The sequence below is a fragment of the Ornithorhynchus anatinus genome, chromosome X1 (assembly GCF_004115215.2).
Source record: "Ornithorhynchus anatinus isolate Pmale09 chromosome X1, mOrnAna1.pri.v4, whole genome shotgun sequence".
Lineage (NCBI taxonomy): Eukaryota > Metazoa > Chordata > Mammalia > Monotremata > Ornithorhynchidae > Ornithorhynchus > Ornithorhynchus anatinus.
Window position 1 is genome coordinate 109942503 of NC_041749.1, and position 70695 is coordinate 110013197.

The 70695-nt window shown below is 50.1% G+C and overlaps 2 protein-coding genes and 1 non-coding gene across 3 annotated transcripts in view; 1 reads left to right on the plus strand and 2 right to left on the minus strand.

Moving 5' to 3' along the window:
• Positions 1 to 3853: 3853 nt before the first annotated feature.
• Positions 3854 to 54727, minus strand: LOC100074389 (complement C3-like). The gene is given in 42 exon segments (XM_039910284.1): positions 3854 to 4214; positions 4570 to 4705; positions 5131 to 5214; positions 5683 to 5769; positions 7142 to 7231; positions 7861 to 7966; positions 8398 to 8487; positions 8603 to 8690; positions 9298 to 9349; positions 9407 to 9533; positions 10058 to 10117; positions 10608 to 10766; positions 11828 to 11998; positions 12000 to 12446; positions 12668 to 12763; positions 13157 to 13316; positions 13963 to 14038; positions 22970 to 23173; positions 24295 to 24381; positions 24646 to 24712; positions 25133 to 25345; positions 26100 to 26239; positions 26796 to 26881; positions 27631 to 27823; positions 31220 to 31459; positions 31898 to 32183; positions 32766 to 32927; positions 33630 to 33827; positions 34616 to 34828; positions 34910 to 35130; positions 35180 to 35187; positions 35265 to 35712; positions 36950 to 37070; positions 37467 to 37569; positions 38681 to 38768; positions 39203 to 39285; positions 39747 to 39841; positions 41111 to 41118; positions 41590 to 41752; positions 41846 to 41938; positions 52422 to 52614; positions 54644 to 54727. Coding segments are annotated over 42 exon segments (5997 nt in total). The 5' UTR covers positions 54718 to 54727; the 3' UTR covers positions 3854 to 4033.
• On the minus strand, positions 15292 to 15429 carry LOC114807060. Its single transcript, XR_003755113.1, has one exon. It is a non-coding gene; the product is annotated as a small nucleolar RNA SNORA7 (small nucleolar RNA).
• A 15118-nt stretch (positions 54728 to 69845) lies between the features above and the next one.
• LOC100074341 (complement C3) overlaps positions 69846 to 70695 on the plus strand; it is a 16370-nt gene continuing 15520 nt past the window's right edge. Inside the window, exon 1 of the mRNA XM_039910285.1 lies at positions 69846 to 69954. Coding sequence (XP_039766219.1) covers positions 69881 to 69954 — 74 coding nt within the window. The 5' untranslated portion in view covers positions 69846 to 69880. The remainder of the gene's footprint in view (positions 69955 to 70695) is intronic.

Here is a 70695-nt window from a genome sequence, read left to right on the forward strand (position 1 = left end):
AGAGGAAGGGGAGAACAGGGAAACGGAGGAGTGGGAGAGAAGGGGAGGTTCGAATCCCAGCTCCGCCCCTCGTCTGCTGTGTGACCTTGGACAAGTCACTTAGGGAAGCGGCCTGGCTTAGCGGAAAGAGCCCGGGCTTGGGAGCCAGAGGTCGTGAGTCCTGATTCGGATCCGCCACTTGTCGGCTCTGTGATTTTGAGCAAGTCACCTCGCTTCTCTGAGCCTCCGTTACCTCATCTGGAAAATGGGATTAAAGACTGTGAGCCCCATGTGGGACAACCTATCACTTTGTATCTACCTCAGCGCTTAGAACGGTACTTGGCACATATAGTAAGTGCTTAACAGACACCATTATTATTATTATTGACTTCTCTGGGCCTCAGTTCCCCGTTCTGCAAAATGGGGATTCAATACCCATTCTCCCTGCTTCGTGGACTGGGAGGTCCATGTGAGACTTGAAGAGCTTTTATCTATCCCAACACTACGTGTTTGTCACGTAGTAAGTCCTTTTTTAAAAAAATGGTGTTCGTTAAGCACTTACTTTGTGCCAGGCACTGTATTAAGTACTAGAGTAGACACAGGCAAATCAGGTTGGACACAGTCCCTGTCCCACATGGGGCTCACGGTCTTAATCCCCATTTTACAGATAAGGGAACTGAAGCACAGAGAAGTTAAGTGACTTGCCTAAGGTCCCACAGCAGACAAATTGGCAGCAGGATTAGAACCCAGGTCCTCGTCAAACAGAAACACCTCACCATTGACTTTAAAGCACTCAATCACCTTTCCCCCTGCTACCTCCCTAGTCTCCTACTACAACCCAGACAAAACACTTCACTCCTCTAATGCTAACCTACTCACTGTACCCCTATTCATTCATTCATTCCATTCAATAGTATTTATTGAGCGCTTACTATGTGCAGAGCACTGTACTAAGCGCTTGGGATGAACAAGTCGGCAACAGATAGAGACAGTCCCTGCCGTTTGACGGGCTTACGGTCTAATTGGGGGAGATGGACAGACAAGAACAATGGCAATAAATAGAGTCAAGGGGAAGAACATCTCGTAAAAACAATGGCAACTAAATAGAATCGAGGCGATGTACAATTCATTAACAAAATAAATAGGGTAATGGAAATATATACAGTTGAGCGGACGAGTACAGTGCTGTGGGGATGGGAAGGGAGAGGTGGAGGAGCAGAGGGAAAAGGGGAAAAAGAGGGTTTAGCTGCGGAGAGGTGAAGGGGGGGTGGCAGAGGGAGTAGAGGGAGAAGAGGAGCTCAGTCTGGGAAGGCCTCTTGGAGGAGGTGAGTTTTAAGTAGGGTTTTGAAGAGGGGAAGAGAATCAGTTTGGCGGAGGTGAGGAGGGAGGGCGTTCCAGGACCGCGGGAGGACGTGGCCCGGGGGTCGACGGCGGGATAGGCGAGACCGAGGGACGGTGAGGAGGTGGGCGGCAGAGGAGCGGAGCGTGCGGGGTGGGTGGTAGAAAGAGAGAAGGGAGGAGAGGTAGGAAGGGGCAAGGTGATGTAGAGCCTCGAAGCCTAGAGTGAGGAGTTTTTGTTTGGAGCGGAGGTTGATAGGCAACCACTGGAGTTGTTTAAGAAGGGGGGTGACATGCCCAGATCGTTTCTGCAGGAAGATGAGCCGGGCAGCGGAGTGAAGAATAGACCGGAGCGGGGCGAGAGAGGAGGAAGGGAGGTCAGAGAGAAGGCTGACACAGTAGTCTAGCCGGGATATAACGAGAGCCTGTAGCAGTAAGGTAGCCGTCTGGGTGGAGAGGAAAGGGCGGATCTTGGCGATATCGTAGAGGTGAAACCGGCAGGTCTTGGTAACGGATAGGATGTGTGGGGTGAACGAGAGAGACGAGTCATCTCGTCTATCCCATTGCTGACCTCTTGCTCATGTCCTGCCCCTGGCTTGGAACGCCCTCCCTCCTCATACCCGACAGACAATTACTCTCCCCCGCCTTCAAAGGCCTATTGGACGCACATCTCCGAGAGGCCTTCCCTGACTAAGCCCTCTTTTCCTTTTCTTCAAGTCCCTTCTGCGTCGCCCTTTATTCATCCCCCCTCCCAGCCCCAGCCCTTATGTATGTGTCTGTAATTATTTATTTATATTAATGTCTGTCTCCCCCTCTGGACTGTAATCTCATTGTGGGCAGGGAATGTGTCTGTTTATTATTATTAATAATAATAATAATAATGGTATTTGTTAAGCACTTACTATGTGCCAAGCACTGTTCTAAGCACTGGGGTAGATACAAGGTAATCAGGTTGACCCATGTGGGACTCACAGTCTTAATCCCCATTTTACAGATGAGGGAACTGAGGCACAGAGAAGTTAAGTGACTTGCCCAAAGTCACACAGCAGATAAGTGGCAGAGCCGGGATTAGAGCCCACGACCCAAGCCCATCCTCTTTCCACTAAGCCACTCTGCTTCTCGTGTTATATCATACTCTCCCAAGCGTTTAGTACAGTGCTCTGCATGCATTAAGAGCTCAATAAATGTAATTGACTGATTGATTTCTGACTCTTAGACCCTTGCTCTATCTGCTAGGCCACACTACTTCCTTAACAAATACCATTATTACTATTATTGTTATTATTAAGGTTGGGAGAAGTGAGGGTGTGGAGAGGAGGTACAGGGATGGAAGAGGTGGGGAAATGGAGGAGATAGGAGAAGGTGACTTAAGGTCGGGGGGGAAGGAGTTGGGGAGGTGGGAGGAGAGGAGGAGGGGAGGGACAAAGGGATGTGGCAAAAGAGTTTGCTCAAAGTCTTGAACCCTAGAGGTGGGGGGAGAGTTTGCCACCATGGAGTAGCCTGGCATGGGCTTGGGCAAGCCTGGGGGACTGGAGGGCCTGGATTGGGCTTTCCTATCAAAAGAATTGGACACACACACACACACGCACACACAGAGCCCTAAGAGGTATGTGCAGTGATTTATATGCTCAATTAATTAGGATTCATAATTATTAATAAATAATTAATATGATTGCAGTGTGGGAACAAGTGAGACCTAATGGAAAGAGCCTGAGCCTAGGAGTTGGAAGACCTGGGTTCTAATCCTAACTCTGCCTCTTGCCTGCTGTGTGATCTTGGGCATGTCACTGAACTTCTCTGGTCCTCAGTTTCCTCATTTGTAAAATGGGGATTCAGAACCTGTTCTCTCTCTTACTTAGACTGTGAGTCCCACGTCGGGCAAGGACTGTGTGTGACCTGATTATCTTGATGATGATTATGGTATTTGTTAAGCGCTTACTATGTGCCAAACACTATTCTAAGAGCTGGGGTAGATACAAGCTAATCAGGTTGTCCCACGGGGGGCTCACAGTCTCAATTCCCATTTTACAGATGTGGTAACTGAGGCACAGAGAAGTTAAGTGGCTTGCTCAAAGTCACCCAGCAGACAAGTTTCAGAGCCAGGATTAGAACCCATGACTTCTGACTTCCAAGCCCGTGCTCTTTCCACTAAGCCACACTACTACCCTCGTGCTTAGGACACAGCTTGACACAAAGTAGGGGTTTAAATGACACCGTAGTTATTACTGTGTCTGATATGATTGCACTGCAAGGGCCTGGGAGTCAGAAGGTCATGGGTTCTAATTCCGGCTCCACCACTTGTCTGCTGGGTGAACTTGGGCAAGTCATTTCACTTCTCTGGGCCTCAGTTACCTCATCTGTAAAATGGGAATTGAGGCTGTGAGCCTCATGTGGGACAAGGACTTTGTCCAACATGGTAAACTTGCATCTACCTCTGTGCTTAGTACAGTGTCTGGCACATAGTAAACACTTAAATATCACAATTACCCCGGTGCTCAGTACAATGTTTAACACAAAGTAAGTGCTTAACAAAGACCACAGTTGTTATAAGCAGGTTTATTCATACAGATTTGGCACCTTCAGACCGTCATCTGCCCCTGGAGAGGGCAAAATTCACCTCCTCCCTCTAGACAATGTCTACGAGCACAGGCTTTTCCATTCCACGTGCCACAGAGTGTGTGGGCAGTAGACAGTGGCTGCCCTCCTTCCAGCCCCATTAGTTGGGGCAGCCCCGAGTCTGCATGTGCAAGGCAAAGGCCTGCAGGTCTGAGCAGCGGGCACTTGGGTTTGGCTCCGGCTTCCCAGTCTGGGCCATGGTGGCCCGGCCCCCTGCTCCACATTCGTCAGGGTGGGGCCACCACTCGATCCAGGTGTTGCTCCCCAGCAGATAAGCCATTCTGCAGGCCCAAAGAAGGTTCAGTGGGGCCACGCTGCCTGATTTCTCCGGATCCCAGTCCCGCCCCCAGCCCAGATTGGTTCCGAGGGGCTCTCCTAGTCCCAAAGCCCTTCCAGGTCAGGAACAAGGTGCCGCGGCTGCTCTGGGCCCAGGCCAGGTTTTCACCATGTGGGCTGTCAGGAGGGTCCTCTAGCAGTCTTAGTTAGACTCTCTGACTGCAATTTTAACCCCGCTTCCCTCTCCCCAGGGCAGAATCTCTTCCTCTCGAGTTCCATTCCCCATACCCCATGGGGAAGGCCAGTGACCCAGTATGGGTGGATGAGTAGGGGTGGGGAGGAGAGGACAGGGGAACTTACTCAGGTTTCAGGTTCCACAAGTCTCGGCCGTGGCCCCAGATCAGGTAGGTTTGATGCATCACCAGTCCCAGGGACTCCTGGCAAGCGATGGGACTGACAAACCGACGACTCTTTCCCTGTAGTCCGGCCTCGCTCCCTGAAAGACAGCCCCATTCCACCCGGGCCCAGGGAGGCTGCAGTAGAGTTGGAGCCTGGGCTGGGCCCCTTCTGTCATGGAGGCAGAGGAGCCAAGCCCAGGTTTAGACAGGGATCATCTCTATCTGTTGCCGAATTGTACATTCCAAGCACTTAGTACAGTGCTCTGCACATAGTAAGCACTCAATAAATACTATTGAATGAATGAATGAATGAAGGGCACAGGGAATTGCAAATACTATGCCAAGTGGGGGTGGTGAGGGTTTTTTTGAAGAGGGGAAAGGGCAAAGGGACCAACCGGACTCCAGTCCTGGTTTGCCCCCTGCCATCTGGAGAGCAGACAGGCAGAGAAGGCTTTGGAGGAGGGACTGGCAGGGGGAGCAGAAGCTTCTGGATCTTCCCTACAAGAGGGGTACGCTCCTGTACCTTCCTTGATCACCTCCAGGACCCTCATGATGTAAAAGTTGTACATGCCATTTCGCTGCACTTCCAGCAACTCTGCTTTGAACACTGTAGACACACACAGGACAGGGAGCTGGTGCCAGCCCCAGGAAACTCTCCAGGAGAGGAGGGGGTGCCTGTTGTCTCTTGGCCAGTTTCCCCATGCAGACACAGGTGGCAAACAGTACGGTGCCCATGCCCTTTAACACCCAGGGGCAAAGCCAGTCAAGGGACCAAAACACCGTTCCACCCAACCTCCCCATAAGACCACCTCTGGGAACTCACTTTTCAGGTTGGGGAGGTTCCCTCCCCCAAACTCTGCTACATGAGTTCTCCAGTCCCACCTCAGTTGCTTTTCCCAAATGACTGGGAGCCAGTATGCTTAGGTTTCATGCCCAGCTCTAGATTTGGGGATTCGGGGACTCAGTCCCTGGATTTTTTGGTCTGGACTTTGCACTTTGGTTACCCCACTCACCTTCCCACCCCACCCCCGACCCAGTGGGTTGGATGGCTCCAAGGAGAGGGTCTGAGTCATACCATAGTCCATGCCACCTTCACAGGCAGCCTCCACCCTCTCAGTCACAGTCACATGTCCCTCGAATTTCTTCATTAGGGTGCAATGCTCTGGAGGAGAGAATCCCGGGGGGGCCTCGATTGGGCTGAATCCTGGGATCTGGGCCCTTTTCCTAATGCCTTATGCACTTGGCTGTGTACCCCTGAAGCACTCGGATTCTCAACCCAGTCCCTCAGCAATTAAGTCCATATCCTTAGGAGTCAGAGGTCATGGGTTCGAATCCCAGCTATGCCACTTGTCAGCGGTGTGACTGTGGGCAAGCCATTTAACTTATCCGTGCCTCAGTTTCCTCATCTGTAAAATGGGGATTAACTGTGAGCCTCACGAGGGAGAACCTGATTACCCTGTGTCTACCCCAGCGCTTAGAACAGTGCTCTGCACATAGTAAGTGCTTAACAAATACCAACATTATTATTTCCCCTATAGAGAAGCAGTGTGACCTAGTGGATAGAGCACAGGCCTGAGAGACAGAAGGACCTGGGGTCTAATTCCGGCTCTACCACCTGACTGCTGTGTGACCTTGGGCAAGCCACTTAACTTCCCTGTGCCTCAGTTACCTCATCTGTAAAATGAGGATTAAGACCGTGAGCCCCATCTGGGTCATAGATCGTGTCCAACCTGATTATCTTGTGTTTAGCCCAATGCTTAGTTCTAATTCTGGCTCTTATTCCGGCTCTACCACTTGACCGCTGTGTGACCTTTGGCAAGTCATTCAACTTCCCTGTGCCTCAGTTACCTCATCTGTAAAATGAGGATTAAGACTGTGAGCCCCGTGTGGGACCTAGACTGTGTTCAACCTGATTATTTTGTGTTTACCCCAGTATTTAATATGGTGCCTGGCCTGGCATATGATAAGCACTTAACAAATACCACTAAAAAAAAATCTGTGATTTCTTTTAATGTCTGTCTCCCTCCAAAGACTATCAGCTCCTTGTGGGCAGGGAACGTGTCTACCAATTCTATTGTATTGTACTTTCCCTAGTGCTTAGTACCATACTCTGCACACAGCAAGTGCTCAGTAATTCATCATTGATTGAATGATTGCTTGCGTGGTTACCCTGGCTTGCAGGGGAGGCTGACCACACCTAGGAGAAGCCCAAGGAGGTAATTTTTCTAGGTGGAACTGGCGTATTGGGAGAGAGAGGAGGGAACAGGGATGGAGGGGACTGGAGACACTGTGGAGAGGGAGGAGAGAAAGGGTCATGGGACTTTTCAGGGGAAGGGGGCGGAGCATGGAGATACTGGGGAGTGAGGAGGGACAATGATGGAGGAGGCAAGAGAAGAAAGAACCAAGGGCACAGGGGAAGCAGAGTGGTTGGCTGCTGGTCTATGATTTGGATTAAGCAAAAACATGCAAATCCTGAGTAAGAGAAAATGCCAACCAGCCTCTATAATGATAAAGAATCAGTGCCTGTTCATTACCCTCCATGCAGCGGCAGGTAGCATCCTGGCAGAAGGTGCTGAGGAGACCCCCAGCCTTGGTTGGGTGGTAGAATCTGGTGCAGCGGTTTTCTGGGGAAGAGCAAGGAAACGGGTCAGTCTTGGTCCCCAAGAGAAAGACTGAGCCTGTGAGAGGGGCAGCCTTCTAGCTCAAGATTCCTCAGCCAGGCTAGCGGTAGCTGGGTTAAGAACCAAGACACCTTTAACTCCCCCTACACTGGGCTCCATTCCTAAGGAAGGGACAAGGTAAAAGGACCCCGTCTGGGTGGTCGCTGGTGACCTCTAGGCATGTTGTGGGCAGGGAATGTATCTTTTGTATTGTCAGATTGTACTCTCCTAAGTGCTTAGTACAGTGCTCTGTACACAGTGTGCACTCAATAAATACAACTGACTGGGCTGGTCAGTGGAGTGTCTTGCTAGATTGCAAGCTCCTTGAGGGCAGGGGTCATGTCTCCTAACTCTATGGTACTCTCCCAAACACTTGGTACAGTGTCCTACACACAATCAGTCAATCAATCCATGGTATTTACTGAGAACTTACCATGTGTGGAGCACTGCACTAAATGAGCACTGTACCAAATTCTTGGGAGAACACAACAGAGTCGGTAGACACGTTTCCTGTCCAGAATGAGTTTAACACTCAATATACCACAGGTCACAAAGGATGATGGAACTTGGGGAGGGAACGGTGGGGCTCCGACCTGGGGCGTAGTACTCATAGATGGTCACGGATGCAGGCTGGATCAGCCCCACCTGGAAATGTTGGTGAGCCTTGAACATGAGACACTCTTCCTCGGTCCTGGACACCTGTGGAAGGGGAGGGACTCAGCAGTGCAGAGACGACCCTGGGGCTCAGCTTCAGAGTGCCTCTGTCCCTCTACAAGGGTCAGCAGGCAGAAGGCAGACAGACATACTCTCCCGACCTCTTCCAGCAATATAATAATAGATTGTGGCATTTGTTAAGCCCTTATTATGCACCAAGTGGTGGGAGTAGATACAAGATAATCAGGTCGGACACAGCCCCTGCCCCCATAGGGCTCGCAGTATAAGTGGAAGGGCAAACGGGTATTGATTGAATCCCTGTCTTACAAATGAGGAAACTGTGGCTCAGAGAAGTGAAGTGACTTGCCCAAGGTCACCCAGCAGACGAGTGGCAGAGCTGAGATTAGAATCAGGCAGATGCTCTTTCCCTTAAGCCACACTGCTTCTCTCCTCCCTCCTCCCCCTTCTCCAGGTACCTTGTCCAGATAGATAATGAGAGAGCCCCGCTCGGACAGAGCGGTGTCCAGCTCAAACTGAGAGATGTAGCGGTCCACCTGGTTGCTCAGCTGTGGGGAGGGAAGGAGTGATCACTGAAAGGCACTGTGGGGCAAAACCTCCCCCTCAACCGCGTGGCTGCACCCTGTTGGTGTGGGACCCCCTTGGCCTGGGTCCAGGGTTCACCTTCTCAAGATCGCCTGTGTCTGGAGAGAAGCCCGTCAGCATGGAGACGTCTAGGATGGTCATGGTGGCGGCGGCAGCCCCTAGATACCTGCAGCCCGGGTGGAAGGAGGGCAGAGGCCATGACCCACAGAGTGAGATAGGATATGGCCCCACATCAGATAGACGGGGAGTTGCTGTTCCACCTGAGTAAGTGAACTGATAGAAGAGCTGTGTCCAAAGGTTGACAGCAAGATTATTATTTTGATTATTATAATTATTCATAATAATAATAATGTATTTGTTAAATGCTTACTTAGTGCTTAGTCAAGCACTGTTCTAAGTGCTGGGGTAGATGCAGGTTAATCAGGTCAGACATAGCCTTTGTCGCACAAGGGGCTCACAGTCTAAGTAGGGGGGAGGACAGGCATTGAATCCTCATTTTAACAGATGAGGAAACTGAGGCACAGAGAAATGAAGTGACTTGCCCAAGGTCACAGCATATATGTGGCAGAGCCAAGATTAGAACCCAGGCCCTCTGACTCCCAGGCCAGTGCTCTTTCCACTTGTCCAGGCTGCTCTGTATCCCCTCAGCAGAGCCTGAGCCTTCACAGAAATGAAAATGGTAATGGTCCCCCTTCTCTCCCCGCCTCCCTGCCCACACACCAACCTGGGAGCCCTCTGCCCACCCCCACCACCAGCCACTCTCTCAGCCTCACCTCATGCAGATCTCAATGTCCACAGAGCCCAGGGAGCCCTCCGGCCTCTTAACTGGAGGAACAGAGAAGGCGTTACCTCCATCCCTTCTTTCCTCACCCTCCAAAATGCCCCTGCCCTCCCCTGCTTTCATCCTCGCCCTCTCACTCTCAGGCGCATTCCTCACAGAGACCCTTAAGTCAAAGTTCTTGCACTGGGCCGTGGCATCTGACAGTGGCTGGTAATACACAGTCATCACCTGCAAAGGAGCAGGGCCAGGGCTCAAAGGAGGAAACTTGCAAGGCTGAGATGGCCCTTAGGGCCCCAGGCCCAACCCTGCCTTTGGGATGACATGGGTGGAGGTCCCCCAAGCTTGGGAGCTCCAAGCTTCCAGAGATTTCCCCCAAGGAATAACCGTAATAATTTCAGTTTTTCTTAAGCATTTACTATGTGCCAAGCACTGTTCTAAATACTGAGGAAGATGCAGGATGATCTGGTCAAACACAGTCCCTGTTCCTCATAGGGTTCACAGTCTAAGTAGGAGGGAGAACAGGTACTGAATCTCTATTTTACAGATGAGGCAACCGAGACCCATAAAAGGGATCCTGGAGGCTTCCTGATCCCAAGCTATCCATAGGAAGAATCCCCCAAACCAGAGCCTCGCTGAAGAGAGAGACCAAATTCTCCAGTTCATTGGAAAAGAGGGAAAGCAAGGGAGGGGCAAGGAGGCCCAGGGGATAAGGGAAAAGGAGAGTAGGGGATAGCCTCAGCCCTCAGACTCACCGACAGGGTAGCCCTGCCCGTCCCCGTGGCCGTCACGGTGAAGCCGTTATTGAGTCTGGTCTGCCAGAGAGAAGAGTCAGTGAGGAGACAGCGGAGAGAGAAGGCAGGAGGCCCAGCTCTCCTGGATCCCCTTGAGAGAGCTCAGAACTGGAGCTGAGGCAGAGAGTTCCAGGAACCTTCCGAAGTCATCAGGGTCAGGAACGCAAGCCAGGAGTCTCCAATCCCAGCTGTCCCCACTGCCTGTCTGAGGGTTCAGCGTGTTTCCCACAAGACCCACGAATCTGGGCTGCCACATCTGCCCCTTCTTTCATCCACTCAGGCCCCAGCCCTCTGGGTGTCCTCTCCTCAGGAAGCTGGGAGGTCCAGACAGAGTGAGCCTCTCTTAGCCCCTCCACTTCTGCTCCCCTTCTCTGCAGTCACATACCTGGGGCCCTCAGTCCCCACCAACTCAGCAGCCCAGCAGGGGGGCCCCCAGGCTTTGAAGTAACACCCTCAGCAGTGATGTTCCTCACCACCATCCTCCCACACCCAACACCTTAGAGGATCCCACCTGCTCTGTCCGCGCCAACATGGAGTCATCAGAGTGAATCCTCCAATGAGTGGTATGGCTACGGCCCAGAAGGTTCAGGGTGATATCCAGGGTTGTGTCCTGTGCCGGGGGTGTGGTCAGCTGGTACTGGGCCAGGGCTTGGAACACCGTGATGGTAGCCTGGGGTGGGAAGAGTAGAAGTGAGTGAGGGGAAGCAAGGACATCAGGGGTCCCATCCTGCCCCAGCTGCCAGGGAAACAGATGGCACCACCTAGGGCAGATTGAGTGGCCAGAGAGCTTTGGACATGCCTGATTGTCTGTGTTTCCTTCTTTGAATTTCTCTCTCTCACTTATTAACACAGACTCTGCTTCTCTTGTCCCCTTCCAAGTGCTCCTCTCTTCCAACTCTGTCTCCCTGTCTCCCTACTTCTTAGCTCCCAAACCAATTATCTGACTCATTCAAGGCCTTGTTACCCCTTTATGTGAGTGGCAAGAATCCAGCCCTTCTAAAGTCAACCCATCTAACCCCCACATCAGACTGCTCTTGCCCAGACAGCATTGGTAGGGAGAGAAGGAAGACACCCAGGAATCTCTCTTCTTTAAGCTCTCCAGGGTAGGAGATTCCACTGCTTCCTTTGCTCATTCATTCTAGTGTCTCTCTTCAGAGAAGTGGGGAGAGTCACTGAACCCCTACCCTCCAGGTAGCAGCTCATCACAGCCAAGACAGCTCTTTGGGGCTCAGAGCAGCGGTGTGGCCTAGTGGAAAGAGCATGGGTATGGGAGTCTGATGGCCTGGGTTCTAATTCTGGCTCCGCCACTTGCCTGCTGTGTGACCTAGAGCAAGTCTCTTAACATCTCTGTTCCTCAGTTTCCTCATCTGTAAAATGGGGATTCAATCCTTGTTCTCCCTCCTACTTAGTTGGTGAGCCCCACGTGGGACAGGGATTGTGTCCAACATGATTACCTTGTATCTACCCCAGGGCTTAGAACAGTGCTTGACACATAGTAAGCACTTAAGAAATGTCACAATTATTCTCCCCCTTATCTCACTCTCTTTCTCTCTCTCTCCCTCCTTCTTTCCCTTCCTCCTTCCCTCTCTCTATTTTGGGTGGTCCCTGACAGTGTGGGTGTGAGACACCGGGGTTGGGAGCAAGGAATATTGTGGGGAGAGACAGGCAATTGCCAGGCCCGGCTCAGACCAGCTTGGAGTGAAGGGGGTAGACGAGATGACCGGCCCTCACCTGGGTCGAACCATAGCCCCCTCCATAGTACTGCTGCTCCACCAGCCACTGGGCAATGGGGGTGGCCAGCTCCCAGCGCCCCATCTTAAGCAGGGCCAGAAGGGCGTAGGCTGTGGCCTCCAGGGTGTACAGGTGGGACTGTGGGTCAGGCCAGTGAGTGCCACCTGCAAACAAAAGCCTGCTCAGCCCATCCCTGGGCACCCACCATTGATCTGCCAGCTGGGCCTGGGGCAGGGTATCCTAGGAGTTCCAGGCTGCAGGCAAGCAGGTTGAGGGTTGTTGGTGATGAGAGAGTAAGGGTTGAGGGGGAATTTCTGTGTTCTGAATTGAAGTAACCCTCACCTGACATGAGCTGGGCAAAGTAAATGCCAATGGTATGCCTGAACATGCAAATCACCATCTGTGTTTTGGGGGACCTTTCAGGCACATGGTGACCCCGAGGGTGGGGGTGGACAGCACTTGACATACCCTGGGAGTGGGCCAGTAGTAGTGGGGCCTGGTTGGTGGGATCCTGGAGGGCCAGAGCATAGGACGTGATGGCCATGGAGTAAGCCTTGCTCAGTTTACCCAGGTGGCTTGTCAGAAAACTCCCCGACTTCTCGATGCTCCTGTCCAGGCTCTGCAAGGACCAATGAACCTTGGAGAGAGGCCCAAATGCCCCCTTTCCCACCCCAGCCTCTCCCGGCCCTACTTTCCCTCCCCGACTGTAAAGAGCCCAAGGAGGGAGGAGAACCCAAGCATCTCATGCCATTGCCTCTCCACTCTCCACCTGCCCCCTAGCCCCATGAGACTCCCTCCCAGAGGTGAGGCTTTAAAAAGTTCCCTGCCCTAGGGACTCACCCTCACAAGTTGGCCACAGATGTCCTTGGCCTCAACGAGGGCGATGAGGACAAAGGCTGTGAGGGAGGCCTCGGGGTCCGAGCCACGGGTCCCTCCCTGCCAAAAGGAGGCACCCAAGGGCACGGGTAGGTGAGAGTCCTTTTCTTCCCTACCCCCATCCCCCCAAAGACCCTCCTCCCTCATGCCCTGGTGAGGGGGGTTTCCTAGGCCTGATCAGGGAATGGAAAACAGATCCCCGCTGGCTGGGGTGGATTCTTGGGCTCAGAAAGAGCCAGGTTTAGGGTTGGGGTGATGGTCAGATCCTGGGGCTGCCATTGGGTTGGGGAAGAGTCTCTGTACTAAGTATTTAGTCCAGTGCTCTGCACACGGCATGCACTCGGTAAATGTCATTGATTGATGGATAGATTGTCTCTGGGGCAGGGAGGGGGGCGGGTCCCAGGCTCCAGGCCCACCCCCACCTGGGGGGGAGGGTTCCCTTAGTGACTGTACCACCATCTCTCCATGGATGACGGGCGCATCCTCTTGGAACTTCCCGTCTGGCTTCTGCTTCTCCAGGATCAGCCATTTGACAGCCCCACAGAGGACCTCTGGGTTGACGGGAACCAGAGAACTGGCCGAAGCAAAGACCTTCACCACATAGGCGGTCAGCCTGGATGGGTGGGAGGGGCAATCACACCCACCCTGGGGCCAGGAGCCCTGCTCTTCAACATGAAGATGGGCAGAGTTGGCCCCAACTTCTTCAGGACAGAAGGGAAAACAGGCCCAGACTGGGGTTTGAGTTAGATTTGCAGAAAAGGACCCAAGATCCTCCTCACCCAAAGCCTGAAACTAGATGCCAAGTCACCAGGTATTTAGATACCCCCTCATCTCAGCCCTACCTAACATCCCCCACCTTTGATCACCCCAGGAAAGACCTAGAACCGCCTCTGCTCCTACTCAGCCGGGAAGGATAACAATAATAATAATAATAATGTTGGTATTTGTTAAGCGCTTACTATGTGCCGAGCACTGTTCTAAGCGCTGGGGTAGACATAGGGGAATCAGGTTGTCCCACATGGGGCTCACAGTCTTAATCCCCATTTTACAGATGAGGGAACTGAGGCACAGAGAAGTTAAGTGACTTGCCCACAGTCACACAGCCGACAAGTGGCAGAGCTGGGATTCGAACTCATGAGCCCTGACTCCAAAGCCCAGCTCTGGTGAAGCCTGGTGACCAGGCACAGCCTGAGATCCTAGGGCCCAGCAGAGCCAGAGCCAGGGAACCCAGGGGCAGGAGGGGCTCAGGGAAGGATTACCAGGTGCTGGCAGGCCTGTTTGTGAAGGCAGCATAGGAATCATCTGCTTTGCGATAAACCATCTGCTGGGTGTATCCTGGAAAGGCCAAAAATGGCAGTCAGCAGCCACCCTCCTGTACTTTCCTCCCTCTTCCCTCCAATTTCTGGGGATCTTTAAGAAAGGGCAGAGAGGAGAGCCCAGAGTACAAGTAGAACAGAGCGGGAGTCAGGTTCAATTGGAAAGAGTTTAAAGCTCTACACAGATGGTATTTGTGGCTTCATAGAACCCACCCTGACTTGCTGGCTTCTCTGTGAAGACACCCAACATGGTAAAAGGTGTGAAAGGAATCCAATGGGAGTGAAGAAATAATAATTATGGTATTGATTGAGCATTACTATGTGCTAAGCACTAAGACCCCTCTGGGCACATTGCCCAGCTAAAAGCTCCCGGCAATGTAAAATCAATGGAGAGCGCTATAAAGTGCTGGAAACTCTTCATTCAGGCAGTGTGACCTAATGGAAAGAGCACATGCCTGGGAGTCAGAGGACCTGGGTTCTAATCCCGGTTCAGTCACTTGCCTTTCTGTGTGACCTTGGGCAAGTTGTTTCACTTCCTCTGTGCCTCAGTACCTTCATCTGCAAAATGAGGATTCAGTGTCTGTGCTCCCTCCTACTTGAGAATGTGAGCTCTATATGGGACTTCGTTATCTTGTATCCACCCCAGTGCTTAGTACAGTGCTTGGCACATAATAAGCCCTTAATAAATACCACAGTTATTATTATTCAGGAGTTGGATTTGTTCCAGAGAGCAAGTAGACAAAATCTAAGTAGACAGTCAGTTCTCCCATAACCATGATTTTTCTATTAGCCTTGGGGAGAATGCGAAGGCAGATTTAGGGAACTTTCTTCCAGATGGCGTGTGTCTATCTGGAGGGAACATGACATGGTGTTGTGTCCACTAGATTGTAGGCTCCTGCAATCCATGGTATTTACTGAGTGCTTATTTTGTGTCAATGTACTAGGCGCTTGAGAGAGAACAATTCAGTAGAGTTGGTAGACACGTACCCTGCCCACAAGGAGCTCACAGTCTAGAGGGGGAGACAGACATTAAAATAAATTCTTGTCTTATGCTGTCACTCCACTACTCAGTCTCCAACCCATAGCAATACCATGGACACATCTCTCCCAGAACGCCCTACCTCCACCTGCAATCGTTCTGGTGGTGTATCCATAGATTTTCTTAGTGAAAATCTGGAAGTGGTTTACCATTGCCACCTTTCGTGCAGTAAACTTGAGTCTCTGCCCTGGATTCTCTCCCATGCTGCTATTGCCCAGCACAGGAGGGTTTTGACTTGTAGCAGATTGCCTTCCACTTGCTAGCCACTGCCCAAGCTAACAATGGAATGGATATGCCTCTGCTTGACTCTCCCTCCCATGGTCGAGACTGGTAGAGTACTGGAAAGTCTCCAGGTGAGACCCTGAGAGGGGTTAAAATAAATTACTGATCAATAAATACCAATGATTTTTTAATGGTATTTGTTAAGCACTTACTATGTGCCAGGAACTGTACTAAGCGCTGGGGTAGATACAAACTAATCAGATTGAACACAGTCCATGTCCCACATGAGGTTCACAGTCTTAATCTCCATTTTACAGATGAGGTAACTGAGGCACAGGGAAGTGACGTGACTTGCCCAAGGTCACACAGAAGACAAGTGGCAGAGCTGGGATTGATTGTTTGATTGGTGTAGGAAGAAATGACATATGTGTGGTGTTGGCCATGGGGCGAGCGCTAAAGCATGAGTTTCCCTTAACGTGTGATTCTGCACGAATACAACCTCTGCAACGAAGGAGAACTGATCCTATTTCTAAATTTAGCTGGAGGAGAAGCTGTCTCATCCTTCAGTGGCTTTCATCATTCAGAGCAAAAAAAGTCCAGATATGTTTACCAAAGGCATAAGAGACAATGGAAAGATTCAAATTTCACGTAAGAAATCAACCAGTCAATCAGTGGTAATGCTTGAATGCTTACTCTGTACAGGGAGAGTACCACAGAATAAGCAGACACAGGCAGAAGGTGAAACTTTTGTTACCATTCTAACAGCATTTATGGACATATCTATAAGTTAAATATTATAAATTGTATTTAGTCTCCTCCTCTAGACTGTAAACTCTCTATGGGCAGGGATCATGTCTCCCAACTCTGTTGCATTATCCCAAGCACTTAGTATAGAGCTCAGCACACAGGGAACGCTTAATAAATACTATTAAAAAAATGCTGGAGAATTTAAGTTGAAGTTGCAATTTTGGAATGGCAGCACTAGATGTGAAATAGTGATTAGAATAGAAAATGGGGACCTGCAGAATTTAACCTGCAGTGGGTAGCAATGTGGCCTAATGGAAAGAGAATGGGCCTGGAAGTCAGAGGACCTGGGTTCTAATCCCGGCTCTACCACTTGTCTGCTGTGTGACCTTGGGCAAGTCACTTAACTTCCCTGTGCCTCATCTGTAAAATGGGGATTAAGACGGAGAACACCACGTGGGACATGGACTGTGTCCAACCTGATTAGCTTGCATCTACCTCAGTGCTTAGTACAGTTGCATGGCATATAGTAAGAGTTTAAGGAATACTGTTAAAAAAAAAGAAACCCTTTTACCAGGACCAGATGAAGTGGTTTTTAACTAAAATCATTAGGAGCGGTCAAGAAGCCTGCTGTGGAATCAGTGGAAGGGATACTGCACAGGGAATCAGAAGACCTGGAGCTGGCAAGTCACTTAACTTCTCGGTGCCTCAGTTACCTCATCTGTAAAATGGGGATGAAGACTGTGAGCCCCACGTGGGACAACCTGATTCCCCTGTGTCTACCCCAGTGCTTAGAACAGTGCTCGGCACATAGTAAGCGCTTAACAAATACCAACATTATTACTAGCGTGGACGAAGACCACATAAGCACTTCCCAACCTGCCGCCCCCCGGCCGGCCTCCTCACTCGTCGCACCCTGTATCCCAGTGGGAACATGGCCGGGCGGGCCGAGAGAGCAGGAGCGGTGTTGCACAAGCCACTGTCACTAGCATCAATTCCTCCATGAGGACCTGAAGTTTCGGGACCACCAGGTTCATCCGTCATTCTTGACGGGAGACTCCATCGCCATCAATGCCATCATCCCGATTAGACTGTAAACCTGTCAAATGGCAGGGACCGTCTCTATCTGTTGCCGACTTGTTCATTCCAAGCGCTTAGTACAGTGCTCTGCACATAGTAAGCGCTCAATAAATACTATTGAATGAATGAATCAAAATTTGTCAAGCTGCTCAAATGAATTCATTATGGATGCAGGGGAAACAACAACAAACAAAGTTGTGTGGCGGAGAAAAATGAGTATTGGATTAGAGGGAAATGGAAGGAGAAAACATCAGTAGGGGGAGAATGGAAAAGAAATTAAATTGCAACAAATGTAATAGGAGTCAGTAACCTCGAAGATGACCTACACTTGGAAAAATCTGTTATTGCTGTTATTACTAACTCCTAGCTCTATAAATTGGGGGTGGGGGTGGGGGTTTCACATTCAGGTATGCCAATTTTTCATTTTAAACATGGTGGGAGTGGGGGGGCGGACACTTGAAGGGGGCGGGGTTTGAGGGGAGCAAACGTCCTCTTCAGAGGCCATAGTGACCATTCCCTGATTCCCGTACAGTAGTCTAGCCAGAGCACATAGTGAAAGCCGTGCTGTGTCAGAACCCTGTGAAATCAAACAGCACACTACAAAATGGCAAGAAAGAATTCAACTACGGATTTGTCAAAATAGACCTGACAATAGGGAACATAAAATTGAACGGATGCAGACCAGACCGAAGCCCAAAGTTAATTCAAATAGAACTGAAGTCTAGTAAATATTATGATGTAACAAACTTATCATGAGTTAAAAATTAAACCCAAAGTTTACCACTGCTCAGAAACAATGCTCAGATCATGCACTAGGAATAACATTCTAACAATGGGCTTTTGTAATACACCAGTACAATCTAAAGATAAAGAGGAAATTGCACAATTCACTGTTGTTAAGAAGAATAATGTGGCAATTTGGGGATTTACAAACTTGGTTAACTCTTGGGTTCATTAGGCAGAGGACCCGTATTTGAAGACAGGTGGGGCGGAGTTTCACACCAGCTATAAAAATGAGTTTAGGAAAAATGACACTGTAAGGGAATGCATACGCAAAGGAATACATCCATTTCAGGCGGATAAAGTATATATCGGTTGCTAGGCACTGGGCTAACATTTATTCTGGAATGAAGCTGCTGCCTCCAAAAAAATTAAAAGAAGCATTTAGCATATTAGAAATGTAAGGAATGATAAAGTGGACAGACCTACAGAATGGATACCAGACGGATCACTTAAGCTGTATTTGGATCTCAGAGAACTGATTAAGTGCATTAAAAGAGAACACAACCCTAATTCCTAAGAGAGATAAGATTTGGGGGGTAATTGCAGGGGTCAAATATTTACTCTCTCTAAATGCATCATCAGGATTCTGGCAGATCCCACTGGAAGAATCTGGTAAGCCGTTGTATAAATGCCAACACTCTTTGAGAAGTACTGAATTATAAAGCTACAATTTCGGGGTGGGGTCTTTTCTTGAAGGTTTCCAATAAAAGATCACAATCAATACTGGATGAGGCAGAAGGTACAAATGTGTCCATTAATGACATACTGTTTGGGGAGCTTCACTGGAGGAACAGGATTGGAAACTTGAACAGGCATTCCTTAAAATAAGCCTTGTGGAAATGAATCTGAATAAAAGTAAATGTACATTTAGAGTGATGGGAATGTCATATTTAAGGGGAAAATTGCTTGCATAGCAATAGATGAAAACGGAATACAGACGATTATGAACTGGACTCTTCCAAAGGATAGAGAAGGGTTACAGAAGCCATTCCAACTTTGTTGTAAAGTAATATTCTAAATCTGGCATACAAAAGGGTCATGTCAGGGAGTAATAGTTGTAGAAATAGTAGTAGTATTTACTGAGCGCCCAAGTGAGGCGGTGGACTGTACGAGACAGAAGTGGCTCAGTGGAAAGAGCATGGGCTTGGGAGTCAGAGGTCATGAGTTCGAATCCCAGCTCTGCCACTTGTCAGCTGTATGACTGTGGGCAAGTCACTTAACTTCTCTGTGCCTCAGTTACCTCATCTGTAAAATGGGGATTAACTGTGAGCCTCACGTGGGACAACCTGGTTACCCTGTATCTACCCCAGCGCTTAGAACAGTGCTCGGCACATAGTAAGCGGTTAACAAATACCAACATTATTATTATTAAGTAGCATAGTCTAGTGGAAAGAGCTCGGGCTCGGGAATCAGAGGACTTGGGTTCTAATCCTAGGTCCACCTCTTGTCTGCTCTGTTAATAATAACAATAATAATAATGCTATTCGTTAAGTGCTTACTATGTGCCAAGCACTGTTCTAAGTGCTGGGGAGATATAACGTAGTCAGATTAATCTCCATTTTACAGATGAGGTAACTGAGACATAGAGAAGTTTAGTAACTTGCCCAAAGCCACACAGCTGACAAGTGGCGATGCCAGGACTAGAACCCACGTCCTCTGACACCCAAGCCCTTGCTCTTTCCACTAAGCCACGCTGATTCACACTGTTACCTAGGACAGGTAACTTAACTTCTCTGTGCTTCAGTTTCTATATCTGCAAAATGGAGATTCAATACCCCTTCTTCCTCCTACTTAGACTGTAAGCCCCATGTGGGATTTGATTATCTTGCACCTACCCCAGTGCTTAGGACAGTGCTTGGCACATAGTAAGCATTTAATAAAAGCTACAATTATTATTATTATTATACGGTTGGGAAGTAAAGAATGAAGAAGTGGCACATTTCCCATCCTCAAGGAGCTTACTTTCCTAACAGGAGAGGCAAATATTAAAATATTTACACATAGAGTGGTCAAAATGAATATTGCATAAACATGTGTATAAATGAGTGCTGAACTTGAGTATGTAGAAGATTTATTACTGGAAAAAGTTTAATAGGGCTGGGGGGGATAGTGTCACAAAGAGTTTGGCAAGTTGAAAATATTGATCCAAGGAGCAAAGGGATTTTGATAGTAAGAGAACCTCCCAGGCGCTTAGTTCAGTGCTCTGCACACAGTTAAGCACACAATGAATACCACTGATGATGAGAAACTAAATTCTCAGCTTATGCTTTGAACAATACTCATTCACTACTGGTCACTGAGGGCCTACTGGGCTATATGATATTTTGCTAAAGGAACCACTTGTCTTGGCATATAAAAAAATTCATCTCTTTCCATATGGAAAACCAGTCATGGAAGAAACAGATCCAAAAATCGTTAGTACAAAAAAATTGTGTGATGAACCTCCATGACTACCAAGATATTTTCAACAACAATGATATAATAATGAAGTTGTGTTAGACTCCAGGGAGATAATTAGTTATTGCCGATATGCTGTCAAGAGTTTCCATGAAGAATAACACCAACTTGAAGTCTGAATTGAATAACATAACAAACATGTAAATGCATTGGGGTAAAAACAAACAAAGAGCAATGAATTGCAAGCAAAATGTAGAAGGCTTTGCAAAGGCTATTTGTTGAGCTACCAGACTAAAAAGGGATAAATGAAATTCAGTTGGAATATGGCCAAGGAAAATTCTGGTAACTTACCACGCCCTTAGATTTGTTATTGGGAATACAGGAGAGCTCTTGGGTATGGAGAAATGAAGAGATGTGATAGGCTAGCCACAAATTAATTCTGAGAGAAAAAACTGCACAATCATATCAAATCTGTCCAAATGTTAACATCAGTCAACAAGCAATGTTGGTGGCTGAGAAGATACCAGGATTTGGTTGAATGTGGGAAATGACTTCTTTTTTATTTGATGGGAACACTTATGTTGTGGCTACTGACTACTTTGCAGAAGTACTCTTCCAACTTTGCAGAAACTGCTATACTATCTACATCAAATGTGATCAGTCAAATGAAGTCTGTTTTTCCAAAACACTATACCATCTAAAGTTCTGACAGATAACAGGCCACAGTGTAGTAGTACTGAATGAAGGAAATTTACAGTATAATATACCTTCCTAATAATAATAATGATGATGGTATTTGTTAAGCACTTACTATTAGTCAGGCACTGTACTAAGCGCTGGGGTGGGTACAAGCAAATCGAGTTGGACACAGTCCCTGTCCCATGTGAGGCTCACAGTCTCAATCCCCATTTTACAGATGAGGTAACTGAGGGACAGAGAAGTGAAGTGACTCACCTAAGGTCACACAGAGGACAAGTGGCCAAGCGGGGCTTAGAACCCAAGTCCTGTTTATTCCCAAGCCCGGGCTCTAGTCACTAGGCCATGCTGCTTCCCTTTTGAGGCCAGTATAATAAAAATAATGAGAAGCAGCATGGCCTAGTGGAAAGAGCATAGACCTGGAAGTCAGAGGACCTGGTTTCTAACCTGGCTCTGCCACTTGTCTACTGTGTGACCTTGGACAAGACATTTAACTTCTCTGTGCCTCAGTTACCTCATCTGTAAAATGGGGATTAAGAATGTGAGCCCCATGGGAGACTAGGACTCTGCCCAGCCTGATTATTTTGTACCTATCACAGTGCCTGACACATAGTAAGCGCTTCACAGCATAACCTAGTGGATAGAGTGTGAGCCACATGTGGGACAGGGACTGTTTCCAACCTGATTACCTTGTATCTACCCCAGTGCTTAGAACAGTGTAATATTGTAAGCACTTAACAAATACCATTATCATTATTGTTATTATTATAAACAAATGCCATTAAAATGAAAGTAATAATAATAGGAGTATTTGTTATGTGCTGACTGTATGACAATACTATGATATCATCAAGGGACAAGAAAATAGGGAGGAATAACATACTTTAAGAAAGTCAACTAAAATTAAAAGCCTGAAAGATGAATTGCAACTACGAAAACCCTTTAAAGTAAATGTTCATGGAGGGATATAAAATAAACCACAAAGGAAGGTGTTGGGACACTGTACCTTTAAGAACAGGAATAGTCTAAGGGACCACAGGAAGGTACTGGAGCAGAGAGCCAAGAGAAAAGCAGAGTATAAGTAGCAGAACCGACCATGAGCTGGGTTCAGTTGTAAATAATTTAATCCTATGAATATGTGGTATTTCATAAAACATGCACTGACTTGTTGGCTTCTCGGTGAAGATATCTAACACCCAGGACCTGGAGCGGCTCTGAGCGGCTGACAGTATTCAGTTCCTCCCCTGCGGCTCACCCCTGGGGGGCAGGGGGATTCCCCCTTTCAGACAAATGGGGAAGCGGAGACCCAGGGTTGGGGAATGGGGAAGGAACAGTCCAATGAGACAAAGCTAGGACTCAAATCCTGAGCTTATTTGATCAGGCAGCTGTGTGCACACACGCATGCGCACACCCACACACATGCACACACACACACAAACTCTCTCTTACACGCACACAATACCCACCCAGTCTGCATGAGGTTGCACATATTCACACTCACTCAACCAGTGACGCATGCACAAACATGCACACATGCACAATCATACATATGCTCATATGTAGACCCCTTTGCCCAGGCCTCTAGGAGCATCAGTGCATGTGTCCACCCCCAGAAGAATGTATCCCCACCCTCACTCACCTGACTCCATCACCTTACACACATGTCCTCTGGGACCTTGGTTGAACCTGCCTTGGGGACGGCAGCTCTTGCCCAGCAGCAAAGTAAGCCTGGGGAGGGGGGTGGAGTGGCAAAATGGCATGGGGCAGCCCCTGCAGTGGGCCCAGGGTGCCGGGCAAACCAGGAAGCCTGGATTCCCACCCCTCGCTCTGGACTGAGATCTGGAGAGCATTTGGGACTTGAGTCCCCTCCCATCATCCACAAGCCAGTCAGTTGGGGTGGCAGGAATCTTGGTGGTCTCACAGGTCTACTGTGCCTTCCACCCCACCTTCAACACTTATACACTCCCTTCCTGGGCTGAGCGTACCCACCCTGTTTGATGAGCCGGATGGCCTCTGACCGCCGCTCCACACCGATCCTATCCCACTGCCCTGTGGCATCCAAGTAGTGGGTGGCGATGACAGAGGGCGTCATGCCGATCATGTTCTGCTCCCCACAGCCCGAGGGTACTCGGATCAGGTGCTGTAGGTTGGCGCCATCGATGGAGTTCTCCACTGTGTCTGCTAGGGGGTCTCCTGTCACCCGACAGGAGAGCCAAGTGGGGGAAGTGGGGGAGGGGGGGAGAGAGAGAGAGAGAGAGAGAGAGAGAGAGAGAGAGAGAGAGAGAGGTGTCCTGGCATCTCCTCCTAGCCATCCTCCTCCCTCCCTCCATCCCAGGGCTCAGGTTGACCATCCCCACATGGGACTCAGTCTTAATCCCCACTTTACAGATGAGGTTACTGAGGCACAGAGAAGATAAGTGACTTGCCCAAGGTCACATAGCAGACAAGTGGCAGAGCTGGAATTAGAATCCAGGTCCTTCTGTCTCCCAGGCCCGTACTCTATCAGGCTGCTTAGCACAAGGCTTGAAGAACAATCAGAATTTTCTCATTTACCCATTGCTAATCTCACTCTAGTCCCTGATATGGGGTTAAGGGTTGTTCTCCCTCATTTATATTTTGTGTGCGAGTGTGGAGGAGGGGTGAGGGCATGTCAGGGGAGGAGCTAAGGCCAGGCCCCAGGGCTCTTGACTAGCAGCCCAGGAGACTCCTGACCTCACTCCACCCTCTCAAACCCTAAACCCCAAAGTGAAAATTGCCTCTTGGTCCCACTCGGTCCCTTTGTTCTCCCCTAGTCTTCTGGAAACTCTGACCCCAGCCTCAATCCCCCTCATTCTCTCCTAGGGCCCTGCACCATCCAGGTTCAGATTCAATCCCTTGGTCCCAGGTCCCATGAGACTGAGTTGGGCTAGCACAAAGCCAAATCCAATCAGGCTCAGATCAGGTCTAAATATTCCCCGGGCTGTGACCACAGTCTCCCCTCACAGGGCCTATCCCGGCTGGGGCATGTGGTGTAAACTGGGCCAGGCATAAGCATAAACATGCAGCTGTTCCCACATGTGTAACCATTCCAGTGGACTGTGGGAACTCTAAATACCAGCAGTTGCCTGGGATGGCTCCACGGGTGCAGAAAATCTGCACATCCATAGCAGCACATGTGGAAGTGGGACCAGGCCCCAATTCTGGTCCCTCTTGGGCTCACTTCTGGGTCGGGCCAGGATCCCAGTGCTAGACTCGGGTGAGCAGGGCATAACAGGGAAACACTGTCTGCCATCCCCTCCTCGGCTGCCTAGCCCCCCAGGATCCCTGTCTCTCACCTTTGATGCTGATGAAGGTCACCGGCTCCGTGTTGGGGACAACATCACTGAGATCTAGAGGCTCAACTCTCTCCAGTTGTTGTCCCGCTGCAGTCCCCATTTGGGGGGTTGGGTTGGAGGGAGAGGAAGAGGGAGATGGAGGAGGGGAGATGAGAGAGAGAGAGGGAGAGAGAGCATGCACTCTTCCCCCTGGAGAGGAATGGTTTAGGGAAGAGGGAGCCATACTGCAGAGGGAAACTGGGTTGGGCTGGGGAGAGGTCGGGGGCAGGACCCAGAGGATGGGAATGTATCCAGCCCATCCAGTGTCAACTCCAGCCACTCAGCAACTCCCACCCTGAGACTCACATGTGCTCCCAGACTTGTTTCTGGGGTCAAGGATGAGATTCTTGATGGTTTTGCAGATTCTCACCCCTTCTGGCTGTGAGATGAGGTGGAGAGGACAGTGAGGACCCTGAACTTTCTCAGAACCAGCAAGTCCCCTTGGCTGGGGTGGGAGGCTGCCTGGGCCCCCCAGCCCAATACCTCCCCAGTGAATAATAACAATAATGATAGTATTTGTTAAGCACTTACTACGTAGCAGCCAGTGTACTAAGTGCTAAAATACAGCCATTTCTCACTTACCCATGAAGCTACAGAGGAGGGGGAAGAAGGGAGAACAAATCAGGATTGGCATGGCTGTAGGTGCCTGAAGCGAACAACCCCCAGACTTTAACTAGGACCCCTAGGATCCTACTCTCCCTATCCTGGAACCAGGCTCCATGTCCCTCTAGCCTCCCATCCCCAGCTTGTCCTTCTCACCATCCTTCCCAGCCTCTGATTTCCCTTTCCCCTCACTCACCACCACTCTCAGCAGCTTTCTGACCCCATCATCCATAGGGAAGCCCCGCAGAGCTGCCTTCACTTCCACCTCTGCCTCCCCCAGCTCTATCGGTATCAGCACATAGTTGATGGCGTGGGATTTGCCGGCTGGAACCATGACCTCCTGCTGGAAGGGTCTGGTGGGGCTGCTGGCGCTGCAGAGCTTAGGGTTGTGCATCAGCTCCACCCGGACCTGGGAGCCCCCACATCATCCACCCCCAGCCCCAGGATGAAAGATGTCATTTTGAGGAAGAAAGGAATCAGCATCCGCCCAAAGCCCCAACCCATGCACCTGATCTGTCGCTACTGCTTCCCCCAAGCCACCTCCCCTTCAGCCTGGGACAAAAGGTTGGACTCTCCCAGAGAGCAGATAGGTATCTGCCCAATCTTTTCCTCTGAGGGAGGAGAAGAGTGGGAGATCTTCCACCCCTGAAGTCCTATAACTGGAAGTTGACATCATGGGGATTTTCTTAATCTACTGTAAGAGGTAAGGTGACCCTGCTGGGATTCTTTCTCCTTTCCTCCTCTCTCTCTCAGCTCACTCTTTAGGGGTGGGCTCTCTGTTCTCTGGGCTCTGGCCAGGGAGACCAGAGTCTTGGAGCGGGACTTTTCCAAAGGCGGCATTGCTGATGACTCTTTTTTTTTTTTTACTGCAGCAGGGAAAGTTTCCACCACTCATCACTCTGAGGAGAAAAGGAAGGAATGACACTATGGGAGATGAGAAAGGTGGGTGGAAAAAGGAGGAAATAAAGTCAATCCTTGATTGCCCACTTGATCCACTTTTGGTCCTGCAGTGACTTGGAGACTTTGAGAGTTGCTTGGGCATTCATCTCCTTTCCTTCTCTTAAATTTCCTCCTTCCTAATACCTTCTCCGGTGCTAATCCCCCACTCCCCTCCTCCCTTTTTCTGCTGGTGTTGAGTTGGAGGGGAAGGGGGAATACTTCACCCGAATGTCCTGGGAAGCATGGTTGTATAGCACAGCCCGGACAGCCACCTGCTCATTCCTCACTACCGAATAAGGCAGCCGTAGGTCGATGAAAACGTCCTTCATCACCGTTATGTCGTAGGGAGCAGCCACACAGAGCCCTGGCCAGATTGGGGGCAGGGGGGTGGGGGAATGGAGGAGCTGGGTCAGATGTTTTGTCTGATTCCAGCTCTGAAGGAATAGTGGAGAGCTTACTTAGAAAGTGGTAGTGGGAAGTGGTAATAATAATAATAATGGTATTTGTTAAATGCTTACTATGTGCCAGGCACTGTACTAAGTGCTGGGATGGATACAAGCAAATCGGGTTGGATACAGTCCCTTGTCCCATGTGGGGCTCAGAGTCTCAATCCCCATTTTACAAATGAAGTAACTGAAGCCCAGAGAAGTGAAGTGACTTACCCAAAGTTGCAAAGAAAACAAGTGCTAGAGCCAGGATTAGAATCCGTTTTAGACTGTGAGCCCGTTATTGCGCAGGGATTGTCTCTGTTGCCAAATTGTACATCCCAAGCACTTAGTACAGTGCTCTGCACATAGTAAGCACTCAGTAAATACTATTGAGTGAATGAATGAAAGAACCCATGACCTTTTGGCTCCCAGGCCCGGGCTGTATCCACCACTCCATACTGCTCCTCAGTGGACTGCCTACTACCCCCTCACCTCTCTCCTGGGCCAGGCTCACAGCCAGCACCTCCCACGTCGTGATGGAGTCCTTCAGGTACAAGTCCACCATTTTGGAGGCCAATCTGGAGAGAGCAGAGGAGTTGCTGAACCCCCCACCCACACTGTCCCTCCAGTGGGGTATCTTGGGGCAGTTCTCCACTGAGCTCTCCCCTTTTCCCTTTCCACCACCTGCCCTGACCCCCCAAACACCACTTTACCACCTTCTGCAGGCCATCAGGAGTCTCAGAGAGTGAACAAGGGAGTGAGGATGTGGTTCCCTGAGCCACCGCACTGTCTCAGTTCTTCCCACCCCTGACTTAACTCCCTTCCCCCATCACCAGCCTCAGCACTATCCCCTCACGCATAAACTTCTCGAGGGCAAGGATCATGTCTATTGACTCTATTGTATCATCCTCTCCCAAACACTTAGTATGGTGCTCTGCACAGTCACTGCTCAATAAATACCATTGATTGATTGATTGACTGACTGCTGACCCATCCCCTCTGAACTTCTCCTGACTTCTACTGGTCTTGATCTTATCCACTTCAGCTGGGGGTCTACTCCGACACCAGGAACCCCCTCTCACCCCCTCTGTCAGGCGGAGGGGGCCACTTCATTTGGAGCACGTGGAAAGAAAAGGGGGAAGGGATTTTGGCAGGGATGAGGACTGGAAGGAGACCCGCTTCAGAGCTCTAATAGGTCAGAAAGCCGCCACTTGGCGTCTTTTTTAGTCCTGATTGGAGAATCTCAGTTCTTTTCAGAGACCTGGGATGAGTAAGTCTGAGAATCTACTTCAGCAAGCTCTGGAGGCCATCGTCCCCAACTCCTCACCCTTCCCGATCCACCTCCAGGGGCAGCGTCTCCATTTGCCACAGCCAGCTCTCAGGAAACTGACTCCTGGAAATGATATTATCGTACTGCAAAAATTCCTCTTCTTCCTCATCCTCTTCTTCCTCTTCCACTTCTTCCCTCGAGACCAGAGGTGTAAAGGTTTTTAAGAGCATCTCTGTATTGCTTAAGAAAACTGCAGGGAAGAAAGAGAAACAGCGTTTGGGTTAGCTTTGGAACCTCATCTCTTGGCTGCCTGATTCCTGTCGGTGAAGCAGCAGTAAATCAGCCAGCAGAGCACAGACCTTGAGACAGGGAGCACAGGCCAGGAAGTCGAAAGGTTCTAATCCCAGCTCCGCCACTTGTCTGCTGTGTGACCTTGGGCAAATCACTTCACTTTTTTGGGCCTCAGTTTCCTCATCGGCAAAATGGGCATTAATACTGCAAGCCCCACATGGGATGGGGATTGTGTCCAATCTGATTCGCTTGTAACTACCCTAGTGCTTAGTATATTGCCTGACACATAGCATGCATTCAACAAATACCATTAAAAAAACAAACAAAAAAAGGAGTTCTCATAGTCCTAGGTCATGGGACTCCGGGGTCTGCTGGGAGTGGACTCCTGCACTGGCACAGGCTTTCAGGGACACGTTCAGGTACTGAAGGCATTGGAGTCCAGGCGCATCTTCAATCAGGTCAGACACTATCCCAGAGTTTAGCACACTGCTTGACACATAGTAAGCACTTAAAAAAATTCCACAAATGTTATTCGATTATTATTTAAATGCTTATTATATGTCAAGTACTGTAGTAGACACAAGGAAATCAGGTTGGACACAGTCCCTTTCCCACATGGTACTACAGTCTAAGAGGAAAGGAGAACAGGTATTTCACCCCCATTTTACAGATGAGGAATTTGAGGCACAGAGAAGTTAAGCGACTTTGCCCAAGGTCACACAGCAGGCAAGGGGCAGAGCCAGGATTAAAACCCATGTAAAAGGCTTTCCTGAGGGTGGATAGATCTTGCTTGGGCAGCAGGTCTGCTCTCTTTACCTATTACTCCCCAACTCGCCCTCTCCGCTCCACCCAAACTCACCTTCGAATGGTACCCCATTCTTGACTCTCTCACACTCTTCCCCCAGCCTGGCCCTCCTTCCCCACATTCACCAGGCCACAGCCCTTCTCATCTACAGCTTTTCTAAAAGAAAAGTCCCCACCTCCTCCAGGAAACCTTCCCTGATTAATTCCCATCACCCTAAGTCACACAACCCCATAAATAAATGTTTTTAGGTCTGTCTCCCCTGTTAGAATGTAAGCTCTTTGTAGATAGGAAGCATGTCACTTCTTTCTTTTGCACTTTCTAAGAACTTAGCACAGTGCATAGCACTTAGTGGGTACTCCATAACTACTATTACCACTAGTGCTTCTACTACTTATTGAATCCTTGCTCTTCCTCCTGCTCCCACTATCTGTAAATAATTTTTGTCTATCTCTCATCCCCCTTGGTTCGTAAGCCTCTTGAGGGCAGGGGGCATGCGTCTTGCTTATTACAGTACTCCTCTAAGTACTCAGTAGGTGCTCAATAAATACTGTTGATTTAGGGCACAATCAATCGATGTAACATATTAATAATAGTGGAACCTGTTAAGTGCTTACTATATGCCAAACACTGTACTAAATACTGGGGTAGATACAAGAAAATCAGGTCCCACCATAGGGCTTACAGTCTATGTAGGAGGGAGGACAGGTTTGAATTCCCATTTTGCAGATAAGAGAACTGAGGCACAGAGAAGTTAAGTGACTTGCCCAAGGCCATACAGCAGACAAGTGGCAGAGCTGGGATTGGAACCCAAGTTCTCTGACTCCCAGGTCCGGTCTCTTTCCAGCAGGCCACACTGCTCCAGTCAAATGTTTAGTACAGGAGTCTCTGCATACAGTACGTTCTCAGTAAACACCATTGACTGATTGATTGATCCAGTCTCTCCCCACTCCAATCCTTTCTTCACTCTGCTGCCTGGATCACTTTTCTTAAAAAAGTTCAGTCCACAGCTCCCCACTCCTCAAAACCCTCCAGTCATTGTTCATCCATCTCTGCGTCAAACAGAAACTCTCCACCATTGGCTTTAAAGCACTCAATCAGCTCTGCCCTTCTTATTTTACCTTAGTGATTTCCTACTACAACTTTGCTCCTCTAACGCCAACCTACTCACTGTATCTCGATCTTGTCCGTCTTGCCGCCGACCCCTGGCTCATGTCCCCTCCGACCTGGAACTCCCTCCTGCTTCATATCCAACAGACCACCACTCACCCCACCTTCAAAGTCCTATTTAAATCACATGTCCTCCAAGAGGCCTTCCCTGACTAACCTGTCATTTCTCCACCTATTCACCCCCATTTCTGCATCGCCTACTCACTCGGGTCTATACCCCTGGAGTGCTTTGATTCTCTCTCCACTCCAACCCCACATCATCCTTAAAAACTTTGATACTTTGATACTCTCCTCACCCCAGCCCCACACCGCTTATCTACATTATTCTTATACTTTCCTATTTCCTCTATCTGTAATTTATTTTTAGGTCTGTCTCTCTCACTGTACTGTTAGCTCCTTGAGGGCAGGAATTAAGTCGACCAGATATGTCACATTGTACTCTCCTAAGCGCTTAGTCCAGTGCTCTGCACATAATAAACACTTGATTGGCATGGATTGTGACTCATACCTCTCACTGGCCGGGGCAAAGGTGAAGTCAGTCAATCAGTCAATTGTTTTTATTGAGCGCTTACCATGTGCAGAGCACTGTACTAAGCGCTTGGGAGAGTACAATATAACAATAAGCAGATGCATTCCCTGCCCACAGAGAGCTTTCAGTCTAGAGGAGGGAGGAGACAGACAAGAATATAAATAAGTAAATAAATTACAAATTTGTCCGTAAGTGCTGTGGGGCTGGTAGGGGGGGATGAATAAAGGGAGCACGTTCTGAACTTCTGGGAGGCTCAGCTTGGTTCAAAACTTTCCCATGTGCTCACTGAGCATGCTCCACAGGAGCCCGTGCTGCTTTCCCAATCACCTGCGACTATGGCAGAGAGAGAGCAGACTGGCCGTGCTCTTCGGCACCAGGCACTGGGTGGCTCCCTCCCCTGGGTTGGCTGCTGGCTCCAGCTTCCCTCACCTTCCAACCCTCCTGTCCCAGTCCTGGTGGGTCTCTCTCCTCTCCAGGGAAGAGAAAGCCTTAGTGAGGATAGATGAGAAGCAGCATGGCTTAGTGGCAAGGGCACAGACTTGGGAGTCAGAAGATGTGGGTTCTAATCCTGGCTCCACCTCTTGTCTGCTCTGTGACCTTGGGCAAATCACTTTACTTTTCTGTGCCTCGGTTATCTCATCTGTAAAATGGGGACTAAGACTGCTAGCCCAATGTGGGACAGGGACTGTGTCCAACCTGATTACCTTGTATCTACCCCAGTGCTTAGAACAGTGCTTGGCACATAGTAAACACCTAACAAATACAATAATAATTATTTATTATGGGACAGACAGACTGACAGGTAGACGGACAGCCTCAGTCAGCTTGGCACATAGCGTCCTGAGATGGCTCACCTTCTTTGGGGTTTCTGAACTTGATGATCTTGGAGAGGCTGGAGGTACTGGAGGAGAGCAGAGTTTTTTTGGGCAGCAGGACTCCCCCAAAGATGTGGTGGCAGCAAGCCAGAAAAGCAGTCACACAGGCCTGGCCCTCCAGGATATAGTGGGACCGTCGAGCACAGGAGTAGCCCATGGAGTTCTCCTGCATCCCATCCTCACAGCACCGTCTCAGCTGCTGGTCTTGGTACTCCTGGGCTGAGAGTGGGGAGAGCAGAGAAGGGAACTGGCAGGTACAGGAGGCTGCAGGAGGCTGGGCGGGGGGCAGAGAGGTGGAGGGGCTGGCCTAGTAGAGAGAGCATGGACCTGGAAGTCAGAAGGATCTAGGTTCTAACCCTGGCTCTGCCAAATGCTCACTACGTGACCTTGGGCAAGTCACTAACCTTAACTCTAACTTTAACCTTATTTAGCGGGGGTGGTCGCGGGGGGGGGCGGGGCGGTGGAGGGAAAAGAGGTGGAGAGGCTGGGTGTGTGTGTTGGGGGAGCTGCCTAGGTGAGAGAAGAGCAGTAAGGGGGGGCAGAGAACCACAGGGTCGGGGGGCACCTACCAGGGAACAGGGGACCCCCCCCCCAAAGGTAGAAGAAAGGGAGGGATGCTGGGGTGGGAAGGGAGGTGTAGGAGGTGAGGCCTCTCACCCTTGGCTGCCTTTTCCTGGGAGAGGAGGGGAGAGCGGCGGCGACGCCGGTGGCCAGTTGGGGAGCAGTGTGTCTCCGGCAATGAGATTGGCAAGTGATCCCGACGAAGCTCAGTCTGTTGAATTCGACGCCAAGTTATCCTCCACCGTGGCCCAAATGTTCTGTGGTGGTTCCAGGCCCCAGAGTGGGTTTGCAGGCCCAGGCCAGCTTCAGCAAACACGCTTCTGCTGTTGGCACCTCCACCCCAGCCACAGCCCAGATCACTCTTCTCCACAGCGTCCCAGATCTGGAGAGAGACTGAGTCAGTCAGTGGTGGGAAGCGTCAGGGCCCTGAAGAAGTTCCTGAGGGGTGGGCAGGAGATGCTCAGATCATAGCTGAATCTACCAACTATATTGTATTGTCCTCCCCTAAGCGCTTAGCCTAGTCTGTACATAGTAGGTGCTCAATAAACACCATTGATTAATTAATTGATCATAAGTAGAGTTGGCATTTCCTGCCTGGACCAGTAGCCTGGAAGCCCCTCGAGGGCAGGGAGCATGTCTACCAACTATATTGCACTCCCAAGCGCTTAGTCCAGTGGTCTGCCTACAATAAGTGCTCAATAAATACTAGCGATCCATTGATCATAGTAGGTAGAGTTGGCATTTCATCCTGTCCTGCTCCTCTTCATGTCGAGTTCCCATTCTCTTCTAAGGGACTTCCTCAGTGCCTCCTGGAGTTCCCCTACCCCACTCCCTCCCACATGGTTCCTACTTCCCCAGGCTCCCAGGCTATGCCAAACCTCCCCTCGCTCCTCTGCCCCACCCACCAACTTCCCATTTCTAAGTCTGCCCTCTCTGCCCACTTCCCCCATACTGAGCTGCTTACCTTGGCCTGGGACAGTGGTTTCTTCTTGCTGAGGATGTACAAAGCCTTGTCCACAACCACCAGACCCACAGAGGCTCCAGGGTCTCCCTGAACTTTGATTTTGCTGTGCTCACCAGGGAGGTGCACCCTGCCAGCCCCAGGGGTGGCCTCCGTGACCCGTAGCTGAGAGAGCAGGGCAAAAAAGAAGAAGTGGCTCAGAGCCCAGCTGGGGGTGTCAGAAAGAAGAGAAGGGGGCTGGATCCCAGTGTGAGCAGGGATTGTATCTACCAATTCTTGTTTTGTACTCTCCCCTGCACTTAGTACAGTGCTCGGCACTTCAGTTAATGCTCACTAAATGCCACTGATAGATAGAACGATCCTCATAGGGTGGAAGGTCAAGACTGTCTCCTTTTGGGAGAGCCCAACAGGATGTTTTTCTGGGTGGATTCTAAGGGAAGAACTGGGGAGAGAGAAGTAAGGGCTGAAGCGGGTGTCCTGGGAGGAGAGAAGCAGAGGCCGGAAGGAAACTTGCCTATTTTGCTATACTGTGATCTTTTCTCACTCCCAGAAGGCAGAAGACCAGGATAACTCAAACCTCTTAAGGCTCAAACCCCTTAAGCCTCCATAGGTTTGAGTGGGCTGGGACCATTCTGTGGTTGCATCCTAACTCTCCCACAGGAAAGCCAAAGCAGCAGAATGACTCTGGGCCCCACTTTTCCCCCAGTGGCCACTGGGGAGACAGGCAGGGTCCCCCCTGCCATTGGCCACTCTGACAGGATATAGGCCCATCCCAGGCCCAGTCTCACATATTGATTGGCTGATTGATGGGATGTGAAACCGGCCCTGAACCATGTGCCAAACTCTAGGGTTCCCTGCCTCACTTACCGTGCCCATGCAGGTATCCGCCAAGTCCACCCAGAGAGAGTCTGCCACGATCTCACCAGTCCCAGGCACCCGGTAATAGGCCACCAGGCGGAAGGAGGGGATAAGGGTTGGTGTGATAGGCAGTACCAAGCTCACTAATCCCTGGCCAACCAAACGAGGCTGTCGCCCAGCTTTCACAATCCTCCCCTTATTCACAACCTGTTGGGGAAAGAGGGAAATCTGCTATTCGGGAACCAAAGTCCTTCACTCCTTGAACCCAGAGCTCAAGACTTAATGGAAATGAGGCAGTGGTCAACCAAGAAAGTTCATGCCCTCTGCAGTGTGGCCTAGTGGAAAGATCCCAGGCTTGGGAGTCAGAGGACCTGGGTTCTAATCCCAGCTCTACCAACTGTTTTGCCATTTGCTTGCTGTGTGACCTTGGGCCATTCACTTTAACTTCTCTGTGCCTCAGTTTCCTCAGCTGTAAATTGGAGATTCAGTAGCTGTTCTGCCTTCTACTTCAGACTGTGAGCCTCATGTAGGTCAGGGACTGTGTCAGATCAAAATGACTTGTATCTACCCCAGTGCTCAGTACAGTGTTTGATGTATAGTAAGTGCTGAACAAGTACCATAAAACAAACAAACAAATTCTGTTGTTCCTTTCTCTCTTGGCTCTGGGCCCTCCAATAATCCCACACAGATGCCCTCTCCCAGTGTCCACTGTTCAGGGCCAAGGGTCAACTCCTGGGAGTTCAGGAAAAAGCCCAGAGGCTCCAGGACCTCTCCATCCTGGGAACCCTGGACAGAAGAAAGGGGAAAGGGGAAAGGAAAAGTGGGAAGAGAGGGGAAGCGGGAAGGAGAAAAGATATTCAGGGAACAAAGAGAAACAGACAGGTTGAGTTGGCTGCCCCAGTCCACAGTGAATCAAGTGGGTCCTCCCCACCCGCCTTCTGATCCAGACCCCCAGGTTCCCTCCTCGGCCCTCCCTCCATCCAACTGGGCCCTACCAAGTAGATGAAGTAGTCGACCGATCTCTGGACATCTGCACTGTTGCTTTGTAGGTGGAAGTTGACGTTCAGGGGCTTTCCAGGCTGGGCTTGCCCCCTGGGCACCGACAGATGGAGGTAGTTTTTGGAGGAGTCCTGGGGCTGGTAGGCAAGGACCTTCCAGAAGGCTAAAACCTGGCGGTGGGCTGGGATGTGCGGTGTGGTGGTCCTGACCTGGGGAGGGGGATGGGCCCGTGGTAATATGGAGCCGTGATACCCCTCGGACCGGGCACTGGGCTCCCCTGCCGCACTTACCCTCAGCTCCAAGGAACTGTCGTGGACAGGGGTGTTGATGACTAACTCCAGTGTCCCATCAGCCTGTGTCACCCCAGAGAGTGCCCAGGGAGCATCAGTGGACACGGGAACACCAGCTGCCGGAGAACCATCAGGATCCGACACAGAAAGCTGCGTCGGGAGAAGACAAGAGAAGTGTGACTTTGTGGCTTCCTGATGGAGATGATGGGATGACGGGAGGCCTCAGACAGGCAGGGCTGAAATATCCCTGACAAGTTTGGGGTATGAAACTTCCGAGACTCCTCAGGGGCGGGACTTCTGAAGATTGATGGCATCCTATGCTTTGCTGCTACCAGGCAGGGAAAAATGCAGTCACGATACCCTCCCTCCCGGGAGAAGCCTGACCTGGCCCGGGGCACAAATGGGCCAATGTCCCTGTGGACTCTGGGGTGGTCCAGCTCTGGATTTGAGGAGGAACCAATCGACCAGCTGAGTGGATCCCTGAGGATCCCCCAGCCCCATCTCACTTTGGATGGGCCAGGACCTCCCACTCAGCAAGCATCTTGGGTCCCATTTTGGGCTTCTGGGCCCCCACAGCTTCAGGAGGTCAGAAAAACCCTGGAGATGGGTCAAAAGAGAGGCCTGGGGTGAAGGAAAGGGCTGGAAAATAGGAACCAAGGAAATGGGGGAACCCCAAGATCGTCTGACCCTCAGGTTGTAGGGCAGGCCTGGCTTGAAGTACTTTGATGCCTTTGAGAAGAAGATTTTGTAGCGGGAGTTGACAATGGGGATTCCAGTCTTCTCCACCTCCACCATGTCATTCCCTGAGTGGAGAAAGGAGGGGAAATGATGGAAGCAGGGCAAGAGACTAAGGTGGGATAACAGGAAGTCCTTCCCGGATGAGCAGTGAGAGAGGCACTAGAAGTAGCGTGGCTCAGTGGAAAGAGCCCGGGCTTTGGAGTCAGAGTTCATGTGTTCGAATCCCGGCTCAGCCACTTGTCAGCTGTGTGACTTTGGGCAAGTCACTTAACTTCTCGGTGCCTCAGTTACCTCATCTGTAAAATGGGGATTAAGACTGTGAGCCCCACGTGGGACAACCTGATTCCCCTGTGTCTACCCCAGAGCTTAGAACAGTGCTCGGCACATAGTAAGCACTTAACAAATACCAACATTATTATTATTATTATCTCACAGGAGGTCGGGGTAAAGACCTCTTAGAAGGAGAGAGCAATCCCAGATGCTTGAGATGACTGAGGGGAGGGGGAGGGGCAAGATGGGCTTTGGAGGCTCATCCATCATTCATTCATTCATCCATTCATTATAATAATTGTGGAATTTGTTAAGTGCTTACTATGTGTTAAGCACTGTAATAAGCTCAGCGGTAGCTATAAAACTAATTACAAGGTAATTAGATTATTAGATAATTACAAGATAAGCCCTACATGGGGCTCACAGTCTAAGTAGGAGGGAGAATAGGTATTGGATCCCCATTTTACAGATGAGCTAACTGAGGCCCAGAGAAGTTAAGTGACTTGCCCAAAGTCCCACAGCAGACAAGTGTGAAGTGAGAAGCAGCGTGGCGCAGTGGAAAGAGCACGGGCTTTGGAGTCAGGGCTCATGAGTTCAAATCCCAGCTCTGCCACTTGTCAGCTGTGTGACTGTGGGCAAGTCACTTAACTTCTCTGTGCCTCAGTTCCCTCATCTGTAAAATGGGGATTAAGACTGTGAGCCCCACGTGGGACAACCTGATTCCCCTGTGTTTACCCCAGCACTTAGAACAGTGCTCGGCACATAGTAAGCGCTTAACAAATACCAACATTATTATTATTATTATTATTAAGTGGCGGAGAAGAGATTAGAACTCAGGTCCTCTGACTTCCAGGTCTGTGCTCTTTCTACTAGGCCAAGTTGCTTCCTTATTGTATGCAGAGCCCTGTACTAAGCATCTGGGAGCACCCAACAAAAGTGGAGGACCAGGCCCTGGGGCTGTCCTTCTGGCCTGAGGTCTCGCCTCCTCCTTCATTCAAATCCTGCTTCAAGGAAAGGATATGGGCTTCTTACCAGTGTCTGTCAGAACAGTCACAGCCACATAGATGGAATACTCTAGGGTCTTCTGGGGTTCAGGAAACCGGCTCTGGACCATGGCTTGGGTCAGGGTGGTCTTTCCTTTGCCGCCCAGTACCTAGAACCCAGAGCAGGATTTCCTGAGCTCCTACCCAGTGTCCCCGCATTGCCACCACCCTCTGCCTGCAGCAGCCCCTGCTCATTTTCCCCAGCCCACTCACCCTCATGCCTGCCCTGCTGCCTTGGGATCAGGCAGCTTCCAAACTGGGGCCCTGGTGGAGCAGTAATTGCCTGGCTGCAGGCAAGTCTGGGGGCTCTGAGGCACTACCCAACTGGGAGTTTGAAGGGGGCCTGGGAGAGGTGGCCTTACCTGACTCCGTAGGGAGGGAACTGGGGGTGGGAGTATGGGAGGGGAGGGTGGAAGGGGAGCAGGGGCTGAGGACCCCAGGAAGAGAGAGAAGGGGTCGGGGGCTCAGGGGAGAGGAGTGGCATGGTGAGAGTAGAAGAATCTCACTGGCGTTTTCTGCAGGGAGCTGGGGAGGCTCTTCTTTTCCTCCTTTTTCATCAGCCCAAAAAGGACAAAAGCCTGGCCCTCCACTGGCTTCCCATACAGGAACCTGAGTACAGGGCAGAGAAGGGCATGGGGGAGAGTAACTTAGCCCAGGGAAGAGAAGGCTGGGGTCCACCGTGACCTGGGCTGGTGACTACTGCATCTACAGTCGCTCAACAAGTCCCATTGTCATTCTACCACTGCAGAATTCTTCCCAGTGGTAGAAGTGGCCCAGTTGAGGGGGAAAATGGCACCCAGGGCATGTTTTCCCTAGGTCATCATGAAAACTGAAGGCTGAACCAGGGGCTCCTGCACCCCAGGGACCTGTCAAGGAGCTGGGTTAATTTCAGCAGCTGCTGGCCAAGAAGAAGAAAATACACTCTGCCTGTGTCACCAGGGTGGAAGTCTGGATCCAAGCAGACACCCCGTGACTGCTTGTACCCCATCATGTGAGAAGGATTGTGACGCTGAATGAGTCATGGGTCAACCTTCTCCACCTCAATGGACCACTCTGGCCATTTGACCAGAAAGGGGGCAGTGCAACCTGAAGCCAGCTCAACAGGGCTAGAGGCAGGCTATGTAGGCAATGTAGGCAATGGCTTTTGGAGGCAGGAATGTAGGCAATGGCTTTTGGTGATTCATGAGGTTGGCAGCCATACGATGAATGGCAATTTAACCCATGCTTTCCAAGCCTCTAAATTCCTTGTTGCAGGCTAGCATGACCTGTTCTCCATCCTCACCGAGGCCAGAATAAGAATTAGTAGGCTTCTGTTGCAGAAGGCTTTTAGGTAGGAAACGAAAAAAAAATAATAATATTGGTGATATTAGTTAAGCACTGGGCTAAGTACTGCGAGGAGGCTAGATAATCAAGTCAGATATAGTCCCTGGCCCACATGGGTCAGACTGTGAGCCCCATGCGAAACAGGGACTGTGTCCAACCTGATTGACTTGTATCTACCCCAACACTTTGAACTGTGCTTGACAAATGGTAAGTGCTTAACAAATACTATAATAACGGGCCTCTGCTCCTCTCAAAGCTGGTTGTCAACTCCAGCATGCCCTCTGGAGGTCTTTATAAACAGGCAGATTCCCCTAGGGCTGGGATGGTTTAGGTGAGACCCTACTCAGGGACAGAGGACCCTTTCAGGCCCCACCTGGCCAGAGAATCTGGTCCCTACCTGGCTGAGATGTCCACGGTTAACTCTTCATCATCCACGTAGAAGAAATTCTGTTCAGGTTCCACCCGCACTTCAAAGCTGGGCATCACTGCCGGGAGAGGGTAAAGAGTTCAAAGACAGATGCCCTAGGGGTGGCAAGGCCCAGGGATTGGCAAGGAGCTGAGGGAGAAGTCAGCTCTCCAGGACCCCCACCTGTCCCTTGACAACACCCCCAACATCCTGGCTAAGGCAATGCCAGCTGGCACACAGGCCATACGGTGGGCAGGGAGAAAAGGAGCTGGAGCCAGCCTTTCCAACTACTCACCTGAAATAAACTAATCCTTATCCATGACAAGTAACTAGCGGCAAGGTGGACCCCAGCATCCCTTACCTCAGTCCAACCTAATCAAGTGCTGCCCCAAGCTGGGTCCAGCCCTTAGGCTGGGCCCAGAAGGGGCATCTCTGTCCTCCCTGCCCCAGGCCACCTCAAGGGGAAGAGCAAGAGGCTGCAAGTTCTGCCTGGCACTGGGGAGGAGCTGGTACCATATTCCTTGACTTCAAACTCGGCCGTGAAGGACTTCTGTGGTGTATGCTGGAAAGCAGAAACGATCTTCCAGGTTCCCAGGCTGCAGAGGAGACATGAGTGTATTTTGTGTGTGGTGGAGGGGCGGAAGGAGGGGGAATGCTGGTGACATAGGGACATGTGGACAAGTGAGACTTCATTTATTCAATCATATTTATTGAGTGCTTACTTTGTGCAGAGCAGTATACTAAGCACTTGGGACTTCTAATAGCTGGGCCAAATACTTCCTGACCTTCATCTCTGAGGAGCTCAAAAGTGCTCAACCTAGTCCTCTGCTTTGACCACCCACCGACCCACCCCAAAAAGCAGAGAAGAAGCCATTTTCCTGGAGGAAACTGAGGCACAGATGGTGAGAGCCACTGATCCTCAGGTCTCTGAGGGAGCCAGCACTAAAAATACCAAGGAGAGTCCCCTCTCCATTCCCCCTGGAGAGGGGACTCAGTTTCCCCCTCCTCTCTCCCTCCTCCCGAAATCCCGCCTCATTCCCAAGAATAGGCTGCTCACTTGGTGATATCAGGAAGCTTGTAATTCCCTGGGATAATCCCACTGTGGTTCATCGAGATCATGTGAAACTTCTCCATGACAATCCCATCTGGGTTCTGAAGGAAGGCAGCCCCAAGCAAGATGGGCCATGATGAATGCCCGGTCAGGTTAGAGTTGAGAGGATGAGGGAAAGGAAGCAAGTGGAATAACCCACCATCCTTTCTGTCCCCCAAGCCTGAAACTTTGGGTGGAATCTTTGCTGCCCCTCTGGCTCTTACCCCTACATACAACCAATGGCCAGGTCCAGTGGCCACATCCCTCTGTCCTCCCTGTCCTCACCAGTAAATCCTCAGTCCAGGCCCTGGTCTCTTCTCCTCAGGATTACTGGAACTACCGTCTCCTGTCTGCCCTCCTCCCATCCTCCCCACTCCCCAAGTGTTCCACATAATGCAAGCCAGGTCACCCATAATGTTCGCTGCTTCTACTGACAGCCTCACTCATCATCAACCTCTAATAGATCAAACACATGATACTGTCTATGGCCTTCAAAGCTCTCGGTCAGCAGGGTCCAGTCTATCTGCTTTTATCTCCTTCTACCCATTTCTCCCTCCCTCTCTCCCTCTGGACCCCATCCTCCATTTCAGCCCCGTCCCCCCCAAGGCCCCACCCCCTCCCTGCTAGTATTTGTGTTTGCACTGTTTACCCCATTAGAGTGGAAGATCCTTGAAGGCAGACACTACATCTATTCTCTTTTTCAGTGCAGCATACCTCAGAGACCCTCAGTCATGTCAGCTGACAATCCAACAATCAGTGATATTTACTGAGCACTTAGTATGTGCAGAGCACTGTACTAAATGCTTGGGAGAGTACAATACAGTAGAGTTGGTAGACATGATCCCTGCCCACAAAGAGTTTACAATGTACAGCTTATAGCTGTGGCTGCGGCTGCTGAAGATAATGAAAATAAAGCTGATATAAGAGCAGGAAGTGAGGTTTGGGGAGACAAAGTGATACGGGGACAGGAAATGGAAGGGACAGGAAGTGGAGACTTAGAAAGTTGCCTGAAGACCAGAAATGACAGAGATAGGAACTGGCATAGGAGGCTGGGGGTAGTATAGGATCAGGAAATGGAGGGATAGGAAGTGGTTTATGCAGTCGGAAGGACTTAAATGGTGACAACATTTTAACCATGGCCAAAAACCTGGCCATGGTGATTTCTTCTTGCCATTCAGGCAAAAGGGGATCAGCCCCCAGCCTTTTCAGGGTCTATCTCATCACACCTTTAACTGAGACCAAATTCCTACTCCCCGGCCCCTATCCCAGATCCCTGGGGCGGGCCCTGAGAGAAACAACGTTGGCTTCATCACTCCCCTGGCCAGACTCACCATGATCTCTGTAGAAACCGGCGTGGGGCTCGGGTCCAAGGAGTTGGCCAACGAGAAGAGTCAAAACTGAACTGGGCAGGTCAGAGAGAGGGTGAGAGGGTTGGGGGTGGGGCGGGGCAGAGAGGGGCCGACAGCAGGGCAGCAGGCGGGCATGCGATGCAGAGATGGAAAGAGCTAAAGAAAAAGTCTGTGGACCGGACCCTGAACAGGAATTTTCCCAGCCTGATGGACCAGGACCACAGGGGGTTGGGGAGTTTGACCTGCAGCAGCTTGGAGTCAAGCAAGATCTAGGGCATTATTATGGGCATCTCCTTCATCCTGGGGCTGAATCAGGGAGGAGAAGGAGGGCCAGGCTTGTGTCCCAACTCCAAGTTCGAGTCCTGCTGTCCCTCCTTCGGAAGACTTATTTCCCTTCCCATCCTTCTCCCACCCCAAGCAAGGGCTGGCACCTGAGGGTGGCCTCCCAGGGGGCCCTGTACCTGTGTTCCCAGGAGCATAGAGGGTCTTGTCCGTTTGAGTGAAGATGTAGCCAGAGTTGAAGGACAGAAGCAGCACCTGCTCCAGGGGAGCATCCGGAAACTCAGCTTGGACATAGACATGCTGTTTGCCCTTGAAGTCCTTGGGCAGGCTCTCAGCTGGGACCTGGGGGGAGAGGAAACACCCCTCAGGGCTGGGAGCCCTTGCACCCCTTTTCCAAAGGCATAAATCCACCGGAAGAGGACTAACTGGCTTTACGTGTGCAATGAGGGTTCTCATGAAAAAGGCAATGACTAGTTGCTTTCCTTTCCCAGAGAACAGCAAACAGATGGAAATGGGCTTATATTGCTGCTAGAGGGAGGGCAGTTAGACCTAAAGGAGAACTTCTTGATGGCCAGGGAGAGTCAACTGGCTACTGGGGAAGCCTGCTGTGGAGTCTCCATCTCTGGAGATCTTCCAAAGAAGAGGAGACCGTCATCTGTCTTAGAAGGTTTGGGCCAGAAGTTGGCAAATGGAGACTCCTTGAAGCCTACTTAAAGACCCTGAAGGGGGTATGGCCAGTAGGGCAGACAACGGGGCTCGTGTGGACCCAGAAAGAATCAGTAGCAGCAGCCACACAAAAATCAAAGGATGAAAGACTTGCTCCCCCTGGCTCTGAAGCATACAGGAGGTTTTCTTTTGCTATCTGCTGTGTGTAAAGGGGTGCATTGGGGGGGGCAGGGGGAGGGGGGATGTATGTTAGGGGAGGAGCCTGGGTAAGTGGGGAGGTAAATGACTGAGGAGGCAGCTCAGATGAAACTTGGAGGCAGCAGGAGATGAATTTTGAAAAATTTCAACCCCTCCTGACTTTATCATTCCCCCACCTGGAGACAAAGGTTGGCCGGATGAATCAGTTGGTGGTATTTATTGAGTACTAACTGTGTGAAGAGCACTAGACTAAGATCTTGGGAGAGTACAACAGAGTTGGTAGACATAGATCCTGCCCACAAGGAGATAACAATCTAGAGCAGGAGCTTACATCTACAGAAGCAGTGTGTCCTAGTGGAAAGGGCCAGAGCGGAGTCAGGGGGCCTGTGTTCCAATTCTGACTCAATCACTTGTCTGTTGGGTGACCTTTATTTATTATTTTAATGGTTTTTGTTAAGCACTAAATATGTGTCAGGCATTGTACTAAGCACTGGGGTAGATACAAGCTAATCAGATTGGATATAGTCCATGTCCCACATGGGGCTTACACTATTAATCCTCATTTTACAGATAAGGTAATTGTGGCACAGAGAAGTTAAGTTATATGACTTGCCCAAGGCCATATAGTGGACAAATGGCAGAGCCAGGATTAGGATCCAGGTCCATGCCCTATCCACTAGGTCATGCTTCTTTTCAAGCCACTTCACTTCTCTGGGCTTCAGTTTCCTCATCTGTAAAATAGGGATTCCCACCCACTTTCACTGTGAGCCCCATGTGGAACAGGACTGATTCTCATATAATAATAATGGTATTTGTTAAGCACTTACTGTGTGCCAAGCACTGGGGTAGATACAAGGTGATCAGGTTGTCCTGTGTGGGGCTCACAGTCTTAATCCCCATTTGACAGATGAGGTAACTGAGGCACAAAGAATAATAATAATAATGTTGGTATTTGTTAAGTACTTACTTTGTGCAGAGCACTGTTCTAAGCACTGGGGTAAATAGAAGGTAATCAGATTGTCCCATGTGGGGCTCACAGTAAATCCCCATTTAACAGATGAGGTAACTGAGGCCCAGAGAAGTTAAGTGACTTGCCCACAGTCACACAGCTGACAAGTGGCAGAGCCAGGATTCGAACCCATGACCTCTGACTCCCAAGCCTGGGCTCTTTCCACTGAGCCATGCTGCTCCTCCTTCCACTGCTTTCCAGGAAGGGAACACCCTCTGCCCCAGGACTGACAGGTGTTCTTGCCCAGTCCTACTCTGGTCCCTGCAAGTAGGGGTGGGAAGGATTTGAAGTGAAATGATTTGCCCAAAGTCACACAGCTGACAAGTGGTGAAGGTGGGATTAGAACCCATGACCTATGATTCCCAAGCGCAGGCTCTTGCCACTAAGTCACGCTGCTTCTCGTGCTGCTTATATCTGCTCCCCAAGTTTAGTACAGTGCTTGGCACATAGTAAGCACCTAACAAATACCATCCTTATTACGACTTCTTGAGGTACCCTCTAATTTTGAGGATTCAATGCTTTTCCAATCCCCCCTCCCTGTTCTATCCTTGTTTGCCCTGTTTGTACCACTAATTGTAAATGGCCTTTGCCTGTCTGCTCTTATTAAGAAGCTCCTGGCAGGCTGGAATCATGTATTTTGCTTCAACTGGACTCTTCCTAGTATTTCATCTTCCTTAAGCACTCAATAAATAATTAATCATATTTATTGAGTACTCACTGTTTGCAAAGCATTGTACAAAGCACTTGGCAGGCACATTTCCTGCCCATAACTAGCTTACAATCTACTTTTGTTGTTGATGATGGTGCGGGGGACAATCAGTACCAGTGTTGGGGAATTTGATGGGAGTCAGGACTCTTGGGTTTGTTGCAATTCTGCCTTACAGGAACACTTGGAACACTTTAATATTGGTATTTGTTAAGTGCTTACTTTGTGCAGAGCACTGTTCTAAGCGCTGGGGTAGATACAGGGAAATCAGGTTATCCCACGTGGTGCTCACAATCTTCATCCCCATTTTACAGATGAGGTAACTGAGGCCCAGAGAAGAGATGTTCTTCCCCTTGACTCTATTTATTGCCATTGTTCTTGTATGTCTGTCTCCCCCAATTAGACTGTAAACCCGTCAAACGGCTGGGACTGTCTCTATCTATTGCCGACTTGTTCATTCCAAGCGCTTAGTACAGCGCTCTGCACATTCAATACTAATAATACTAATTATTAATACTATTTATTAATACTAATAAATAAATACTATTGAATGAAGTGATTTGCCCAAAGTCACATAGCTGACAAGTGGCAGAACTGGGATATGAACCCATGACCTCTGACTCCCAAGCCCATGCTCTTTCTACGGAGCCACACTGCTATACTGCCTCTTTCCTCCTTCTTAGAGCTAGATTTTGTGGCAGGCACACTTGACTACCATTTCCAACCCATCCCTCCCTGCAAGCAGCAGAAGAAATCTGAGTGACTGATTTGAAGTATCATCTGCGCTTCCTCCCCCTCCACCGGGGAGCTGAGCCTCGGACCGTCCGGACCGGCGCCCGCCTCAGCCTTTCGCAACCTGGACCTCCGCACCCCCGCTCGGGAACTCCGACACTACGGATCTTCGCCCCCACAGACCCCCAGCCACCAGCTTCCAGTCCACCTGCCCCCCCCCCCGCTCGGGCCCGGGGACATTGCTCTCCCCTTCTCGATCCTGGGGACATTGTGCTCCCCTTCTCGGCCCCAAGGACATTGTGTCCTCGGGGGACATTGTGTCCCCCTGCTCAGGCCTGGGGACATTGTGCTCCCCAACCGCTCCCCCACTCCGCCCGAGGCGGCCATTTTGGGAAGCCCCCACTCTGCCTGAGGCGGCCATTTTGGGAAGGCCTCACTCCCTCTTCCCTCTTGAGGTGATTCATCTCTCCCGCCCCCGCCCCGGGCGACGACGTCCTTATTCTCACCATGTTACCTTACCTTAGCCGCCGCCTACGGCCGCCACCCACCCCGGACAACCTCAGGGCCCCCCCGCCGCCACAGGGTTATTTGGTCATGAGCTCTGGGACTCTCTCGGCCGCTGGCCGCTTGACTTTGAGTCTGATCGGGTAGGGTCGGCTCGTCCCCCGACCCTGGTCATCGCCTGCTTATTAACACTATTGTAGTGTGCCTTACTGTAGCATGTTGCTATATTTGCGATCTCGCTTTTTATCGTCAGACTTTGAATTTGATCAGGTCGCCCCTTAATCGAGTCTACCCCCGACCCTGATCATCACCCCTTTTATTAACACGACTATATTGTATCATACTGTATCATGTTGCTATATTAGCACTACTGTATTGTATCATATTGTATCATGTTGCTATATTACCGATTTCGTTTATTACTGTTTATTGTTGTCAGTGCTGCCACCCACCTCTCTGGCCTCGCCATGTCCCTCCTCCCCACCTCCCCCCTCCCGCCCCTTCCTATCCTCCCCTTCCCCTTCCCCTCTCTCGCTCAGCTCTTTCCCGCTCTCTCCTCTGTCTCCTCCCCCCCTCCTCTCTCCCGCCCTAGAACCCCACTTTACCAGCGCTACCCCTCTTCCCCTCCCCTACTCTTCCCCCACCAAACCCCCTCTTCACCCCCTCCCCCCTTCTCTCTTCTCCACCCATGCCCCATCCCAGTCCTCTTGTCCCACCGCCACCCCTCATCCCCCTCTCCTCGTCCAGGGCCCCGCCACCTCCTTCCCATCCAAACCCTCCCCTCCCCTCGCCCTTCCCCCCCTCCTCCCCTTGCACCCACAGCTACTTTCAAGTGTGGCCTCTGGAACCCCCGCTCTATTACAGGCAAGCTACCTTTCATCCATGACGTTTTCCTCTCCCGCTCTTTCCTCCTCCTCGCCCTTTCGGAAACGTGGCTCTCTCCCGAAGACACGGTCTCCGCCGCCGCTCTCTCCAGCGGAGGCCTCTCCTTCTCCCACTCCCCCAGACTCACCGGTAAGGGAGGAGGCGTCGGCTTCCTCCTCTCACCCCGTTGCCGCTTCCGCACTATCCCTCCTCCCCCCTCCCTCTCCTTCCCCTCCTTCGAAGCCCATATCATTCGCCTCTACCACCCACTCCAGTTACTTGTCGCCGTCATCTACCGCCCTCCCGGTCCCACCTCCGACTTCTTCAACCACCTTGACCCCTTTCTCACCTTCCTCCTCTCCTTCTCTCTGCCCACTCTGATCCTTGGAGACTTCAACATCCATACGGATGTACCCGACGACTCCTCTGCCGCCCGCCTGCTATCCCTCCTCGACTCTGCCAACCTCCTCCTCCACCATACTGCGCCCACTCACCGACTCGGTCACACCCTCGATCTCGTCATCTCCTACCGCTGCACTATCTCCTCCCTCACCAACTCTGAAATCCCTCTCTCTGACCATAACCTTCTCACCTGCCTCATCTCTCACACTCCCTCCCCCTGCAAATCTTCGCTACTGCCCCACAGAGACCTCCGCTCTCTCGATCCCATCCGTCTTTCCAATAGCATCTCTCCTCACCTTGCCGCCCTGTCCTCTCTTCCCACTCTCGACGAGCGGGTCTCCGCTCTCAACTCCACCCTCTCTACTCATCTCAACTCTCTCGCCCCCCTTTCCCTCCGCCGCTCTCGCTCCACTAACCCACAGCCCTGGATCACCTCCTCCGTCCGCCTCCTACGCTCCTATGCTCGAGCTGCCGAGCGCTGCTGGCGAAAGTCCAAGCACCAAGCCGACCTCACACACTTCAAATTTATCCTTTCCTGCCTTAACTCTGCCCTCTCCTCCGCCAGGCAAAGCTTCTTCTCCTCCCTCATCGACACCCATGCCCGTCACCCCCGCCGATTGTTCCGGACCTTTAACTCTCTCCTTAGGCCCCCTGTTCCTCCCCCTCCCCCATCTCTCACCCCCAATGATCTGGCCACCTATTTCCTCACGAAAATCAACACAATCAGGTCTGAGCTCCCCAAAGTCACCCCTCCGCCTCTCCCCTCCCCCCACCAACCCCCTCCCCTACTTTCCCATCCTTCCCTGCAGTATCCTCAGAGGAGATCTCCTCCCTCCTCGCAAGTGCCACCCCCTCCACCTGCGCCTCGGACCCCATTCCCTCTCACCTTCTTAAAACCATCGCCCCTGCCCTCCTCCCTTCCTTAACTTCTATTTTTAACCACTCAATCTCCAAGGGTTCCTTCCCCTCTGCCTTCAAACATGCCCACGTCTCCCCCATCCTAAAAAAACCCGCTCTTGACCCCACTTCCCCCTCCAGTTATCGTCCTATCTCCCTACTACCCTTCCTTTCCAAAATCCTAGAACGAGTCGTCTACAATCGATGCCTAGAATTCCTTAACTCCCATTCTCTCCTAGACCCCCTCCAATCTGGCTTCCGTCCCCTCCACTCTACCGAGACTGCTCTCTCTAAGGTCACCCGTGACCTCCTTCTTGCCAAATCCAATGGCTCCTACTCCATTCTGATCCTCCTTGACCTCTCTGCTGCCTTTGACACTGTCGACCATCCCCTCCTCCTCCATACCTTATCTCACCTTGGCTTCACGGACTCTGTCCTCTCCTGGTTCTCCTCTTACCTCTCTGGACGATCATTCTCGGTCTCCTACGCTGGAGCCTCCTCCCCCTCCCATCCTTTAACTGTTGGAGTTCCTCAAGGGTCAGTTCTTGGCCCTCTTCTGTTCTCCATTTACACTCACTCCCTCGGTGAACTCATCCGCTCTCACGGCTTTGACTACCATCTCTACGCAGATGACACGCAGATCTACATCTCTGCCCCTGTCCTCTCCCCCTCCCTTCAGGCTCGCATCTCCTCCTGCCTCCGGGACGTCTCCACCTGGATGTCGGCCCGCCACCTAAAACTCAACATGAGCAAGACTGAGCTCCTCATCTTCCCTCCCAAACCCGGTCCGCTCCCAGACTTCTCTATCACCGTGGATGGCACGATCATCCTTCCCGTCCCGCAGGCCCGCAATCTCGGTGTCATCCTTGACTCGTCCCTCTCGTTCACCCCACACATCCTATCCGTTACCAAGACCTGCCGGTTTCACCTCTACAATATCGCCAAGATCCGCCCTTTCCTCTCCACCCAAACGGCTACCTTACTATTACGGGCTCTCGTTATATCCCGGCTAGACTACTGTGTCAGCCTTCTCTCTGACCTCCCTTCCTCCTCTCTCTCCCCGCTCCGGTCTATTCTTCACTCCGCTGCCCAGCTCATCTTCCTGCAGAAACGATCTGGGCATGTCACTCCCCTTCTTAAACAACTCCAGTGGTTGCCTATCGACCTCCGCTCCAAACAAAAACTCCTCACTCTAGGCTTCAAGGCTCTCCATCACCTTGCCCCTTCCTACCTCTCCTCCCTTCTCTCTTTCTACCGCCCACCCCGCACGCTCCGCTCCTCTGCCGCCCACCTCCTCACCGTCCCTCGGTCTCGCCTATCCCGCCGTCGACCCCTGGGTCACGTCCTCCCGCGGTCCTGGAACGCCCTCTCTCCTCACCTCTGCCAAACTGATTCTCTTTCCCTCTTCAAAACCTTACTTAAAAATCACCTCCTCCAAGAGGCGTTCCCAGACTGAGCTCCTCTTCCCCCTCTACTCCCTCTCCCATCCCCCCTTTACCTCTCCGCAGCTAAAGCCTCATTTTCCCCTTTTCCCTCTGCTCCTCCACCTCTCCCTTCCCATCCCCACAGCACTGTACTTGTCCGCTCAACTGTATATATTTCGTTACCCCTATTTATTTGTTAATGAATTGTACATCGCCTTGATTCTATTTAGTTGCCATTGTTTTTACGAGATGTTCTTCCCCTTGACGCTGTTTAGTGCCATTGTTCTTGTCTGTCCGTCTCCCCCGATTAGACCGTAAGCCCGTCAAATGGCAGGGACTGTCTCTATCTGTTGCCGACTTGTTCATCCCAAGCGCTTAGTACAGTGCTCTGCACATAGTAAGCGCTCAATAAATACTATTGAATGAATGAATAATGAATACTCCTGGCCTAGCCTCCCTACTAAGTGATAGGTAGATGGTGGGCCTGGAGAGAGAGCTGTGTTTATAGAGTGGGAACTACCCTCAGTGCAAGGAGGGCAGCTGGGTGGAGTTTAATTGTCTTCCGTTTACACCTGTTTAAGGGGTGGGGGAGGGCGTTTCCCAAGGGCATTGCTAAATTGAGCTTTTTGTTGGCCGGAGTTGATAAAGGGCGTTCAGGGACATGCCTGTGGAGGTTAGAGTTTCAGCAGAGTGGTTGCTCACTGACACTAATTCTCTGCTAGTTGCTGTGCAGTTGGATTAGTTTGGTGCCAGAGTCACCTCTACCTCCCAGAGTTACCCATTATCATGGTGGTATTTGTTTAGCACTTACTATATGGCAAGCACTGTTCTAAGCGCTGGGGGAGATACAAGATCATCAGGTTGTCCCACATGGGGCTCACAGTCTTCATCCCCATTTTACAGATGAGGGAACTGAGGCCCAGAGAAGTGAAGTGACTTGCCCACGGTCACACAGCTGACAAGTGGCGGAGCCAGGATTAGAACCCACAACCACTGACTCCCAAGCCCGAGCTCTTACCCTTAAGTACAGTGAGTATGGCATTTTTAAAAAATGGTACTTGCTAAACACTTATTATGTGCCAGGTGCTGTACTAAACACTGGGATAGTTACAAACTAAATAGATTGGACACAGTCCTTGTCCCACATGGGGTTTACAGTCTTAATCTCCATTTTACAGATGAGGTAATTTAGGCACAGAGAACTAAGTGACTCACCTCAGGTGTCACAGCAAAGTGGTGGAGTTGGGATTAGAACTCAAGTCCTTTGATTCCCAGGCCTGTGTTCTTTCCATTAGGGAACACTGTTCTGGGACTCCTAGAAGTAATCCACGTGGTCTCTTTCCTGTTAAGTACATTGGCCTACCCCACACCCCATCTCCTTGGTCTTTCAGCCCCCACTCACTTTGCCTTGATTTCTAGTTTTTAAGTTGACACTTGGAACAATTCTAATGCTGCTGGGTTCTATTACCCACATCACTTTGGCTGTTGCCCCAACCACTTCTGGGGCCGATGGTCCCTACCTCCTAGGTGGTCAGTGTTGGGTGGGTGGCTGGGGTGGGATGGGAGAGAACAGATATTGTGTGGGGCGTGGGGGAAGGGAGGGGAGATGCCTCTTGGCAGTCCCCTCCTTCCCCTTTGCCTTGGGCTCCTCTCCTGCACACCACCTTTCTCCTCTTCTTTCTCTTCCTCCACTGATGCCTGCTCCCTACCCTACCCTACACCCAAAACATGAAGTCCCCTGGTGGAACCCAGAAGTACTAGAGCTGTTTAGAAACCAAATCAGTTAAAAGAATAGAAGAGTGGGGAGGCAGGGGAACAAGTTTGGGGTATAGGAAAGGGGGCCAGAAAAGACAAGGTTAGGAACCGGACTGGGCTAGGGGGTGAGGGCTACTTCACTGGCCAAGTGGCAAAAGGGGAAACCCAAGCAGCAGCTATCACTTGAAGAGGAAGTGATTTTCCCCCTGTTGAGAGGAGCAGCGAAGCTTCTGTTACCCTCCCTGAAGTGTGTAGTATTCCAGGGCTCAAGAAATACATCACTGTTGATTGACTGGAAAGAAGGGGATAAGCAGGAGGGAGCTGTTGGGATAGGAGAGATTCAGGAATGTCTAAGAAGCCCACGGGATATTCTGCCTGCCACTGCGTGTCTTATTAAATGGCTTGTTTGTTGATAAAGTTTAACTGTATTCATGTGAATGGATATTATGCTCTGGTCTGCTGTGTGTGTGTGTCTCTTGCACGTTCCCTCTAAAAGGGAAAGGATCCCAACTATTCTACTTCCTAGATCCCTGGGGTCTCAGTCAATCAGTAGCATTTATTGAGCACTTACTGTGTGCCAAGCACTGTACTAAGCACTTGGGAGAGTACAGTACACCAGAGTTGGATGTCATGTTCCCTGCTCACAAGGAGCTTACAGTCTAGAGGGGGAAACAGAAATCAAAATAAATTGTGGATATGTCCAAAAACTTTGTGGGGCTGAGGGTGGGATGAATATCAAGTGTTTAAAGGGTATGCAGAAGGGGGAGGGAATAAGGGAAATGAAGGCTTAGTCGGGGAAGGCCTCTTGGAGGAGATGTGATTTAATAAGTCTTTGAAGGTGGGGAGGGTGATGGACTATAGGGTATGAAGAGGGTGGGAGTTCCGGGCCCGAGGAAGGACGTGGACAAGGTACAGTGAGGTGTTAGGGGAGTGAAGTGTGAAGACTGGGTAATAGTAGGAAATCATTGAGGTAAGGTAGAAGGGGGCAAGGTGATTGGGTGCTCTAAAGCTGATGGTAAGGAGTTTCTGTTGTATACAGAAGTGGATGGGCAACCATGGTTTCTTAGAAAATGATCTGGGTGCAGAGTGAAGTATGGACCAGAGTGGGGAAAGACAGGAAGCAGTGAGGAGGCTGCTACAGTAGTCAAGGTGGAACATAAGTAGAGATGGCAGTTGAAGTCATGAAAGTGGGTGAGTTCTCCAAAAGAATAGGTATAGGTGGAGAATAAGAGACCAGAACTGAGTTTTGAGGGACTACCGCCACATAGAGGATGGGAGGCAGAGGAGGAATCAGCGAAAAAACTGAGAGCAGCCAGAGAGCTGGAAGGAGAACCAGGAGAGGACAGTGTCAGTGAAATTAGTGTTGGATAATGTTTTCAGGAGAAGGGGGTGGTCCACAGAGTTGAAAGGAGCTGAGAGGTAGAGGAGAATTAGGACGGAGTAGTGGTTGTTGGATTTGGCAAGAAGAAGATCATTGGTGACCTTAGAGAGGGCAGTTTCTGGGAATAAGGGACAGGGGGTGGAAACCAGATTGGAGTGGGTCAAGGAGGGAATTGGAGGAGAGGAGGTGGAGACAGAAGGTGCAGACAATTCTCTCCAGGAGTTTAGAAAGGAGTGGTAGGAGGGAGATGTGGTGTTAACGGGAGGGAGCCATGGGATCAAGGGAGTGTTTTTTAAGTATGTTTGAAAGCAATGTGGAGGAAGCCATTGGAAAGTGAACGGTTGAAGATGGTGGTCAGGGAGGGAAGAAGGGAGAGGGTGAGTGTTTTGACAAGGTCTCGAGGTTGTTTCTTTGAATCTGATGACCCTTTGAAGCCCAGCTCCTACCCCAGCAGCCCATCCCCAGATCTGTACCTTGACTGTGACCAAGGCTAGACCCTGATTCTTGGGACCCAGCCGGGCGGTAGCCTCATCCAGGAGCGCTGTCTTCTGGGGGAAATCCCACAGGCGAACTTTGACCTCCAGCGGTGCAGTGGCCCCAGGAGCTTCCACCACAATGGTCTCCTTGCTGCCCACACGCAGCACATTGGGTGTGACAAGGGTGAAGCTAGAAGGCAGAAGGTGTGACATGAGACTCCAACCCTGAGTCCCCTCCAAGCCTCCAGGACTAAATTTCTTATGAAGGTTCTACTTCCTCTTTCATTTGATTTTCGATCCCCAGCCATATATGTTCTTCAAAGCCCATCACCCTCTTTCCCCCTCGTTCCACCACTCCCTTCTCCAGTTATCTAGGTAGGGGCAATTGTCATCTGTCATCCCCTTGACACAGTCCTCTTGGGGCATTTTAAGGGAAAAAAAATCAACTGCATCTAACAGGCCCCTCTCCTCCCTGACCAAGTTTGTAGACCCTTTTAGAAGGGAGGGAATAGGCTTGTATTGCAGTATGCAGGACTCGGGTTAGATAGAAGGAGGGCCTACACAACTCAGGGGAGGGGAGAAAGCAGCATGGCATAGTGGGTAGTAGAGCACGGGCCTGGGAGTCAGAAAGTCATGGGTTCTAATCCCAGTTCTGCCAATTGTTTGCTGTGTGACCTTGGGCATGTCACTTCACTTCTCTGTGCCTCAGTTGCCTCATCTGAAAAATAGGGATTGAGATGGTGAGCCCTACATGGGGCAGGGACTGTGTCCAACCCCATTTGCTTGTATCCACCCCAACACTTAGAACAGTGCCTGACACATAGTAAATGTTTAACAAAATACCATAATTGTTTTTATTAGAAAGGGGGACCCAAAGGGCTGGGGCTCTCCTTTCCTAGAAATTTTTAAATAAAGGCAGGTCTCATCTGCTTGGAGATGTGGAGTTTTTTGTTTTAAGTGGTATTTTTAGTTGCTTATTATGTGCCAGGCCCTGTATTAAGCACTGGGGTAGACACATGCTAATAATAACAATAATGACATTTGTTAAGTGCTTACTGTGTGGCAGTCACTGTTATAAGTGCTGGGGTAGGTACAAGGTAATGAGGTTGGACACAGTCCACATCCCACATGGGGCTCACATTCTTAATTCCCATTTTGCAGATGAGGTAAGTGAGGCACAGAGAAGTGAAGTGACTTGCTGAAAGTCACACAGCCGACAAATGGTCACGAACCCACATCTTCTGACTCCCAAGCCTGTTCTCTTGCCAATAGGCCAAGCCCAGAGGCAAGAGGGTAGACAAGATGGCCTCTCAGAGGTTTGATTCTTTGACATTTGTTGGAGGGGGCAGGGTCTAACTGAAAATAACCTGGGAGCCTCCTGAGTTGGATGGGATCTAGGTTTGAGCCAGTTAATAATAATAATAATAATAATGTTGGTATTTGTTAAGCGCTTACTATGTGCCGATCACTGTTCTAAGCGCTGGGGTAGACATAGGGGAATCAGGTTGTCCCACGTGGGGCTCACAGTCTTAATCCCCATTTTACAGATGAGGGAACTGAGGCACAGAGAAGTTAAGTGACTTGCCCACAGTCACACAGCCGACAAGTGGCAGAGCTGGGATTCAAACTCATGAACCCTGACTCCAAAGCCCATGCTCTTTCCACTGAGCCACGCTGCTTCTCGGGCTCAGAGTTATTGCCCTTTTCTGGGGAGGGAAAGCCTTCTGGGGTAGCAGTGCCAAGCAAGCAGGTAGTGGGCCTAGGTGAGGGAGGGGAGATGGGGGGAAGGTGGAGAAAGCATTTTTTCCATTCCCCATCATTCCCCAATGGAGTGGAGTGGCCTTTTGGGCTGCAGGGATCTCAGGGAGAGTCCTCTCACAGAATAGGCTAAGGAAGACAGTGGGAAGGGGCCCAGATAGTGGAGTAGGGGTTTGTAAAGGGCCTGAATGACAGGGTTTGTGGGCAGAAAGACAGATTCCACAGAGCACCAGGTCTTCTAAGGACCAAACAGATGCAAGCCACAGGGCCTTCAAACCTGAGTGGGGAGACTAGAAGCTCTAGAGAGACCCACATTCCCCCATCTTTTCTCCCTTGTCATCAACTTCCCAAGAGCTGGGATACACTTCTGTCCCCCTTCCCCTCCCTGCCCACTTAGAATCCCTGGAGCCTGGAAGGGTTCAAGGGCCCAGCCCCAGGCCGGGTGCTGGACCTGTACTCACAGTGACTGAGCGGAAGCCCGGCCTGCCACGATTAAGGCCAACACAGTAGCCAGGTAGAAGCCAAGGGAACCCATGGCATTTAGCAGTCTCAGCTCCCTGGGACTGCCCTGCAGCTTTATAGCTGAGACATCTCTCCAGCTTAGGGGAAGGTGGAGTTAATGAATAATTGAAGTAATTGGAACCCGGCCCAACAAGGGGCCCCTTCTGTTGTCCAGTTGATGGCAGCGAAGAAGGAGGGAAGAGTTGAAGGAGCCCACAGAGAGTGCTCAGACAATGCTGCTCCACTGTCGGGCAGGGAGGGCTGGTTACCAGTTTCCTTTGGGTCTCTGCTGTAGGATGATCCCTTAGGCAAGGCTAGGCCTTGATCGGTGCCTCAGTTTGCCCCTGAGAGCCACCTCCCTTCCCCACCACCCTGAGAGGGCTGACTTTTTCTCCAGGGGAAGTGAAGCATCAGCCAGGCAAGACTTGGTGATCCTTGAAGAAACATGCTCTCACAATGGGTATGCGAAGGGCACCCTCCAGCTATTCAGCTGACAACAACCTGGTCACTCCCTTGTCTTTCTGGGGTGATGCCTGTCTACTTGTTTTGTTGTCTGTCTCCCCCTACTAGACTGTGAGCCCATTGTTGGGTAAGGATTGTCTCTATCTGGTGACGAATTGTACTTTCCAAGTGCTTAGTACAGTGGTCTGCACACAGTAAGTGCTCAATAAATATGATTGAATGAATGAATGAATGAGAAGGAGCATTGCCTAGTGGAAAGAGCTTGAGCCTGGGAGTCAGAGGACCTGGGTTCTAATCCCCACTCCTCCATTTAATGATATAATAATAGTGGTATTTGTTAAGCGCTTACTATGTGCCAGGCACTGTTCTAAGCACTAGGGTGGATACAAGCAAATTGGGTTGGAATTTGCTCTGTCCCACACGTGGCTCACAGTCTTAATCCCCATTTTACAGATGAGGTAACTGAGGCACAGATAAGTGAAGTGATTTGCCCAAGGCCACATAGCTTGCAAGTGGCAGAACCGGGATTAGAACCCACGTTCTCTGACTCCCAAGACCATACTCTTTCCAGTAGGCCACTCTGTGACTGAGACCATCAGTCCCATGTGGGACTTGGACTTTGTCCAACCTGATCATATCGCATCTACCCCAGCGCTTAGTACAGTGCCTGGCACATAGTCAGTGATTAACAAATACCACAAAAGAAAATAAAAAAGCTACTGCAAAGAGTCCAGGTTGATTCAGACAGGAGAGTTGTCAGCTAGATCTATTCTCTCCTGGTTTTCCGGCTCATCTAACACTAATCTCCAAACCCTAGCAGTCACCTCCGCCACTTTCATCTCCTCAACTTGCTTCTCTGCCTCTTGCCCAATCCTCGCTCAAGGCCTCTCCCTCCTCCATTATCCCTCACCCAGCCAATTTTGGTTCCTTGCCTTCCTGAAACCCCTTGGGGGAGGAGGCAGAGCCTGGGGAAGGTTTGGAAAGGTTACAGGAAAACGAAGAGCAAAATAAGCTCTGGGTTGGTTCTGTGCTCGCACAGGGGTCGGGGTCGGGAGGGGAGAGCCAGGCGATGGTTACAGGAATGCTGATTAAGTTTGGAGAAGAGCAAGAGGTGGATGATGAGGGGGTGGCAAACAGTGTAGGCTGGAATCTGATCCCCCTCCCTCCCACCTCCGAATAGCAGGCAGAGGCTGGAGAGAACGGGAAGGAGTCACCATCCCTCTTCCCACTGATACCCAGAGGGAAGTGAAAACTAGCTTTGTAAAGTTAGAGGGAGGAGAAGAAATCCCGTGGCATCTCTTGGAAAAAGGGAGGTGAGGGGATGGGAGGCTCAAAGTGGCTGACTTCGATGGGGGCTGCAATTCTGGAGTCCTGTCCAGCCCAACCTGAGCCTGGTCTTGGCCCAAGCTCCAGAAGAGTGGGTCTCTATATGCCCTATAGGCTCTGTATGTCAGGCCCAGACTCACTTGAAAACTGCCTGTGCCATTTAGTGGTAGTAGTAGCATTTATTGAGCATTCTCTTGGTGTGGTGCGCTGTACTAGGCTCTTGGGAAATATAGATGACAAAGTGACACATTCCCTGCCCACAAACAGCTTACACTCCAATGGGGGAGACCAACATAAAACTATTCACAACTAGAGAGGTCAAAAATAAACAAAGCGGACACATATACATGAATGCTGAGGGTGTAAATAAGTTCATAAGTGCTAGAGTTGGCTGAAGGGATGATATGGCTTGGCAGCTGGGAAATTAAGTAGGGAAGGCTTGTTGGAGGAGGTGGAATTTTAGGAGGGATTTGAATGTGGGGAGAGCTGGGGGTGGTGGGGGAGGGGCCTGTTGAATGTGGGTAGGGAGTTCCAAGCCGAGGGAACAGGGTGAGTGAGGGGACGGAGACGGAAGAGTTGAGAGTGAGGTCCAGCTAAAAGTTTGGCTTGGGAAAAATGAAGGTAGGAGGTGAGGGATAGAGAGAGAACAGGTAGGTCATGTGGGGCCAGATAGGGGAGAGCCTTGAAGCAGGTGGTGAGGAGTCTTAATCTGATGCTCAGAGACCCAGGGAGCCGGGGAGGGTTTTGAGGAGAGATGTGGGCTGAGCAACCCTCCAGGAAGCTGATTCGTGCAGCGGCAGGTGCTAGAGAGTGGAGCGGAGACAGATTGGAGGAACCTGGGTGTCCCACAGGGAGGCTGAAGCAGTAATCTAGCCAAGGCAAGACCCGAGGTTTGTACCAGCCTAATAGCAGTTTTGGTGGAGAGGAATGGGGAGGATCTGGAAAATGTGTAGGGAGAACAGGCAGGACTTGGCGGTGTGAGATGTGAGAGTTGAACGATAGAGGTAAGTTGCAGCTGACACTCAGGTCCAAGGCTTCGGGTGTGGGGTTACAAAAATTTGCCCATGTTTGATGGTAGCACAGCTACTGTACTTGCTGGAGGGGTTAGAAATGGGATAGATATAAGTCTTGTCCATCTGTTTGTGTCTCAGTCTGGGCCAATGAGGAGCTCTAGCAGTGAGGGCATAGGAACCCTCTGTTTCTTTCCCAACCTGATTGCCCTAGGGGGAACATGGCTGAGTGGGTGCTGGGCAATTAGAGTGGACATGACCCACTCTGCCTGTCCCATAACAAAAACTGCCCAAGCTATGGACTCCAGGACAGGTATTGATTAACATTTCATGGGAAATGCACAGTTATCTCCTCAGCACTGTTGGGATCCAGACTGGAAGAATTCCCAGTTGGGTTTCTCCAAGCTCTGACAAACTGCAGGTTTCCCCACTCCTGTCCAGAGTCCATGGTGTGTTTGCTTGGGGCCTGGTGTGGGTGCTAAGGCCAGGGGGTCATGATCTCCCAGCCTTTCCCCTGTTCACCCTGCCGGGAAAGGTGGTCTATCTTTCCTCATTCACCCTGGCAGGCCAGACCATAAAATTTGAGCAGCTCCACTTGGCCTGGCCCTCCAGAGGTCATTTAGTCTATCCACCTGCCTCTGGGATGGCCTGCATGGCAAATAAATACGATTGAATGAATGAATGAAATCCCTCCAAGACCTTCCTCCCTCTTTCCTGGGGCACGGATGTCCCTTCACTAGTGTAGGAGTTCATACTCCTTGGCTCCAGTCCTGCTGCAATCCTGGAGGTTTTCAGGAGCTTAAAGCCAGGCCTTGAGTCATCTCTCTCCAAGCAGGATCCTTTTCTATAAACTAAACAACCCTTTTTTTTAAATGGTATTTGTTAAATGCTTATTATGTGTCAAGCACTGTTCTAAGCGCTGGGGTAGATAAAAGTGAATTAAGTTGGACACAGTCCCTGACCCACAAGGGGCTCAGTCGAAGCAGGACTTAAACGTTTCCTCTTGGATTCCAATCCCAGCAGAGATTTCTGATCCATGGGGAGCTGGACACTTTCTCACTGTTGATGTTGGCCACGGGGTTGGGGCTGGCCCTGTCCCTTCTGGCCCTCCTGCTGAGGGAAAGATGATCTGCCTTGTCATCCCAGGCTGAGCTCTAAGGGCAAAGGGGATTGACGATAGATACCTATTGGGGCAAGGATGGAATTGCATGGAGGGAGGTGGGGGGTGGGGGCTGCGGGAGCAGAGGTGGCTGACCAAGGTTTGTTTTACAGTAGAATCTGGTTGTATATCTCCTTTGTACCCTTGGTCTGTTTTGTATTAGACATAGTGCTCATCGTGGGCAGGGAACATGCCTACCAACTCTGTTATATTGTACTCTCCCAAGTGTTTAATACAGTACTTTGCACACAATAAGTGCTCAGTAAATACAATCAGTTGATGCTGAAGATGATGAACTGAATCTGTGGATGAAGATGTGACTGAAAAGATGGGTGTGGGACCAATAGGGATGGTCCAGTTTTCAGCTGGTCTGTCCCCTTCCCGGCTCCAATAGAGTACTGGACACTTTTCTATGAGATTACAAACTTTCAGCACTGAACCTCCCTCCGCTGAGTTCAGCAACTTGGACACTGAACCAGACACATCACAAGCACCCAGGAGAGGAACACAGAGTCTCTGGAGCAAGTGTTGGAAGGCCTCTTGAAGGAAATGTGATTTTTTTTTAAATAAAGCTTTGAAGGTGGGGAAAGTGATGGTCTGTCAGCTATGAAGAGGGAGGGAGTTGCGGGACATGGGTGAGAAGTCGGAGATGAGATAGGTGAGCTCGAGTAAGTAGGTTGGTGTTAGCAGAGCAAAGTGAGCTTGCTGGTTTGTAGTAGGAAATCAGTGAGGTAATATAGGAGGGGGCAAAGTGATTGAGTGCTTTAAGGCCGATGGTAAGGAGTTTCTGTTTGTTGCAGAGGTAGGTAGGCAACCCCTGGAGATTCTTGAGCAGTGGACTGAACATATTTTTTAAAAAAAATTGAGCTGGGCGGCAGAGTGAAGTAAGGACTGGAGAGGGGAGAGACAGGAAGCAGGAAGGCTGATGCAGCAGTCAAGGCGGGCTCTACTCCAGGAAAGCTACTTTCCTGACTGCTGCGTACCAGGCTGGTCTGTCTGCCCTGTTCTCCCAGTAATCCACTCTTATGCCAAGTCATTTAAGGCTCCAGTCCACTGTGTCTTCAATAATTTTCTTCTGCTCTTCTTGTTTGCACTCGCCCCACTTCTGCTCGAGCACCCTGCTGTCATTCATTCACCTCACATATTATTGAAGCCGAGCTGAGGAAAGCACTGCTCTCATGCTGGTTAATTGACTGCTTCCAGTTCCACGTAGTCTGTGATCCATGTGATGTTAAGAATGACATGTAAGTGACTGATGAAGCTGCTCTAGGAGTCAGATATGGTGTTGGTGGTTTGTCTAGGTCTGGCAACTGAATACATAAAAGATTGCAAATGAGCTTCTCCCACATTGGACTGTAAGCTCCTTGAGGTCAGGAATCCTGTCTGCCAACTCTATCGTCCTCTCCCAAGCATTTAGGACAGTGCTCTGCACATAGTAAGTGTTTAATATAGGTCACTGAGGGATTGCTTCATGGAAGGTTGGAGTCTTCTCTCTTCCAGTGCCAACCTATACACTGTATCTTGATCTAGTGTATCTTGCCACCAAGCCCTTGCCCATGCCCTCCCTTGGGCCTGGAAGTCACTCCCCTGTCATATCCAACAATCCACCACTACATCACCTATGCACTTGGGCATATACCCCTTAAGTACTTTGATACTCTCCCCAGCCCCACAGCATTTATGCACTTTTCCTTATACTCTAGTATTTCCCCTATCTGTAATTTATTTTGTCTGTCTTGCCCTCTAGATTGTAAGCTTGTTGCGGGCAGGGAACATGTCTACAAACTATTATTTGATACTCTCCCAAGCACCTAGTACAGTGCTCTGCACACAGTAAACCCTCAATAAATACCATTCATTGAATCAATCATTGGTATTTATTGAGCATCTATAGTTTGCATAGTTGTCCTTATTTGAGGAAGTCACCACTAAGGGTGAACTTCACGTCTGAGTGCATGTGTAGCAGCAAGGCTTGGTGGAAAGAGCACTGGCCTGGGAGTCAGAGGACCCACTTCTAATCCTGGTTCTGCCACTTCCCTTGCTGTGTGACCTTGGGCACATCACTTAAACTCTCTGTGCCTCAGTTTCCTCATCTGCAAAATGGGGATTCAAAACCCATTGTCCCTCCTACTTAGACTGTGAGTCCTACCTAATACAGTGCTTGGCACGTAGTAAGCACTTAACAAATACCACAATTATTATTATGGGTGGCTGAAAGGCCAATGTGGGACCCATGGCCCCAGCCCCATTGTACCCACAAAAAGGGATGTCCCTTATGGTGTGGTTATGTTTAATGATTGCAGTGCCTGGTGCTGTTTCTCTTTCTGCCTCCTTATCTACTCTGTGCAGAGCACTGTACTAAGTGCTTGGGAGAGTACAGTAGAGTTTGAAGATATGATTCCTGGCTTCAAGGAACTCACAATCCAATAATAATAATTGTGGTATTTAAGTGCTTACTAAGCATCAAACACTGTATTAAGCACTGGGGCAGATACAAGATAATCAGGGCCCATGTTGGGGATCTCATCCACCTTTCTGCTCTTTTTCTCCTTTCTGTAATTTAAGTGCCCATTAGAAGCAGCATAGTCTAGTGGCCAGAGCATGGGCCTGGGAATCAGAAGGACCTGGGTTCTAATCTCGACCCCACCACTTGTCTGTTGTGTGACAATGGGCAAGTCACTTCACTTCTTTGTTCCTTGAGCTGCAAAATGGTCATTCAATACCTATTCTCCCTCCTACTTAGACTGTAAGCCCTGTGTGGGACAGGGTTTCTACCCCAGCGCTTAGAACAGTGCCTGGCACATAGAAAGCTCTTTCATTCATTCAGTAGTATTTACTGAGTGCTTACTATGTGCAGAGCACTGTACTAAGCACTTGGAATGTACAATTCAGCAACAGATAGAGACAAGCCCTGCCTAATAACGGGCTCACAGTCTAAATGGGGAGACAGCAAAGCAAAACAGAACAAAACAAGTAGTCTGGTGCAGTCATCATCAAGATAAATAGAATCATAGATATATACACATCATTAACAAAATAAATAGAGTAATAAATAATATATACAAAAATGCACAGTGCTGAGGGGAGGGGAAAGGGGAAGAACAGAGGGCGGGAGAAGGGGGAATGGGGAGGGGAGGAGCTCTTAAATACCATTAAAAAAAGGAATTTACAGTCTAGCAGGAGAGGCGGACATGAAAATAAAATACAGTTAAGAGAAGCAACTGAGTATAAGGATCTGTACAGAAGTGCTGTGGGCACTGAGAGGGAGGTGAATACCTAAGTACTTAAAAGGTTCGGACTCACGCATAGGTAATGTAAGGAGGGAAAATAGGGTGAGGGAGATGAGAGATTAGTCAGAGAATGCTGCCTAGAGGAGATATGATTTTAGTACGGCTTTGAAGATGGGAAGAGTGTTAGTCTAGGTCTGTTGAATGTGAAGGAGTGAGGGAGTTCCAGGCCAGAGAGAGGGTGGAAGCAAGGGATTAATGGCAAGAGAGATGAAATCAAGGCACTTAGGATATGTTCCTTCTAAGCACCTTGATACTCACTCCACCCCACACCATTAACATTTATGTCCATATCCTTACATTCTGCCATTTCCACTATCTGTAATTTAATTTATTTCAATGTCTGACTCCCCTATTAGATTGTTAGCTCCTTGTGGGCAGAGACTGTGTCTACCAACTCTGTTGTATTGTACTCCCCTAAGCATTTAGTACAGTGCTCTGCACACAGTAAGGGCTCAATAAACACCACTGATTATTTGATAGGGGAGAGATGGGTTAGGGATTGTGTTAGCAGGTGGAGTTAATCTGGGAAAACATCCTCGAAAAGATTACCTAGAGCTGCAGTTTGAGGAAGGGAAGAGACAAGGTGGACAGGGGCAGAGATGCTGTTGCATGCATGTCATACATATCTGTAATTGAGAAAAAGTGTGGACTAGTGGAAAGAGCACGGGCCTGGGAGTCAGAGGAGCTGGGTGGGTGTTAATCCACCACTTTACTCTGTGACCTTGGGCAAGCCACTTCACTTCTTTGTGCCTCAGTTCCCTCAACTGTAAAATGGGGATTAAAACTGAGCGCCTCATTTGGGGTAGTCCAACCTGATTAGTTTGTGTCTACCCCAGTGTTTAGTACAGTGCCTGGCACATAGTAAGCACTTAACAAATACCATAAAAACTACTTACATTAATGTCTGTCTCCCCCTTTAGACCGTAAACTTGTTGTGGGCAGGGAAAGTGTTTACACCTCTGGTTGACTGAAGAGGGTCAAGAGGGGACAAAAACTTGGCAGCAGGAAAGAGAAAATGGGTCTCGTGGCTCAGGGGGTCTCAGAATGTCTCTTCTCAGCCAGGTCGCTCCTTGCCCAGGTCTTGGGGGCCCCACCTCGACTCCTGTAAGGTTTTTCAGTCTCCCTTGATCCAGCCCAGTTAGCAGCTCCCACTCTCTGGCAAAGTCAATATTTTGCAATCCCACCTCTGAGGCGGGGGAGGGGATGGGGCAGGAGCCGGTTTGACCAAATGTAACTCCCCCATCTTCCCGGTTGCCAAGAAAGAAGCCCGCTGCCGGGAAATCAGCTCAGCATTCATTCCCGTTAACCCTTAACTGGGAGCAGCCAGGTAGAGTTCCTGGACAGAATGAGGCCGAGAGTGGAGGGGGTGGAATTTGGTCCACTGGAGAGATCACTGAGGCTCAGGAGCCTGGTTTCTATCTCCTACTCTGCTCAGTGAGCTAGTGACTAAGGCCTCTATGTGCCTTAGTTTCCCCTGGGAGCTATTAGTAAGATAATACTCCTCCCCCAGCTTCACCCCCACCCTCCTTAACTCCCTTTATCCCCCTTCTTGGCATCCTGGCTTGTTCTGATGCGGCCATGTCAGTCCTCAGCTCTAACCCCACTGCCCCCCACCCCCACTACCCCCCTGCCAATGTCAATCCTGCAGAGGTAATCCAATCTTCATACTGCCCCCCTTCCCCTTCTATCCAGGCTGGACACATTGAGAGAGACTTCAATCAGGCACTTTTCCAGAAGGGAAGCAATGGAGAAGAAAGAGGGCCCTGTGAGGAAGGGGTAGCCCAAGGGTCATTGTCCATTTCATTCATCTGTTCAATAGTCCTCCTTGAGTCCTTCCATCCACCTCCTCATTGAACAGAAACTCCTTACCATCGGTTCACCTTGCTCCCTCCTACCCCACCTTACTACTCTCCTAATACAACCCAGCCACCTCACTCCACTTCTTTAGCACCAACCAACCTACTGTACCTCAGTCTTGTCTTTCTCGACTCCAACCCCTCACCCACATCCTGTCTCTGGCCTGGAATTCCCTCCCCCTTCATATCCAACAGACCATCACTCTCCTCACCTGCAAAGTCTTGTTAAAAGCACATCTCCTCCAAGAGACCTTCCCCGATTAAACCCTCTTTTCCTTCACTTTCTCTCCCTTCTATGTCACCTATGCGCTTGGATCTGTACTCTTTAATTATTTGATATTCACCCCACCCTCCACAACACTTATTTACATATCTATAATTTATTTATTTTCATGTCTGTCTCCCCCTCTAGACTGTAAGCTTCTCTTGGGCAGGGAACATATCTATCAACTCTGTCCCAGGTGCTTAGGTTCAGTCTTCACACCATCGTTAGAACCTGCCCTTTCCTCTCTATCCAAACTGCTACCATATTAAACCAAGCACTTATCCTATCCCACCTTTTTTTAAATGGCATTTGTTAAGCACTTACTATGAACTGTACTAAGCCCTGGAGAGGATACAAGCAAATTAGGTTGGACAGTCCCAGTCCCAAATGGAGCTCACAGTCGTTATCCCCATTTTTTTTATACATGAGGTAACTGAGACACAGAAAAGTGAAGTAACTTGCCCAAGGTCACACAGCAAACAAGTGGCAGAATCAGAATTTGAACCCAGGTCCTTCTTCTTCAATCTTCAATAGTATTTATTGAGCACGTACTATGTGCAGAGCACTGTACTAAGCGCTTGGAATGACTCCCAGATCCATGCTCTATCCACTAAGCCACATTGCTTCTCTTGATTACTGCATCGGTCTCCTCACTGACCTCCCTGCTGCCTGTCTCTCCCCACTTTCTCTTCCCATTTCAGTCTATACTCACTCTGCTGCTCATCATTTTTCTACAAAACTATTTCAGTCCATGTTTACCCATTCCGCAAGAACTTCCAGTGGGTGCCTACCTCTGCACCAAACAGAAACTTCTTACCATTGACTTTAGAGAACTCAAACACCTAGCCGTCTCCTACCTTACCTCACTAATTTCCTACTACAACCCAGCATGCTCATTTTACTCCTCTAGTGCCAACCTACTCACTGTACCTTGATCTCATCTATCTTGCTGCCAATACTTTGCCCATGTCCTGTCTCTGGCCTGGAGCTTCCTCCCCCTTCATATCCAAAAGACCACCAGTCTCCCCATCCTCAAAGCCTTATTAAAATCACATCTGCTCCAAGACGCCTTCCTCAACCAAGCCCTCATATCCCCTGCTCCCTCTCCCATCTGCATTGCCTTTGCACTTGAGTTTGTATCCTTTATTCACCCCACCCTCAGCCCCACAGAACTTAGGTCCTTATCCATAATTTATTTTCATGTCTGTCTCTCCCTCTAGACTGTAAGCTCCTGGTGGGCAGGGAACCTGTCTAATGACTGTTATATTGTACTCTCCCAAGTGCTTAGTACAGTGCTCTGCACACAATAAGTGCTCAATAAATGTGATTGATTAGTGCAGTGCTCTCACATAGTAAGTGCTCAATAAATATGATTGATTGATTGTAGAGCACTGTGCTGGGCACAGGGTGGGGAATTACAAAAGAAAAGATAAAACAATCTCACTACAAACCAGGAGCTTACAGTTTAATGGGGGATGCAGGAATCCCACACAACTAGAACATGTAAATAGATGAACTTTGTCACAGAAGCTCAGAAACAGAACTTACAGAGGAAAAACAAGAGCCGGGGCAGTCCTATAAGTCAAAAACATTTCAAATGAAACATTGCCTGCCATCCCCTCACCCTGGCCTGGCAGTCCCAGAAGCAGGTAGCCTTTTGGGTGGCTGAGAGGAGTGGCCAGCCAGTCAGGTATGTGGCTCAGGGCCTTGGGAAAGGAGGAGTGGTGACAGTTGGTTACCAACCAGACAGCAGATAGCAGGGACTGGGAGCTGCCCCCTGCCACCATCACCCCTCCCCTACCCCCCTCCCATGCCTCCCATCCCCCGCCCACCTCCACCAAACACCTGTTCCAGGACTACAACCCAACACGCTCACTTGGCTCCTCTAACAGCAATTTACTCAATATACCTCCATCTCATCTATTTCACTGCCAAACCCTCATCCACACCCTTTTGGCTTGGGACTCCCTCCCCTTTCATATATGACAGACTATCGCTCTCCCCACCTTCAAAGCCTTGTTAAAATCACATCTCCAAGAGGCCTTCCCTGACTGAGCTCTCATTTCCCCTACTCCCTCTCCCTTTTGCATTGCCTATGCACTTGGATTTATACCCTTTATTCATTTATTTTTTTAATGGTATTTGTTAAGCACTTACTATGTGCCAGACACTGTACTAAGCACTGCGGTAGATACGAGTTAATCAAGTTGGACACAGTCCCTGTCCCACATAAGGCTCACAGTCTTAATCCCCATTTTACAGATGAGGTAGCTAAGGCCCAGAGAAGTTAAGTGACTTGCCTGAGGACACAGAGCAGACAAGTGGCAGAGCCGGGATTAAAACCCAGGTCCTTCTGACTTCCAGACCCCGTTCTATCCACTAGGCCATGCTACTTCGTACCCTTTATTCATCCCACCTTCAGCCCACAGCACTTGTGTACGTGTCTGTAATTCATTTTAAAGTCTTTCTCTCCCTCTAGACTGTAAGCTCCTTGTGGATAGGGAATGTGTCTACCAACTCTGTTACATACTACTCTCCCGAGTGCTTAGGACAGTGCTCTGCATGCTGTAAGTGCTCAATAAATACGATTGATTGATTGATTTTACCTGAGCTGAGTTGCAGCCATTCCAGCCTTCTGCCAGCACTGGCTTGGGGGAAGCTATTCATTCATACATTTATTCAATTGTATTTATTGAGCGCTTACTGTGTGCAAAGCACTGTACTAAGCACTTAGGAGAGTACAGTACAACAACAAACAGACACATTACCTGCCCACAGTGAGCTCACAGTCTAGAGCTAGTGTGATTGAGCACTCAGTCAGTTGGGTTAATCCAGGAATGCTACATGGAGGAGGTAGGCCTGTAGCCAAGTTGTGAAGGCAGGTGGGATGGGGTTTGGTGAAGAAGAGGTGAGAGGACATTCTGGGCAGGGGGAAGAGCAGAAGAGAATGCCAGAGATAATGAGTGGGTGGGCACCCGGAGGGCAATCGGAGGAGATGAGGGCAGTTGGTAGGAAGGCTCGAAGTCGAGTTTGGGAGTTTTGATCTGATTTGCTCTGCACACAGTTAGTGCTTAATAAATATGACTGAATGAATGATTTGAATTGGGCCTGAAGTGAAGAGCAGGCAAATGGCCATCAGGGTACTGTGCCCATTGGCCACCAGCTCGGCCCCTGCCTGAGTCTGTTTTCAGGGCCAGCACAAGCAACTTGGCAACCCCAGACAAGCTGACACTTTATGGCAAGGGAGAAGGGAGAAGAGGAAGTGAAAGGGCAGAACTGGCTGCAGTGCAAGTAATTCTGCTCCTCGAACTATCCCCTCCCTGGATGCAGCCCAGGATGCTCTGGGCCAGTCTGACCTGGCCCCAGGCTGGCCCCGGGGCGGGGCCCGTTAGAAGGGGACCTCTGCAACAGCAGGTAGTTCTGCTTTTGAACCCTTTCTTCTTCTTCCCCTCCCCTTGTTCCTCAATGCCCCAGGGCTGGGAAATGCCGATTGCCGGAAGCTGCGACTTTTTTGCTTCCCCTTCCCTCCACCCACAGCTTTTGTGCCCTGGGTAGTTGCCATGCTGTGCCCTGCTCCTTCTCCCCTCTCCCTCCCCTCCAGTATGTCTCTGTTGGAACGGGCAACAGCCCTGGGGAGCAAGGGAGGAAAGGGGTGGTGCCCCCAACTCTGACAAGCTATTTTAGCAATTCGCTGGTGAGAGGTCAGAGGAAAAGCAGTGTGGCCTGAAGGAAAGAGCCCGGGCCTGGGAATCAGAGGACCTGAATTCTAATCTTGGCTCTGCCACTTGCCTGCTGGGTGGCCTTGGACAAGTCATTTCACTTCTCAGGGCCTCAGTTTCCTCATCTGTAAAAAGGGGATTCATTGCCTGTTCTCCCTCCCCCTTAGATTGTGAGCCCCCATTGCTTAGTACCATGCTTGACACATAATAAGTGCTTCACAAATACTATTATTATTATTATTATTCCCAAGGGGCTTTGCCAGCACCAAGTGATTCCCTTGTCCAGCAGGGAGGCAGTGGAGTGGACTAGATAGGGATTATGGAATATTGTGACAAGAGAGTTCAGGTGTCACTTCCACCACCCAAGGCCAAGCCAGGCCACTGAAGGGGAACCTACTACTGCTACTACTAATGATGGCGTTTGTTAAGCGCTTACTATGTGCCAAGCACTGTTCTAAGCGCTGGGGTAGATACAAGGTAATCAGGTTATCCCACGTGGGGCTCACAGTCTTAATTCCCATTTGACAGATGAGGTAACTGAGGCACAGAGAAGTCAAGTGACTTGCCCAAAGTCACACAGCTGATCAGTGGTGGAGCTGGGATTTGAACCCATGACCTCTGACTCCCAAACCTGTGCTCTTTCCACTATGCCACGTTGCTTCTAAACTCCTACTGAGAGCTCACCTCCTCCAAGAGGTCTTCCCAAACTGAGCTCCCTCCTTTTCCCTCTGCTCCCCTTCCACCCTCTGCTCCTCCCCCTCCCCCCTTCCCCACCCCTCAGCACTGTGCTCATTTGTATATATTATTTATTACCCTATTTATTTTGTTAATGAGGTGTACATCCCCTTGGGTCTATTTTTCGTGATAATGTTGTCTTGTTTTTGTTTTGTTCTGTTTTGCTCTGCTGTCTGTCTCCCCAGATTAGACTGTGAGCCCGTCATTGGGCAGGGATTGTCTCTGTCTGTTGCTGAATTGTGCATTCCAAGCGCTTAGTACAGTGCTCTGCACATAGTAAGTGCTCAAGAAATACTACTGAATGAGTACTACTACTAATACATCATCATCATCATTGTGGTTTTTGTGAAGATCACTGGGCTGGACACAGTCCCTGTACCCTGTGAGGCACACAGACTAAGTAGGAAGGAGAACGGGTTTTGAATCCCCGTGTTACAGATGAGGAAACTGAGGCTCAGAAAATCAATCAATATTATTTACTGAGCACTTACTGTGTGCAGAACTAAACACTTAAGTGAAGTTAAAGTGACTTGCCCAAGGTCACAAAAGTGACAGAGCCAGGATGGGAACTTTGGCCCTCTGATGCCCAGGCTCTCTCCACTAGGCTGCTTCTCAGCAGCCTGGAAACTGAGGCCTGAAACCTGCCTCCCCACCCAAAGGATGGTATCCTTCCCTGATACCTTGCTCTAGAAGCCATTCCCCCGTGCCCCCACTTCAGATGAAAATTAGACAGGACCCAAGAGCCTGAGCCCTCTGCCCCTTGGGTGTGTCTGAGAATGTGCAAGAGCAGGCAGTCGATCGTACTTATTGAGTGCTTACTGTGTGCAGAGCACTGTACTATGCGCTTGGGAGAGTACAGTATAACAAAAAACAGACACATTCTCTGCCCACAATGAGCTTACCGTCTAGAGGGAGAGACAGACATTAATATTAAACAAAGAAATTACAGATATGTGCCTAAGTGCTTTGGGGCTGGGGGTGCGGTATGAATAAAGGGAACAAGTCAGGGTGACGCAGAATAGGGTTGTAAGGGGCCTCAGCACACACTGCCCCACTTTCCCTCCACCCTCCTGGACCAGTTTCTGTGACCTCCCTGTTCCCGAGGGGCTTGATCCTGACTCTGACCTCAGAGAGGAATGAAGTTAAACAAAAAAAGAGAAAAACAAATTCTTCCTCAATGGCCTGCCAGGGATTTGGGAAATGGACCGAAAGGGAGTTTTGCTCTTTCCCAGGTTGAGAAATCTCTGCAACCCAAACCCCTCCCCATTACTGATTAACCATGCCCCCAAGGAGGGAGTAGCGGGGGCCCAGAGCCCTGACATAAAAGTCCACGCAACCCCGGGCCCACTGCTCTTTCCTTCCCTCCCCTGGCATCATGAGGGGAGTGGCTCCCTGGCTGGGAGCCCTGCTGGCGCTGAGCTGGGTGCTACGGTCGCACTGTCAGCCCCTGTAAGTAGCTACCCATTCCCCACCATCCACTTCTGAACCTGGACAGAGCCCCTCTCCTCTCTCTCCATTTGGGTGACTTACTGGACGGGTATCCTGGGAATCGCAGCCCCCCCACCCCCGCTTTCCCCCCAGACCATTTCAGTTGCTGTTTAACTGTCAGTTTGGGGTGACTTTTCAGTCGAAACCTGATGGCTTTCGATTTGGGTGACATTGAGTGCTGGTTGGAGAGATCTGGAGGCAAATTTTGCTTGTATCCACCCCAGCGCTTAGAAAAGTGCCTGCCTGGCACGTAGTAAGCGCTTAAGAAATACTGTAATTATTAATTATTATTCAGGCTGCTTTTATTGGGAGGAAGGATTCAATTTTGTCTCCGGGGCCAGGTGACCAGGTCTAGGAGGGGGTGGGAGGGGGTGGGAAGGGGAAGAAGAAGCTCTTGGATGCCAAAGGAGAAAGGATGGGGCAGTGAGAAAAGAAGAGCTAGAACCGACCCAGCCACAGTTGGCAGAAACCTTGGGTGTCCAAAACTGGGAGAGAAGCCAGTTACCATATTGCTGAGTATATAAGACTGGGACCTTTTCCTCCTTTAACAAACCTTGGCCTTCAGTTCAAGGCAGGACAGGGGTAGAATGGACACTTTGCAAGAGAACATTTCCACAGATCAAAGACATGCTAGAAAAATATTTCTGAGGTGTGAAATTTGGGGCTGAAAAGGAGGACGTGTGTTCCATCAATCAACGGTAT